We start from the raw sequence: 72,089 nt of genomic DNA, 5'->3' as shown, positions 1-72,089 counted from the left end.
GCGGTTCACTCTTTCACTGAATAGCTCACCTACTTTATTTTGCACCACCTGGCTGCCCATTGCCTCAATTCTTTCCACTTTTTTTGTCCTGGACATTTAATGAAATATATATAGAACCAAGACGTTTCACCAGTAAATACTAATATTATATTCCTTCCATTAAGTGTTTTAATTTTGAAGAAAACAGAAATAAAACAATATTTGGATGATGAAATCCAGTTATTCTGAGACATGAGTTTGCAGACACATCATATTTCAGACATGCCATATTCTCTGTCTGCTCTCTAGTACAGCCCTACTACATGTCATTAATCTCATTTACAAAATCTACAAACATTTCCTATTTTGGGGACTATTGTCATTTCATGATGTTAGCATTTAGCATTTTATTTTAATTCATAGAATATGTGCTTCAAATTTTTATTATTTCTTTATTCCATTCTTTAATTTTGTAAATTTAGATTATTTCTTGTAATACTTTAAAATTATATTTTCTTGCTTATTGTTCAAAGCATTTATATGGAAACCATTCCAAATATTTTATCTTTAACTTAAAAAAGAAACTTAAATTGTAAAATCATTGAGATTTCTAAATATTCTATTGAGTGTGAATGTATCATTCTTTGTTTATTTAGACCTGAGAATATGTATTAAACCCTCCATTACGAATGTAAATTGCTTTGCCTTTTATTATACTCTCTGTTGCTTTCTGTTTTCCTAATTTCCAGCTTTTTATTTCACTTGAATATTGAATGTTACCACGTTCCCCAAATATGCTGATATTAATCAATGTGCTGGATTCTTCAATGGTTTTTGAGTGATTATTTATTAAAGTTAATGAAAGAAGTCTGAAGTGTATGACTTTAAGGTTTGTTCAATATTTTCATTAGTGATTAAGTAAGTTCAATAGAGACTAACTTCAAAACCTGTGAAGGTCACAAAGTTGGAACAGCCAGCCAACAAGATGCAAGGACTGAAAGAATCAATGTTCAACAATTGCATACATTCAAATAAGCAACCAAAAAAACATGCTGTTATTAGTAGATGGAGACCTGCACTAAATCTGTGCATATACAGGTACTATGCGGAAAAGGGTTAACTTAATCAGCCTGGGCTGCCAAGACTGTGCATATCCAACATCTTCAGGACTGGACCTTGACTGGCTCCCAAGAGAAGACCTCTGAACCCTTAGAATGTCCCACCTGATAAGAGCATCTTTGTATCCTGGAGTCCACACCTAAGAGTTTACATTAATGTGTGATTCATGGTGACTGTGTGTTTTTGTATGCCTAGGGCTTTGTATTTGGCTGTATCAGCTTTAATTTAGGGTTGGCCAGTTGGAGACTGAGTAACCAGGGAGAGTGATGTGAGCCCCCCATGTCTATATACTGGCCCTGGACAGTAAAACTTGGATAAGCATTTCTGTTTGGTGATACTTCATCTGAGTTGTCAGAAAGCACTGCTGGGAGCATTAAGTGCTGTCTGTATGATTCCACCAGGAGAGAACACAAGGGAAGCTGGCGCCTGGTTTTTCCAGTACACTGCACTACATATCTTTTATCTTTGCTAATTTTAATCTATTTCTTTAGCTGTAATAATCCATAATCATACATAGAAAGGCTCTTCTGAATTTTGTTGGACAGTGAAGAAGGCTGATAGGAAAAAAATTGATTCATTTGAAATATGGCATTGGAGGAGAGCTCAATGAATACTCTGGGCCTCCAGAAATACAAACTAGTGGTCCTAGATAAATTAAGCCTGAAACATTCTGGAGACAAAATGAGGCTGTCCTATTTCAGGCCTATCACAAGAAGGCTGGATTCTTGGGAAAAGACAATAATGCTAGAAAATATAGAAGGCAGCAAGGAAAGAGAAAGTTCAAGTAAGACATGAATTTGTTAATGGACTGGAGAGGTTCTCGTCTCCCCCAGTTCATCATGGAAGTAGGGTTCTTAAGGTACCCCTGCAATAAGCATTTCCAGAAGCCTCTGCAGGAGGATGAGATATAGTGGAAAGCTTGATTTCCATGGGATTATACCCCTGGATTTCCAAGGTCCCATTTCTCTTAGTCTAGTCATAGAAGAAGGGTAACTGGGGCATCAGTAGAGCTAAAGTCAGAGCCACTGTCCAGAGTTTCCTTTCCATGTTGGAGCCAGGTCCAGACCAGCATCAGTCTAACGTAATTCCTGTTTCCCCACTGCAGTCCATTAGTCCATTGTGTGTGGGGTCTGCAGGGCCACATGGATATGGAGAAAACACAGACGAATGCAAGGAAGCCAAGCATGAGCCACGATCCAAGAGCCAAACACAACAAGAGCCCAAGACAGAGAGCTCCTTTGTTTAGAATATGTGTTCCCAAATTTTTATGCACTTGCAGTGGCCACACCTAGTCTGGCCAATGATTTCTGTTCCCAGGTGTGACTGACAGACAAGTACCTTCCCTGTGTCACCACAACTTTATGGGGCATGCACCTATCTTTCCTTTCTCTAGTCCCTTTCACCCAGTGTTTTGCAAGAATAGGCTGGTGGTTCCCTGGGGAGTGCAAAATTGCAGCTTCCTGGTGAAGTTGTCCAAATGACATGCCTATAATGTCTGGCCTTCCCTTTGCTCCTTTTCTATTATTAATAACTAGTTAATTACAGTGGTATCAGTTTGTGCTCTAAAAATTTTATTAGCTAATTAAAAAGTAGAAAAATATAAACAAGTAACTGAAAATGACAAATTCTATTAATATGTCCTGTTAATACAACTGAGTAGATTTTCACGATTAAGCATTTCATTCTACCTTTCATGTTGTAATCTTTTAAAAAGATTTAAATTGCAGAGTATACAACAATCTTAACTCATAAAATCAAGATTTATGGAAATGTGAATCAACAAAAGAATGAGTTTCTTTGTCAAGTAAGTCAATGATTAACAAAAATATTTGGCTCATTCGCAATTATGCTTCTAACTCTATGTTACATAGAGTTTCTTCTGGCAATAGTGAAATGTCATGTGGAAACATAGAACTTACCCTATATGTCATAAAGCATAAAGTCCCTTTGATCAATAGCAAATTTAGACCCAGTGAAAAGACTACAATGATCAGGACACTAGAGCACCTTCTTTGAAAGTCATAAGATAATCAAAGGAAAAACGGAATAAATATATAAATAAATAAATAAATAAATAAATAAATAAATAAATAAATAAATAAATAAATAAATAAAACAAAGAGAAAGAAGTTTGCACAGATGTCAATCACAGCATAGTTTTCAATGCCCTGGTTATGAGATATTTATGTCAAGCTTTTTTATTGAATTTATTCGGTTGCCATTGCTTAATAAAATTAGAGAGGTTTCACGTGTACACTTCTATCATACATCATCTGTATATGGTATTATATGTTCACCACCCCAAGTCAAGTTTCCTTCCATCATCATTTATCCCCACTTTACCATGTTCTACCTCCCCCAACCCACCCAAGCAGTATATTTCATGATGTTACAGATCTTTCTTTAGAAGCACTAGAAACTGCTCTGATGTTTGGAAGATTGGATTTACTAGAAGAAACACACATATATAAAAGTGTGTGTGTGTGCACATTTGTAGGTGTATATATGTATTATACATATTATATACATAAAATCTTCTAAGAAACTGAGATAAAATGAAACTAGACAGAAAAGTTATGTAGTTGGGTATTAATGCTTTCTGTTGAAGATTGTGCTCAAGCCAATTCTTCCAATTCCTAAGTATTTTTCCATTGGAAAGTCATTTAATAGCTTGAAGTCATGCTTTGTTCATCTGCAAATGTATGAAATAATAATGCCTCCCTTAAAGACTGATGTAGAAAATTAATTAAGAATTTAAGTGGAAAAGTGTAATACAAAACTGAATGCATGATGAGTTCGCTCTGCAAGTAGACTCTCCATGCATAATGACACCAATGTTCCTTATTCAACCTTGTTTTACTTGCATCTTTAGATCTAGGAAATCTGAGCTATCATCCCCTTCTAGGATAAGACTCACAGATGATCATTGCAATGGGCCATCACACTTCTGAAATCATAAAAAAGAAATTCAAATTTCTTATTCATGGTCCTATTTGTTTAGAGTATAATTTTTTCTAAAACACTGTACAATGTATTTAGTTTGCCCCTTCTTATTGATTTCATTCAAGAGCAGAGTTAGACTGAAGTTTCAATGGACTCAGACAAAGGAAGGGACCCTCCTTTACTCAAGTAAAGGGAAGAATAGTTTGGTACTGGGCTATGAAGCATTTGAAATGGGCTAAAAATACAAAGAGAGAGAGGCAATGTAAATAGCCAATTAATTTTGTTTTTACATTGGCAAAAGTCGTTAAGGAAATACAGAGATCAAGAACTACTTCATGATGCAATGTTTGATTCCCTATAACTACCTGTGATTATATTTCATTTTCTTTTGAGATGAAGATTCTGCCTTTAGAGGATTAACTTCACAATTAAACCCTATAATCTAGTCCCCACAGTTACCTGATTCTCTTCCAGGAAAACAAAATAAAAGTGTAGCAACATGGATTCACTCAGAAGGAGTCTTACATTTTTACCAGTAGGTAATTCAAATATTCACTGCGTTGCATTTCCAAAGTGATTTTTTTCTTTTTACTTTTAAGCTCCAACTGAGAACCCCTAATAAAATAGAAAATAAAGTCTACATGAGAAAGACACTAGGGAAGGAAGCTCATGAGGATCTGATGCTGTTACTTACTGTGTTGGACAGGTAATGTGTCTGGCACTACATGACAATGTAATAGTGTACTTTGTATTGAGAACAATTATTTGGCTTATTTTTAAAACACTACCAAATTATTCTATAAAATACAATAGATGTTGGAAATCTTGGTTATTTGAAATGCACTATTTTTGCTGCTTGAGGTACATGAGAAATTTCTGGGAGGCATTGCATGAGTACTGGAGCTGAAGAATAAGCAGAGTGGTCTTGAGAAATAAACAAAGGATTTGTGTTAAATGCACACACCTTTCAGAGACCAGGGGAGACTACAGCAGGAATACTTGTTTGGATGTGGGCTGGTAAAGAACATAGGCTGCATGTGCAGAAACTTAAGTGGAGTATGTGGAATGAGACCAGCAATTTGAGGGACCTACAACTAGACTTAATAAAGTCAGTTGCTTAAATTCAAATACTTCTCCATTTCTCCTCTAATTTTCCTCTTTCTACAGTCACTCTAATTACTATGCTATATTAACTTAAGGTTGTTTTTTTTTTTCACATGGGAATAACCTCATTAACATTTCTACTATTTCCTGTAACCTTTGGAGAGGGAAATATCTACACCTCTACAAGCTTAAACAACCTATATTTGTAATACATGACTGGAATAATTCATTATACTTTGGTGAATTATACTTCGGTGACTGAGTTCATCCTGCTGGGGTTAGCAGACACGCTGGAGCTACAGATGATACTCTTTTTGCTCTTCTTTGTCATTTACATATTGACAGTTTGTGGCAATGTGGGGATGATCCTCTTGATCAGGATTGATTCCCGGCTCCACACACCCATGTATTTCTTCCTGGCTAACCTCTCCTTTGTGGACGTTTGTTATTCATCCACCATCACCCCAAAGATGTTGGTGGATTTGTTGTCAGAGAAGAAAACCATCTCCTTTGCTGGCTGCTTTCTGCAGATGTACTTCTTTATCGCCTTGGCCACGACCGAATGCATCCTCTTTGGGTTAATGGCCTACGACCGCTATGTGGCCATATGCAATCCCCTGCTTTACCCCTTGGTCATGTCCAGGACAGTCTGCCTTAAAATGGCAGCGGGGGCTTTTACAGCGGGACTGCTCAACTCCATGGTGAACACAAGTTATGTGAGCAGCCTGCCATTCTGCGCTTCCAATGTCATCCACCACTTCTTCTGTGACAGCCCTCCACTCTTCAAGCTCTCATGCTCTGACACAAGCCTGAATGAAAGCATCATTTCCACATTTGCTGGGGTGAATCTGATGGGGGTTCTGCTGGTCATCCTCACCTCCTACTCCCATGTTCTCTTCTCCATCTTTCGTATGCATTCAGGGGAGGGGAGGCACAAAGCTTTCTCCACCTGTGCCTCTCACCTGACAGCCATAATTCTCTTCTATTCCACCACCATCTATACTTACCTGAGACCTACATCCAGCTACTCCATAATTCTCTTCTATTCCACCACCATCTATACTTACCTGAGACCTACATCCAGCTACTCCTTGAGTCAGGACAAAGTGGCCTCCGTGTTCTACACCGTGGTGATCCCCATGTTGAACCCTCTGGTCTACAGCCTCAGGAATAAGGATGTAAAGAGGGCTTTAAGCAGTGTAATTACCAGGAAATGGATCCCTTCATTTCTCTGACTTTTTGGTAAATTTTTTTCCTCATGTATTCTTTTTTTCATCATTTATGATTTCTAAGAGATTATATATATTACAAGTCAAAATGTGTTAAATTGAAAGTAGTTGTTCATTTTTAAATGTTGAATTATATTCTGGAAAAATACTTATATTTCAAAACTATAGTTTTAATTGCCACTATAAACTCCCCACTTTTTATTTCCCTCATTCTCCCTATGCACACATATATTCCTTAAAACATAAGTGTGTTTGTGCAAAAGTGTGATTCAAGATAACTGTTGTCTGATTAGAATGTACGTTATCACTGTTCTATTTCTTTCCCTTTTCCTCAAAAATTTCTATTTCTATCACTTCCTCTCTCTCCCAGACTGACACAGGCACACAAATCCCCACACATACACCTTTGGCTGCTGCAAAGAGTTTACTGCATGAAGACTTCAATGGAGGAATCTGACCTATATTATTACCATAGGCTCATGGATTTCCTGCATGTAATTTCCTGCATGTAATTTTTTATTAGCAATTTCTCTCAATTCCTAATAAAAATCAATTAAAATTAATCCTAATCTTAAATTAAGCATTATTAATATGCAGGTAGACAGGCAGTTGGCTTAGTAGAACCCTGGAGGAAACTAAGCGGGGTCAGGGCTTGCTAAGGAAACAGCCACATTTACAGTTTTTGGAGGGAAAGTTTTCACAGCCTTTCCCTTAATCTTGCTGCTGAAGATAGATGTTGTGATAAACAAGTCATCTGGGATGTGGCATAGCAGAACTTATGTTTTGGTTTATCACAAAGAGGTCATTCAACTTGACCACTCATAATTCCCTCAATGGTCCATGTCGGTGACCTTGGCCAAACAAATGTTCATGAAGGTATTGCTGTGTGTAGACGTGGGGGCCATGCTTTCACCCCGCAGATATATAGCAGTTACCAGGCCCCAGAGGCCTGCAGCACAATAATCGGGCTGTCTCAGAGGTTGTTCACTCCTGAGTAGCTTGCCTCCTTTCTTCTGTACCAGCTGGCTGCTCATTTTCTAGATTCTCTCTGCTTTCCCTGCCTTGTGTATTTAATGGAATCATATACAGGACCAGGATATTTCACAAATAAAAACTAATATATTCCTTCCATTAAATGCTTTAATATCCAGCAAAACAGAAATAGAAACAATGTTTGAAAGATGAACCCAGGTATTCTGAGATTTGGGATTTTAGAGATATCATTTTAAGACATGTTCTCTGCTCTCTCGTTCAGCTTTCCTACATTTAATTGACCTCATTTAAAAAGTCTACAAATATTTTCAACTTTGGGAACTATTATCATTAATGATGTTTCTTACTTTTTAATTCATTGAATGTAGGCTTCTAATGGAAATTTTTATTATTTCTTACATCCATTAATATTTGTAAAGATACTTTATCTTATTTTCTTGCTTGTTGTTTAATGCATTTATATGAAAAATGTTCCAAATATTTTTTACTCTCTTTATCTCAAAAGAAATCTAAATTATAAAAGCATTAAGAGCCTTCTAATTTTTATATTGTGTGTGATTTTATCAGTCTATTCTTCCTTTAGAACCTGACAATATTTATTAAAACCTCCCCTATGAATGTGATATTCTTTTTGCTTCTTTGCTATACTATCTCCATTACTTTCTGGTTTTTTGTATTCCCAGTCTTTTATTTTACTTGAATGTTTAATGTTACTGCCTTCCCCAAATATACACGTGTCAATCAATATTTTGCCTTACTCAATGCTTTTTGAGTAGTTTATTTATTAAGATTAATGAAGTTGAAAATGTATGTCTTTAGGCTATGTTTTGGTCAATATGAGATGAGGCCAAACAGAGAACAGCTCACAAAACTTGTGACAAAGCTGGAAAAGTGAGCAAACAAGCTGGAAGGAGTAAAAGAGTCAATATTCAAGAATCACAAATTCCAAATAAACAACTAAAAATAATTGTTAATAGATGGAGCCCCGCATTTAGGCAGGGAAAAAATGTGTACAGTTTGATGCTATTGTCTCAAAATAACATTAGATTTTGGATTTTTTTTGTAAATTGTAAAGTAATATGGGCAATGTAACTTTCATTGATCTATTAAAAATGGGTGGAAAGGGCATACATATTGTAAACAATAATCAGGTAAAAGTTGGAGCCAAGATTAAGTGAAGTAATAATTCTATTTAACTTCACAGTGGTCAAATAAAATCAAAGACAGTGTGTTAATTCATAGTCAGCAAATTTCAATGGAGAGAAATAAACAATATTTTGTGTGGGAGGTAATGCCCAAGTGGTGGGGTGTAAGACAATAAAAAAGTAGTTGAATTGATGTGAGAATATGTAATCTGATGTGAGGAATGTACAAAACACTTTATTAAAAATATGTAGTTTTACTGAAATATGTAGCTTTATGGAAACAATGTCAAAACTAATATTTTTATTGCAAATGTATGGAATGCATGTCAAATAGAATTGTACGGCATCAGAAAGCAGAAATGTGAATATTTGTTGCTAATTTTAGGTATAAATTACTGCCTTAGCTGAGAAATTGAGATGTATTATCTTTCAGATTCTCTTAAATTTTTGTGATTTTAATCCCGTTGAGAAAAACGGGTGCATACTTCCACACACCCCCCTAAGTTGCAGAAGAGCCCTTGGTATTTCAGCCACTGTCAAAACCGATGCCTCAAGAACGGAAGGGGCGGTGAATATTGTCCAAGAAAGTCTGAGGTTTCGCCAACAGGAGATCAACCTGAAGAAGGTGCATGTCAAAGCCTCTGAGTTTCTGCACTGGGCTCCAGACCCTCAGCCTCCTGAAACTGTATGGGCATATTTACCATGTGTTGTTCAACAAACAAAAGTAACAAAATACAATTTACTAGCTAGGTGTGTGTCGAGGCTGTGCTTGACTCATTAATACACTAGGAAGAGAAACAGAAGGTTAAACAAGGAACAGGCTTAGAGAGGATGTGGAAACAGAAGGTGTATTAATAAAGCTGGAAAACATTATGAGCAGCATAAAATAGTAAATAAAGTTGAGGTTTTATGTTACAAATCATCACGCCCAAATTGTGTGTGACGCAAGAGGACTGCGTGTCAGAGTAGTCCGTGTGCTAGCCTTGGTAAGAGAGAGTCAAGAAAGACAAACACACTTGAAGGGTGAATGACTGAGGACGGGCATGGCCGAGTGTAATGGCACAGAGCTGCCCTCCAAGGGGGGTGCCCGGTAGATGCAACCAGCACGAGCTCACAGAATGTGCCAACAGAGGCCCCAAGCAGTGACAGGAAACAAATTGTATTCTTCGATGGGCCTTCGTCAGGGATTTTTTTCTAGTGTTAACAAGAATTGCAAAACACACTGTTTTCCTACTTCTCAATTTTGATTTTTCTCTTTAAAAATGAATGACTGTTCCATTTTTCTCCTGAAGATAAGGCTGATCACTTCATGTGAGACTCACATGAAGCAGCTATTTACTATCGATCTGCTCAGATGAAAATAATATAGTCAATGTGAAACACACACATAAGCACACACACAGGACCCTAAAGACACTGACATGCTCTTGAGAACCTTAATGGGTATAAAAGCCTGAGTCACTGAGAACACACTTTGTCCAAGGGGTTGTTTCCAGTATACAGCTCACAATTGCTGTACAATTCCTTCCTGGCCTATAACGACAGCTTAAAGAGAAAATATGAAGAAAAAAAAAAAACTTTGAGAAACAATTATCAAGGTTATAATAGTATCAAAATATAAGGAAATATGTTTTTGTCCTTTTATCTCTATAAAAGATTATCAAATATCATAAGTAAATAGATCTTAGAGATGTTCTTAAATTCTGTATGAAAGAGCTATCAAAAATATTGTGGGGTGATTACTTTTTAAAATATATATATCTTTATTGATTTCAGAGAGAGGAAGGGAGAGGGAGAGGGAGAGAGAGAGAGAAACATCGATGATGAGAGTCACTGATCGGCTGCCTCCCGCACGTCCCTGACTGGGGATCAAGCCGCAACCCGGGCCTGTTCCCTGACCAGGAATCGAACCGCAATCTCCTGGGTCCTAGGTTGATGCTCTACAGCTGAGCCAGCCCCGGCCGGGCAGAGTGATTACTTTTTAATATTTTTTTAGCAGTGTCGCCTCTAGAGCTGCTTGTCCCCCAGGGAGATCAGACTGCCTATTGCGTATGGGATACCGACACTGAAAGATCTCTGAACAGCCGAAGGCAGGGTGGGTGCTGCTGCGCACAATGTTTGCATTCTAAGTTCTGTGTTCAGTCAACATATGAACATCAGAATTCTACTTCCTTTTAAAATACATAACCTTAGAATTTTATATTAAACATTACATATTGGAAATCCAGTAGGAGGAAGATGAAAGACATAAGAATAGTCTTAGTTGGGTCATGAAAGCGGTGAACCCCTGTGTGGCCCAGGGGGTTGCCCCAGCCATGCTGAGGCAATGGAGAGGGCTGGACTCCTAGGGTCAGCCTGACTTCTTGCGTGAGAAGCGCAAGTATGGCACAGGTGGGCCCCACATGAAGATGAACACTTGAGCTGCACAACACTACATAGCTTTTAGAGGTATGAAATGTTAACTTAGTGGCGTTCACCTCTGCTGACTCCGCGGAGCAATGGGGAGATGCGGTAGTAACCTGCTGCATTGGAATGAAAGCCTTTCCAAGTCTTCCCAGCGGAACGCTCAAGGCAGGTCAGGAAGCTGCACTTATTCACCCTTAAAACACTTCTCATACCAGCATCTACGATGTGCCTTCAGGGCTCCTGACTCGAAATATGTCCATCAGCTATATTTTTCTAGACTGACGAATCTTAGAGGGAAGGTGGGGGTGGGCAGGGAGAGATTAACTAAAGAATTTATATGCCTAGATGCATAACCCATGGACACAGACAATAGTGTGGGGAAGGCCTGGAGTGGGGGGTGGGGTAGAAGGGAAAAAATAGGGACATCTGTAATTCTTTCAACAATAAAGATAAATTTTTTAAAATTTCTCATGAGGGCAACATTTGAACACATTTCTAGACTACATACAGTGGCACAGCAAAATTCATAAAAATACATATTTTATTATATTAAAATTAACATCATCTTCAAAGAATGACATTAAAAGATAAAAAAGTAAACCAGAGGGGGGGATATATTCTCATACATATAGGGTGGGGCAAAAGTACAATTGTTCGTATGGAAAACAATACAACAATTAATAAATAGTAATACAAGAATAAACACTGTGTTTCATGTACTCACAACTATAAACCTACTTTGGCCCCACCCTGTATTTCTGACCAAGGATTTGTCACCAGAAAGAATACTTGCCACCCAATAATAATAAGACAACTCAGTCTAAAAAAATGAGCTAATGGACTGAATGAACACTTCATCAAAAAACATGCATATAGCCAATAAGTACATAAAAATATGCAATTTTTAGTCATTAAAGAAATGCAACCAAGAATGTAATGAGATATCACAACTCACACATTAGAATGGCAAAAATTGAAAACTCTAACAATGCCAAATGTTGGTAAGGGGATCAAGCAATTGTTACTCTCACACACTGCTGATGGGACTGTAAAATGTTTTAACCACTCTCAATAACACTTGGGCAGTTTCTGAAAAGGTTAAACATACACCTACATGACCCAACCATTTCACTTCTAAATATTAATCTAAAAGAAATAAGAATACATGCCCCACTCTAAAACTTGCTCATGAATCTACACAGCGGCTCCATTTATGATAGCCAAAACCTAGAAACAACCAAAATCCTATCAACAGATAAATGAGTGAACAAAATAAAGCATGGAGTTCAATTCTGCAATGACAGGGCGTAGAGGAACCCTAAAATCCTTACACTGAGGATAAAAGAAGACTTTCAAATTAACTACAAATGACCTATAGCTACAGAAATCTCATCAGTGGTTTCCTGGGTTTGTGGGTAGAGAGAGGATGGGTGGCATAGCTACGAGAGAAAATGTTTTGGGTAATGTGAATGCTCTGCACCTTAACTTGGGCAATTCTTTCAAAAGTGTATATATATGTCAAACCTTATTTTAAATCTCATTGGATGTATTTAAAGGTTGTACTTCATTTTATGTAAATTATGCCTCACTAATGTTGCTAATTTAGTAATGAAAATAATAGTGACATTTTATTAGACATAAATATATCTAAAAATCAACTAAAATACATAGATATGTACCATAAATAACTATTCTGTTATGTGAAGGTCATGTTAAAACTTAAATCTAAAGGTATATATGGTTTAACATGCTATAACACATTTTTAGTGACCAAAACACTGGCCTGTGGCAGAGTCTGGCTTGATGGTCTTCAAGTATATTTCCGTTTCTTTGCCCGACAATGAACAACATTCCCTAACACTCTCATATCTACATTAGCCCATGTGATTAGTTTCTACAATAGCCTGTGGGTAAAAGTGATGTGTCTATTATATGTTGAAGCTCTTAAGAGTGTGTTTGTTTCCTTATCTTTTGTCTGTCTTTAATTCTCAGCTCTCTGAATGCTGAAAATCTAATACGGAACTGCAAAGAGGAATGACCTAGGAAACAGTGGGATTCTTAGATGAAAGAAACCAGTTTCTTAATCACTGACCACAAAATTGTACTGTGATTTGAGAGTAAGATGTGTCTTTATTTTGTTAAGTCGCTGACATAACTGGGGAATTGTTCCAGGTTTTAGATATTGTTTTCAGGTGATGATGATATTTATTTAAAAAAAACAACCAATTCTTCATCTTAATAATAGAATAGAGATTAGGTCAGTCTACCCTAACAGGGGATGGACATTCAATTTGTCTCAGCTTGTAAGTGACTGTCAAACTTATTTGAGGCAAATCATGATTGCAATTCTCATTTGTAGAAAAAAATGAAGGAAGCCTGACAGAAATACCAAATCAGTCATAATAAAGAGTGCAGAGAGCCAATGTAGCAAAGAGAAGCAGAGTTACTATGCAAAATGGAATGCCGTTTTAGAAATATCGTTGTCAGATAGTCAAAAAACCCCAAAATAGAAAGAAACTGATGTAATTACAAGTAGAAGTGGATATTGGGACTCTTAAATGAGGTCAAGTTTTATCTCCATACTTGCTGGAAGTTGCTGAAATCAGAAAAGGATTTTGATAGAAGAGTTTCTCTTTTTCTGTCTTAAATGTTCTTGCTTAAAATGCTTATTTTTGAGTGGCTTACATTTTTTTATTGCACTTTACTTTATGGTGCTTCCCAGATATTGAATTTTTATTTCTATTTCTTATTTTTTAATTCAGTTTATTGGGGTGACATTGGTTAATGATTATATAGGTTTTAAGTGTACAATTCTACGCCACATCACCTGTATATTGCATTATGTGCTCACCACCCATAGTCAGATCTTCTTCCATAACCATATATTTGACCCCCTTTAACCCTTACTACCCCCCCCTTCCCTCTGTGACCATCATGCTGTTTATTGTCTGTGCCTATGAGTGGCTTACATTTTGAATCAGCTAAACATCTTCCCTTTGTTCATAACATGAATAAAACCATTGAGAATTTTGTCAGCATACATGGCATGCTCTAATTTCCATAAAAGTTAATCTAGGGACAGGGCATTCTACTTCTGAAAAGGGATCTAACCCCCCAGCGTACTGGAGAGACAAAGTGTGCCATGTCCATGTGATAACACATGGGACACATTTACTGAAAGTGTGGATGCTCGAGATCTGGATGAATTATGGAAATACAAGGAAGGAAGGCAAACCCACACCAATTATTAAGGTTCTGAAATATAATATATAGAGTTTTTTAAAGGGGGACATCTGTAATACTTTCAACAATAAAGATAAATTTTTTAAAAATAATAAAGTTAGTAGACATGGAAAAAAAGAAAGTAAAACTAGATAATGAAGTGCTATTTCTTCTATCCCTTCATGGGCAGCTTTATGCTGAGAAGGGGCTGAAGGACAGGTCATCTACAGAGAAAGCGGTTTCAAATAACAAGCCCAGATGATTGCCAAACAGAAGCAGTCATGTAGAAATCAAACTGATACATGGGGAAAGGTGTCCCCCAGGGAGAGCATGGCTACTTCCTATTTAAGAGCAGCCAGTGTTGAAGCCGGCAAGGATACTGTAGATTTAGTGACTTTCCGACACGAAAGAACTTAAAAAGCTTACAGGCCAAAAAACACCTACATTCACAAAGACAGCTTCCTGCAAATCCAGAAAGGTAAGCTGTAATTGTGATGTTAGCCTATTTTAGTTAAAGATAGTTCTAAATTGCAGGATCAATGTACAAAGAATAAAATAGGAAAGCATGAAATTCCGAGATCTTTATCTGAACCTTAACTTTCTTAATTATAAAGTAAAATAAAACTAGATATAGGAGAAATAGCAATAATGATGATTTTTATAATAAAATAGTTCACTTAAGGTAATTTTGAAAACTAGTACTGATGAAAATAGGGAAATGTGAGAGAATATTTGTCTTCTCAGTTTTATTTATCAAACTATAAAGGCAAAAACAACTGATGGGGCCAGAACATAGAGACAGGTGTGGTAGATTTGATGAGCTAGGAAGACATAATAATGGTGTTATAAAGTTACAGACCAAATATTAATAAAGTGTAAAAGAAATTGTCAGTCAGTGTTGACTGGCTGAGAGTGGATGCCTTTAATATGAAGTAAAGCAAAACTCTGTGTGCATGTGTGTGCATGTGTGTGTATGTGTTTAGTCTCATTCATATGTGCCAACCATTTACATGCCCAGAGTAAATAATAAGTGGGATTAATCAAAGTTACACTTTATTAGGCAAAATTATGAAGGGAAAATAGAGGAAGAGAATAGTATTTGGTTACAGTTGTGAATGGATGAGCCATATTTCTTGATTGAGTTAAAGGTTTATTGATATTTAGCATACACTGCATACACTGTCTAGGAGGTGTTAATAGGAAATGTTATTTAACAGGACGATAGAATTAATGTTTTTTTTTATATTTAGCATAAGTGACAGGAGTGGTACATAAAGTAGAACATTAATATTGAATATATTTATTCCCTGACATAAAAAGGATTGTTTTAAGAGAATTGATTCTCATTAAAATGTAGTTGGGAGGACTTAAACTCATTTTGAACAAGAATTACTCAAAACAGTAAAAGTTTGAAATTGAAAGAAGATGGAGTAGGTCAACCACTGTTGAGTAAAGATGGTGAACCCAGACAAAAACAGCAGAAAAAGCCTGTGTCATAATTCCATTCTTAATAGGGATGCAGCAAGTAGATAGTATTCTTGCACAATAAGATCCCAATAAAATGCACACTTCTCATTTTCTCTGATATCATTCCATTCAAGAATAAAAATAAATTAGGATTTTATTTTCTTGGGTCGATTTTAACTGAACATCAGTTCATTTCTGAAGTTTCAAATCTCATTTCCTAGAAATAGAGCAAGGTAATGATGGCAATAATTTTAAAAATCATAGAAATACTTTCATGCAGTTAATCCAGTTGACAGAAGAGGAAAGTGTGGTTCAAGAAGATCAATGAATTAACCATCTCGAATTTACCATATTTGCAGATGGAGAACAAATTAAAAACAGAAAAATCAAATATCACTACAATGATGGAATTTGTTCTCTTGGGGTTTTCTGACATTCCCAATATCCAATGGATTCTTTTTGGGATATTTTTAGTCATCTATCTGACTATCCTCATGTGCAATAGCATTATAATACTGATAACTAAAAATGACCCTACTCTCCAGACCCCCATGTATTTTTTTCTCAGCAATTTTTCCTTTCTAGAAATCTGTTATGTAACAGTCACTATCCCAAGAATGCTCATGGACCTTGTGACCCAGAAAGGAAACATTTCTTTACTAGCTTGTGCTACACAAATGTGTTTTGTCCTTATGTTCGGAGGCTCGGAGTGTCTCCTCCTGGCAGTGATGGCCTATGACCGTTACGTGGCCATCTGTAACCCTCTGCACTACCCTCTAGTCATGAACCACAAGGTCTGTGTCCAGCTGGTGACTGCCTCCTGGGTCAGTGGAGTTCCAGTCGTAATTGGGCAAACATGCCAGATTTTCTCTCTGCCCTTTTGTGGGTCTAACACAATTAATCATTTCTTCTGCGACATTCCCCCAGTACTCAAGCTAGCTTGTGGGGACACATCTGTGAATGAGATAGCGGTCTATGTGGTTGCGGTGATATTTATCATGGTCCCATTTCTGCTGATTGTTGTCTCCTATGGCAAAGTTATTTCCAGCATTCTGAAATTGTCATCAGCCAGAGGGAGGGCTAAAGCCTTCTCCACCTGCTCATCTCACCTGATCGTTGTTGTCTTATTTTATGGAACGGCTACAATCACTTATTTACAACCCAAACCAAATCAATCTGAAGGAATCGGGAAACTGATCTCCCTTTTCTACACCGTTTTGATCCCATTGTTGAATCCCATTATATATACTCTGAGGAACAAAGACATCATGGTGGCACTGAAAAAACTACTGAAGTATGACAATGACTCAAAGACTTGAAATTACACAAAGGATTTACTTCTGTTTGTCACATAAATACAACAGGAAAAAAATCTAATTTTGTTCCTATATTGTTGCTTTTGCAGAAATATTTGCACTTTTTTTTTTTTGAGAGTATTACAGATGTCCCCCATTTTCCACCACCCCCCCACCCATTTTTAAATAATGGTCATTAATAATCATCATAGCAACTTCACATTATGTTAAGGGGCCTTCGTTTCATAGGATTAGGCAAAGGGCTTCTGTGTAATCAGAGCACAAATTATCTCAATTGCAACAATCTAACCTGAAGATTCATCTTTCCTCTCACTATGTACTAGTGAGTTAAGAGACTGCCTGAGCAAGACAATGATAGTTGACCAAGTGTGTTATATAACCAGGAATTAGAGTCCTATTCTGTGATATATTTTCTTTAACCTTCCCATTCCTTCAGATATATTTACTGACCTCCTCTGTGCTATGATTGGATTTGGCCAATGAGAAAAACCAGCAGCAGCCCAGATGGTGGAAGCAGGGAAATCATTGTTTTCTTTGCATTTAACCTTGTTTCTCTCTCCTGTCGCTGTCCATGGTGCTTTAAGATTACAAATCCTACAGACTGAGGAATCTCAGAGGGAAGGCAGGGGTGGGGGAGTGGGTGGGGAGAGATTAATCAAAGAACTTATACGCATAAATGCATATCCCGTGGAAACAGACAATAGCATGGGGAAGGCCTGGGGGTGGAGCAGGTGCAGGGTGGAGGGATTCGATGGGGAGGGAGAAAAGGGGGGATAACTGTAATACTTTCAACAATAAAGATAAATTTTTCTTTTAAAAGACTACAAATCCTAAGGGTGTCCCCTCCTCTATTATCCCAGCATTCACTGTTCTCTGATAACATCATCCCCTCCACTTGTAGCTTCAGGTATTGCTTTAACAGTATCTATTTAGTATTAGAAGTATCTTAAATTTTTACTCTAAACTATGCATATCAATGTGTATTGGGTTGAATGAAGACCCCTTTAAATATATGTCCATCTGGAACCTGCAAATGTGGCCTTATTTGAAAACGGGGGGAGGGGAAGGAGACCTTTGCAAATGTCCTAAGTTAAGGAAATGAGATCATCTTGGCTTAAGGTGGACACTAAATCCCATGACCAGTGTCCTTATGAGGCAGAAAGGCACAGAAAGTTTAGAAAACAGAACAGAGACACAGAGAAGAACATCATGAGAAGACGGAGGCAGAGACTGGAGTGATGTCGCCAATAACCATACAGCCAAGAAGGTCAAGAGCCACCAAAAGCTGGAAGAAGCAAGGAATGGTCCTCCCTTAAAGCCTCCAGAGGGAGCGAGACCCTGTGACACTGTGGTTTTGGACTCTGAATTCTGGACCTGTGAGAGACCTAAGTTTTGTTGTTTTAAGCTACTCAAATTGTGGTAATTTGTTACAGTAGATCAAACAAAGTAATACACCACATAAATAGTCTTTTCAGCCCAGCCGGGCATGGCTCAGTGGTTGAGCATCGACCTATGACCCAGGAGATCACAGTTAGATCCCCAGCAGGGGGTGTGCAGGAGGAAGCCGATCAGTGACTCTCTCATCATTGATGTTTCTCTCTCTCTCTCTCCCTCTCCTTTCCTCTCTCTGAAATCAATAAAGACATATTTTTTTTAAAAGAGTATTTTCATTAAAATGCTTTTGTGTGAATCATGTGGAATGATTTCTGTGTCTTTTTCAGGCAATAATTGGGGGGGGGGGCATCTTTTGAAAGTAAAATCAAAGTACTTATCCTTTTATTTGAAAAAATTGTATCAAAGTAACCTCAACTGGTAGAAATAATATTTGCCCAAGAATGAGTATTACATGTGTTTGTTCAAGAATGTTTGTTAAAGGTCTTTTTATACACCACAAAAGCAACCTGGAAGCAAAGGGAAGGCTCTCTCAGCTGGAACAGATCAACTCACTGGAAAACACCTGCACCAGCAACACTGCAGAGCCTGTCAAACTATGGTTCAGAGGTGCTTCCCTGCGGACATCCCAAGCTTCCCTGACATGTGGGAAAGAATGTAAATGTATGTACGGCATAACTCTGTTTTTTTAAAACCAAGAAGGATAGCACTCCTAACTGCACGTAGCACTTTGCGAATGCACCTCAGTGGTGGGTGTGTCTTCATATCTGCAAGATCTGGGGGGTGCGGATGAGAAGGGAACGTTGCCTCCCTCACAGTGGGAGAATTTCAAACAATCTCTGATTTAGTTATCATGCTTTTATTAGAGCTTGGACTTGTTACAAAGAAATTGTAACCTGTAAAGCACACAGAAAAATAACTTTTTTCTTTTTTTAACTGAGGTATAATTGACATATAATATTATATCTGTTTCAGGTGTACAAGATGAGTTGATGTTGGTATATATTGTGAAATTATTGCCACAGTAAGCCTCTCATATACAGTTATAAAAAAGTATTTTCTTATGATGAGGACGATAAAAATGGACCTAGTTAAAAATAAATGACCGTCAGTGAACACTGAATTTTGAGAAATGAAACAATCCTCAAACCAAAAAGGAAAGAGAACACTGTCAACAAGTATTGAATCAATGAAGGGGTCTCAGAATTGACAAATCAGAGATCATTAGCAATATAAAATTAGACAAATAATGACAAATATGAGTGTTTGGTCTTTGACAAATCAAAAAGAAACAAATAAAATGTGCATGGTTATCAGAGATCACAGTAGTGCTAGATTCATAAATTGGGCATATGTCCCTTTTTCAGTACCAAAAATACATATATGTAAATGTTTTCATGTACTTGCTGACAAAAATAATTTAAACAAATTCAAAAGTAATGAAGTAAAAAAAAAAAAAAGCAAAAATGTAAACACACAATACACTAAAAATGTTGAAAATTAAAGCACTTACTAAAGGCATATATGAAATAAATTAAAATAAGTAAAATCTATTCAAACTTAATGACAATTAAATAGACAAGTAGTTAAAATTTTGAAGATTTCACCATATCAACCCAATTAGGAAAATATTTTCCCTGGATATGCCAAGTAATTAATTGAACAAATATTTCCTATCCATAAAATGTTATTATTAAACCTGCCCTAGAGCAGCTCACAGAGGCAGCTCCCAGTCACGTGAGCAGCCAGGACTCCACACGTGCAAAGGTTTCTTGCATGTATATGACAAAGCACATGTACTTAAAATGTTCTACAAAGCAGAAAGAAAAGAAAAAAAGCAGCTATAACTAAATCTGGAAGAGAAAGTGTGAATTACTTTACTATCTGATTTTTGCATTGATTTTTTATTTTTTATTTTAGGACTCCGTAGAACTCTGCAGATCAAGATTCAACATATTCACCATGTAAAGAAGACGGATTTAAGCTCAAAATTTGCATTCGAATCAAAGCTGAAAATTTGCCTTTCTCACCTTCATTATGATACAGGAAATTGAAGACAGAACTGACACTAAAACACTTTGGAGATCATTGAACCCTAAATAAGTACAGCATGTTTGTGTTAATAATTAATCAGGTAAATAACTGGAACTTATTTGAACCAAATCCCTTTTATTAAGAAAAATACCGGCTTTTCTTTATTTATATATGCTTCTATGACTCACTATAGAAAAAGAATATGCTGCATTAAAGAAGATTAAGTCTATGATTTTTTTTCCCTAAAACATATTTTCTAGAAGTGACTTTCTTATTAAGAATGGTAGAATTAAAATAGTATAAAAATATGGGATTTCTCATTTCTTTGTCATCTTTTTTCCCTCTTTGTACTTTTATTTGCTTTAAAACACATACTCTTTTTTTCTTTCTAACCTCTATTTTCCAAACCACCTTATTATTTTTTGTGGGGTGGGTTTCTGTCAACTTTAAAAATAAAAAGCCAAAGTGAGAGGTAACAGCAATTATTTGATATCAAAGAATAGCTACTTCGGTAGCACTGACTAAGGCAAAAACAGGAATCGTGTTTGGGTTATGAGATGGAGGCAAGGGGCATTCACATGAAAAGGAAAGGAAATAATTACATGAACAGAATTACTGATGCTAATAAGCCGAGGAAGACGTTTCTATAGGTGCAAATCAGCTAGGCTATTCTTGAGCTACACGTGGCCATGCTAATTCTAAGTGTCTTCGTGCTAAATTCTAAGTGTCTTTAATTTTCAGTCCTGGAGTCGGGATGTCTGCCCCCTGTTAGCTCTGAGACAGTTGGAATACAATGTTGCCTTGACCCAGCTTAAAGGTTATTTTGCCCAAACATGCCACAGGATCGAGGGCTAAGACATGCTGGGCGATTGCTCCAGGACAGAGACTCACTCCATTTTGAAGTCTCTCTGTCTATATTAATTTTCACAGTTCTTTATGTCTTAAAAGAGCTAAAAATTTTAAGCCAATACTGCAGTATTTGATTTGGGGGGGGGATGACTGTCTAATAATTGTATTTTATAATAATTTATACTGCTCAATTTGGATTTCTGTATTTGCCATCTCAGGTATATTATTAAAGTGAGAATAATTTTTAATGAGAACAACTAATTACAGATAGTAAGACACATGAGCTAGGCGAGATTCCTGAAATAATATTATCTGTGCAATTTATTTCATAAGTTCAGTATTCATTAACCAATTTATAGGCCAAAATACATTTATCCACTACCTGCTGCATGATGGTACTGGGTAAGTGAAAGATCTTGAGAGATAATGCCTGGTGATAATGTTACTTATTTGACTTTGATGGCTGAATGAAACAGGAGTAAAATTTCAGGGCAAAGTTCAGGCCCAGGCAGGAAGAGCCATAGCAGTTTTATGTAGGTGAGGAATGGCTCCTGCTGTGCTTGCAAAAGGTTACATGTCAGAGTTGAATTTCCAAAAAGGACAATTCAAAGTTTTGTGGTGAGCACTCCACTGGGAATTGGAACAGATATAAATGTTTCTGCTGTAGGTCTGTTTGTAATATGTGGAGTAAAAAGACTCACTTTGCTCTGTCCACAAACAAAAAATAATAATGCATGTTTCTAGAACCCTTCAATTCCATTAAAAGGCAAACCTACTACACATTTTATTGTGTTACTCTGTTTAGACAGCACATGTTCACCATTGCATTCAGCTTTCCTCTTTAATATCATGATATAAAATGCTGGAATTTGAATGGAAATTAAAAATTTATATATTAATTCTTCAATCTCTTCTAGTCAATAAAAAATAAATCGAAAGGATAAATGATAAATTTCACTGTTTTTCCAGATGGAACACCACAAGATCCAACCAGAAGCAGATTTCACTTCAATGATGGAGTTGGTTCTTTGGGGATTTTATTATATCCCAATCTCGGATGTTTCTTTCTGTGATATTTTTCTTGCCTATGTGATAATCCTCATGGGAAAAGGCATCATTATTCTCATAATCAGAGTTCACCAGGCTTTCCAAACCCCAGTGTATTTTTTCCTCAGTAATTTTTTCTTCCTGGAAATCTGTTATGCATCTGTCACTCTTTCTAGAATATTCCTAAACCTTCGGACTCGGAAAAGAAATTTTTTTTTATTTGCCCGTGTTACAAAAGTATGCTTTATCTTTATGCTTAGAAACACAGAATGCTTTTTCCTGATGGTGATGGTCTGTGACCACCACACGGCCATTTATCACGTTCTGCAATATCATCTAGTTATGAACCATCAGCTCTGTATCCTGCTGATGATGACTGGCTGTTGGAAGAGTGGAATTCCAGTCAAGTTAGAGCAGACTTGCCACATTTTCTCTCTGCCACTTTGTGGATCTAACCAAATTAATCACTTCTGTGACATTCCCCCCAGTGCTCATTCAGCATTTCCTGAATGAGATGCTGACCTGACAGCTGCTGTGCTGTTTGTTACAATCCCCTTTTTGTTGACACTTGACTCCTACAGTAAAACCATCTCCACCATCCTGAAGTCGCCACCAGCAACAGAAAGAACCAGTGCTTCCTCCACTTGCTCATCTCACAGCATTGTTATGGTTTTATTCTGCAGATCTGGAGTCATTACGTATTTATGACCCAGACCCAAGCATTCTTCCAGAACAGACAAATTTCTCTCCCTGTCCTAAACATTGTCGCCCTGATGTCTAACCCCATGACACACATTCTGAGGAGTAAGGATGCTGTGCTGGCCTTGAGAAAATGACTGCCTTAGTGTTCAATGCATTAGCCACTGACTTGAAGGCTTTATCTGTTTTTCCCCTACATCTGCTTTGGTCTAATCAGAAATTATCTTGTGGTTTCCTTTTCTGTCCTAATATGAATTGATTGTCCTCACTCATTCTTGAACTTGCAGTTTTTGGCTGAACTTTCTGATATTAGGGTTATATCCCAAGTGGTTGTATTTCCAATATTTTAGAAAATCTTATATTTAATGGACTAGTCTCTGTCAGTACAAATTCACTGCTGATTTGAGACTGTTTACAGAAAAAAATATAGTATCTTTTATCTAGTAATTCATATCCCAATATTTTCCTCTAAAAACCATAGTGTATATTTTAGTTCCTCTCTCCATTTATTGTTATGATTTACTTTAAAAAAAGATATCAGCTAGTAAAGATATTGTAAATGGAAAGCCTTTAGAGAATAATTGTTGAATGATGATATAACATGAACACACTTGAATATGTAAAAGTTTGCAGTGTAGAAAAGTTGACATTTTAATAAATTACATTAGTTTAAATGAGTATAAGTGTGTAAAAAAAAAAGAACATGAACCTTACTTTACTAATTCGGAAAAATATTCCAGATAATTTGTAAACCTAAATATGAAATTCTGCACGACTCTTTTCAAGGGTAATGTATATTGTCTTCATGGCCTTGGCTGTGAGAAAAATAGTTTTAACAAGATTAGTAGCCATAGTGGACAACATTAATAGGTTGAACAGAATTGATAAAGAAGTGCTCTTTATCTGAAGAAGCCATTCAGAATGACATTTTCAATGCAAAGTGCCTAATACTACATATATAAAGAAGTGCTGCAAATTCAAAACACAGAAAACTTGGAAGAAAAACTGAAAGGAAACTTGAAGAGGTATTTCACAAAAAGGATAATCCAAATGACCAGGAAAATAAAAATAACTCATTAATAAACAGTAAAAGGCAAATTAAAATCACACGTGATCTATAACACACTCCTCATAAAGACAAAAATATTTTAAGTAAATAAATCAAGACTAACCACCCTGCAGGTGTAAAGGATGTGGAACAACGGAACTCTCGTGGATGAAGGCATGTAGATCCGGACAGCACTCAACAGACAGCCTGCTGTCCTCTAGAGAATCGTTTTAAATTTAATTTAATTTTACTTCATCGTCTAATTAAATGCCTTGGGGGACACTGGTTAATAAGATTACATAGATTGCAAGTACATCATCTGTATATTGCATTGTGTGCCCACCACCCAAAGTCAAATCTTCGGTCACCCTTATTTGACCTCCTTTATCTTTTTCTACTAAACTCCCCACCCCCTTCCCTCCGGTAATCACCATACTGGTGTCTGTGTCTAAGAGTTTTTGTTTGTCTGTTCGTCGTGTTTGTTCATTTGTTGCTTCTAGTTTTATATCCCACATCTGAGTGAAATCATATGGTTCTGTCTGACTTATTTCACTTAGCATGATATCCTCAAGATCCATCCCTGTTGTCATAAGTGGCAGCGTTTCATCTTTTCTTACGGCTGAGTAGTGTTCCATTGAGAATCTCACTCCTAGGCACGTGCCAGCAGAAATGCATACACGTGTGCCAGGAACACGTCCAAGAATTTTCACCTTTGCATCACTTATAATGTCAAATCCTTCTCAAATTAGAATGGAAAGTGATTGTCACAGCTTCACACACGGGAGAACCAGGCAGTGATCAAAGTTAATAAAACACAATTACGTACAACATGGATCAAGCATATTGTTGAAAAAAATAAGCCATTTACTCTACATATCCTTTTAGTTAAGGTTAAAAGACAGTATTTAGATCACCCATTATATATTTTTTCCCCTCTCCTAAATTCTCTTTAATGAACATATGTTTATAATGAACAAAAATCTAATACTCTTTATTATTTTTATGCCACACTTCTATTTTTCCTGAAATGAATTCAGAAAACGAGTTGCCTTTTACCTCAAAAAAATAATCAACAATAAAAATATATTCCAGCCTGGTGATAGCTCTGAATTGTTTTGGAGAAATGAATCAAACCTACGTAAGGACTTACTGCTAACCAAGCCACATATATTTTCCAACATTTAAAACAAATAAATAAATAACTTCCATTTCTAGTAAGATTCACTGGGTCATAGCAAGCCAGTCCTCTTGTTGCAAGCACTAGAAAAATTTGCATAAATTATAAAACTCATATTTTAGAAGCATCATAGGGCCCTGGGAGAAAAAAGAATAGATGTGAATATCAAACTTAAGGTCCGTTAAGTCCAAAAGAGACAACCCACATGATTACTTAAACATAGTTTGCTTGCAATCTTTTGCAAGTACTAGCTTGTTACAATATCCTATTACTGCGTAACTTTATGTGTGTGTATGTTTTATCGATTGATTGAAAAAGTAAACACAATTGTGATATTAGTCAATGGGGTTTGCTTCCTCTTTATATATGAAATGCACAGGCAATGTCTCAGATCTTTTTTTAACTAAATCGTTGTTCAGATTAAATTTTTAAAATTTATCTTTATTGTTGGAAGTATTACAGATGTAATTTTTTATAGATAAAGTTGAGAATCTGTCTATGTGTTTAAGGGGTTATTTTCTTATCTTCTCTGTGAAATGTTCCTTCGTCTGTTTAGTTCATTTTTCTGTTTATATTTTGGACTGTTCCTCAGTACTTAAGAATAAGCCGAGGCCACTTTATTTGAGATAATCATTTGTAATTATTTTCCCATTATACCAATTCTATTTTGATTTTACTTTGGGGGTTTGTTTCTTTTTATCATTAATAATTATTTATTTTTATATAGAATTTTTTTTTCAATTTTTGTGTCCTGCATTCTAAATTTTGAGTTATAGTTAAACTTTCCTTACCCCAAAATTATAAAAACCTTTTTTCTCAGAATTCTTTTATCCTTTCACTCTCTAAAATCTTTAAACTCGTGTATTATTTGGAGTTTTTCTTGCTACAGTGTAAGATATTAAGGAAGGTTTATTATTTTTTCCTCTAAGGCTGCTAACTTGTCCCAATAGCATTTGTTTCATGCGTCCATCATTTGCCATTTTGGTAGACCCTCCTCATTAAATGATAAATCCTCACTCGCACTCGAGCCCTTCTCTGGAATGTGTGCTCTGTGCCGTGAGAAGCTCCCTCTATCCATGCAGGATGCTAATTATGAGGCTCAGAGCTCCGTTCCAGCTGACAGCTTGTTGGATGTGCATCTGCAGTAGCTCAGCCCTGGCTGCCTCTCAGCCCCTTGCTGCGCTGTGTCACACCTGGTTCCCGAGGCCTCTCACCACCCACTGCTCCCTGGTTTTCCATGATGGCAAATGACTCCTGACACTTTGTAATAGACTTTTCTAGTCACTCTCCAGTATCACATGACTACAGGAGTTCCTTCTCTTGTAAATGTTTTCTCTTCATAAGCATAAACCCTTAGAAATCACTGTTTACTAAATAATAGGAAGCAACATCCTATTTTTGTCATAAGAAATTGATTCCAACCCAAGAGTCTTAAACAATACAAGTGTTGAAAAAAATCTGTCCCAGTATTGAAGCCTGGTTGCTTGGCATCTTTTCGATTATCTCAGCTGGACTTATGCCAGATTCTCACTTTATTAGAAGTAAAGTTTGAAAGTATAATTAAAAATGTAAATGTGTTAGGTGGAAGAGATCCCTGGGGTTGAGATGACAACTTTTATTTAAAGAGAACCTGATATTTATAAAGAACAGATTACTTTAAAGGTAGCTTGAATATCTTTGATGAAACAAGTATTTCACCTACATTAATTTGAATATTTAAACCCTCCAAAGTGAGAAAAATCAGCAACATCCCAAATAAGAAAGGTAAATATGAACTACTTTAGAAAATATTAAGCTTTAGTTCATATTTTTAAATTTAAAATTAATATTTAACTTATAGTAGGAAATGTGTCTTTGTATGAAAGCAACTCCTACATATTCTAGTCCTATTAAATAAAATTTACAATGAAATGATAAGTTGTGATGTTAAATCACTTTATATGCTGAAAACTGTAATACTGAAGAATATTTTCTAGGTATAGGTAATATTATAGAAAACTTCATTTTGAGCCAACACATAACAAATAAGTGTACTCAGCTTGATATTGTAATAGGAGATTTAAAGTAAAACAATCCATGAAATAAAGTACAATGATTAGGAAATCCAAAGGACAATTTATTTCAAAGAAAAAAAAAGATAAAATTAAGGGCTTTTTAATATAATAGAAAATTTTAAGTTCTATATTGTGTTTTATTAACTTTAAGGTTTAATTTGATATTTTATATCAAATATATAAATACATCTGAAGCTTGGGTGGCTTTCTATATCTAACAAATTAGAATATTGTACACAATCCCTTAATTATTTGGATTTATTCAGAATAGAGATGGGAATTTAAAATAAAATGAATTTTATTTCCCTTGATTCATAAGAACTGAAATATTTACAGGAATGAAGAGCAATATAGGTAATTTTGTTAGAGCACAAAAGTAAATCTCTGCTTTTTCTACCTTGTCCCCTCTACAGAAAATCATCTACAGACCTTACACACTTCATGCTATAGACCTGTGATTTCATCACCAAAAATTGCATCTGTACAGTTAGAAATTATGTATATTTTAACATCATAAGTCATTTTATTCAAGTAATAAAAGTTAAATTACTTGTATTAAATGCTGCCATTCATAAAAGCGATACATAAAAATTAGAATTGTATTGCATTGTATAGTTATTCTTTTCTCCCTTTTAAGAATAATAATTTCACTTAAACAGTGTTTGTTGCTTTACTTAGTTTTGGAATCAGGCATTTTCTACGACTTATACTGTTCTGAAGTAGAAAACTAGTCACGGTCCTTGCCTCCAGATCATTTAGTGATAAAAAAAAAAAAAAAAAAGGCATCAAAAGGAAGTAGCCAGATTGCAACACTGTGGACTGAGCAGTGATGTGTAACCTTGGTGTTAGGTCCACAGATTGGAGATGACATACAAGCCAAACTACTGGTGGAGAATTCACGGAGAATTTTTAACACACTGCTGATTGCTTTCAGGTCTCATTCCTTTCTCACTTAAAGATGGGATACAAATAAAAACGAAATTAGAGGGTGTTTTTTCATGCCACTTGGAAGAAAGGGTAAAACTTAGAAAAATAAAATTAGCTTGTAATAGCAGTAACAATAGAACTTAGAAATACTTTTATAAACATCAGGACTTCTTCAAGTTGCTTTGGATAGATTGCCTGAATTCATTCCTATAACAATCCTAAGTATTTATAAATTTGTTAGCCAGTTTTAAGCTCCAGTGAGCGATGGCACAGGGAAATCAAGCAACTTGCATGAGGCCACTCAGCTAGCAGGTGGGAAGCTATAACTCAGACCCTGTCCATCTTGGTAGGAATAGATTGCTTATCTGGAGCACTATAGTTACACTATGTTTGGCGGGCATGGTTCAAAGACACCAGGACAGAGGAATGAAGGGCAGGGCTGGGGCCAACCTTGAGTCAAGAGATGCTTGGGAACTGTGCAGTGCAGAATCAGCCGGCCCCGAAAAGGAGTGAGTGCCTCTTAAATGAGCACCTGAGGGTGTCACTCACCTTTCTCTAGTCCTGGCCCCGAGGAAAGAAAATAATGGAAAAAAGTAATCACCCATGAGTAACTCAGTAACTCTATCTAGCACAATTTTGCTAGGCAATGTGTTATACAACACTGGGCTGGGAACTAAAGATTTAAGAACATAATATCATATTCATAATTATAAGCATAGGACCATCATTAATAAACTTTAAAATTGATAGGCAATTTTACCAATATGATTTCATTTCATTATCACAAATAAGGAAGTGAACCTTGGAAAATTTAAACAATTGCTTTATTTCAAACAGATTCTGCAATTAGGATTGCAGAAAACTAAAAAAAAAAACTAGCAATCATAAAACCTTTTGGTAAATGGTCAAAGTATCCATCGTTAGTCTCAATATCTTTATCTCTAAAAAAGAAAAAATGATTACCTAAAGTGTTGTGTTTTAAGGAGCAACAAAGATAGTGGAGGGGCACACAGCACATGGCATAAACATCACAGGCAATATACAGGGTGTCCCCAAAAAAGGTACACGCACTTTAACAGCTGATAGCTCAATTCTGAAAATAAAATATATTTTAATAAACACTGCCTTTATAATTATTCAAAGTGTGTGTATACATTTTTTGGGACACCCTATATTTCTCCCCCAGCCCACACACATACACACAGGTAACCCACACTCCCTGCCATTCCTGTTTCCCCAGGGTTTCCCTCTTTACTGTTTCTATCTGTATTGTGTTCCCAGGCAACTTTTCTAGAATAAAACCCTGTTATATTCCCCAGTCAGTATTCTACTAAAAAATAATTTGTTTTATTCCACTTTGTGCAATAAAATATTCTTTTTTTTTTTTTTGTAAACTACCAAATAATATGAACTGTGTACTAAAACATATATGTTCATGGTAATCGAGTGATGGAAGAGAAATGAAGGGTTGCAACAGGCAGTTGAGAATGTATGAGGAAGACAATTTTTGATACAGAGCTGAATTGTCAAGAAATGCAATTCATTAAAAGAGAGATCATTCAGCAAACCTACAGGTCTATTTTCAACCACTCCCAGTTCTGCTAGTGTCTGTGCTGAGCAGGACATAGTTTGCTTTATTTTGGGCTATATCCCAGAAAGTACAATGATCTTAAAGGAAATTTCAGGGAATTTTACAGTGATAATCAATAATATCTACACTGAGAAAATGGGAAATATATCAATAGTAGCATACTTAAGTTAGAAACAATTAAGGTGATCATGAAAACCAATCTCAATGTGCAGATATAATTTAAAGAACAGGAACTGATCCATGAAGGTAAAAATAAAAGCACACAGTAAATTTCCTCTTTCCACAGATGAAACACCAAGAAAAACCACCAGAAGAGAATCTAACTCAATTGACAGAATTTGTTCTCTTGGACTTTGCAGATGTTCCCCATCTCCAGTGGTTTCTGTTTCACTTATTCTTAATCATCTACATCATTATCCTGATGGGCAACGGCACCATACTTCTAACAACAAAACTGGACCCCGCTCTCCAGACCCCCATGTATTTTTTCCTTGGCAATTTTTCCTTTTTGGAAATCTGCTATGTATCAGTTATACTCCCCAGAATGCTCACGAATCTTTGGACCCAGAGAAGAACAATACCTTTAGTTGCCTGTGCTGCACAAATGTGCTGGATTCTTATGCTGGGAGCCACCGAGTGTTTCCTTTTGGCCGTGATGGCCTATGACCGCTACGTGGCCATTTGTAACCCTCTGCACTACCCTCTAGTCATGAGCCACAAGGTCTGTGTCCAGCTGGTGGCTGGCTCCTGGATCATTGGAGTTCCAGTCCAAATAGGGCAGACAGTCCAGATTTTCTCTCTGCCCTTTTGTGGTTCGAACCTCATCAACCACTTCTTTTGTGAAATCCCCCCAATACTCAGGTTGGCCTGCGGGAACACCTTGGTAAATGAAATCCTGGTCTACACAGTTGTCGTGTTGTTTGTCACGGTTCCATTTCTGTTGATTCTTGTCTCCTATGGCAAAATCATCTCTACAGTTCTCAAACTGCCATCAGCCACAAGTCGGGCCAAAGCCTTCTCCACCTGCTCATCTCATCTCATAGTTGTGGCTCTGTTCTTTGGATCAGTCATTATCACATATTCAAGACCCAAGGCCCAAGGCTCAGCAGGAACTGACAAAGCGCTTTCTCTTTTCTACACTGTCGTGACTCCCTTATTTAACCCCCTGGTATACAGTTTCAGGAACAAGGATGTCATAATGGCACTGAGAAAACTGCTATGTAAAAAATTTCCTTTATTAAAAAATGAGTCCATTTACAGGAATTGATGTCGTATAGATTTTTAGTAAAATTTCAACAGCTATTTACCTTAAACTCAATTTATCTATTTCCAAATTAAAAGTTACTTGTAACATTGAGAGACTTTTCTGTCTTCAGTTATACAGTTATGTATGTGTTCACAAGAGCAAATCACTTTTTCTGGGAGTTGTGTAATTTTATTGTGAAATGTTCCTTCTCGGTAAGAAATTCTGACAAAGATCAATGTAATAGACTCAAGTCTCTGTTATATCACATATTGGAAACTATATCACTCATTTTCATAGAGTTGTCACAGCCATTTTTAAAACCAGGTGGGCAATGGAACATTAATTAAAATTTTATATAAAGTTGGGCTGAGCAATGACTCTACAGAGAAATTATTTTTTTAGAGAAAAAGCACCTTTCCTTAGGAATGTAGTTTTATAAATGATGTCAGTACAATGATACTAGTGAATATTAGGCTATTGTGTATATAAAATTAAATATTTTTATATAAAACAATCCATTAGGATGATAAAACAACTATTATTAAAATATTTGCATATAATAAGAGGAGCTTGGAAGTATTCATGGAATGTTCACAAGTTATTATTTTTAAGTATATTTTTCTAGAGATGATAGTTGGAATGGGAAAACTAGGGAAAAGAAAATAAATGTTTATAAAAGTAAGTATCTCATATAAAAACACAAATGTCACACACACACTTTGTATACCACACACACACATTAGAAATGATCAATAAAAATAGAATCATCAATAAAAATATAATGTTAATTACAGAAGTCTCAAAGTAAATCATTCTATTATTTTTATTTTGTCCTACTGAAATTTTGCAGTGTGTTAAAATAAACCAACGGTATTTATGTAATCATACAAAGCAGACAAAAAATTTGTATTCATTGTGAATAAAGAAAATCATAATGGCTATTTTTGTGTGCTACTTCTCTATTTAAGTTATTTTCTAACTTTCAAGCTTATCTAATGAGGCTTCGTATAGACAGGCAACAGACCCCTGCAGCACTAGGACCTGTCACCAACACTCAAAGTTAAAAAGAATACAGCGAAGCCTGCAAAGTTCTTCAGGCTTTCAGCCCATTAAAAATGTCCATTTCGTTCACCTTTATGTGGGTCTGACTCACCCCGTGTAAGTAGGCAAGAGCAGCGTTACTTTCTTCCTGGAATAAAACAGCCAGATGATGTATGAGAAACCCTGATAATAAACCTAAGAAGGAAAATGGACCCTGGCTGAGAGCAAGGCAAGCAATTAATGAGTCACCAAGAATCTCAGATAATGCAGCTCTCAGAAACTATAAAGATCTAATGGAAATGATCACACATAGGGGAAGAATAAAAGAAAGAAAAATGTAATAACAACAAAAAAATGCAAGAAAATTTCCAGGTAGAAATTAGATGCCTCCTGAAGCTATTATGGGTGGAGAGAACTGAGGCAGAAATTGAGAAGTCCTTTCATTCTCACTGTCCCTCCTGCCTAATATAGAAAAAAAAAAAAAAAAATGTTTAAGAGAGGAGAGGTAACTAAGAAAAGGGAAAAACATTTAAAAATATTGATATCTCTAATAGATGTGAATGAATCCATTTCACTTTATAAAGAAGGGCAAATAGCTATATTCTTAGAGCAATGTTATTTTTTTTTTAGTAAATAATAAAGTTTCACACAGTAAAAATCAGTGGACAATTTCAAAATTATTTTGTCACTAAACTAGGCAACTAACAACCATATCTAAAGTAGTCACTACATTCCTTCCTGGTAAAAAGAAAAAAACTCATTGTTGCTTCACAATTACCCAAAATATAAATCAAGATCACACATATTTCTGAGTGTACTAAAGCTATAAGATCTCACCAAACAGTTCTTACCGCTTTTAGAGTTTCAGATATTATCAATAGTGATAAAGTCACTCATTTCACTTCTTAGAATACATAACACTGGGCTCTTTAAAAAGGCAGTCGATGAAACTTCCATCCCCCTTACCAGTCTCCGGGTTCAGATCTCAAAGAGAACCATAGTGATTTCTGAAACAAGTTCAGGTTCAATTAAGTGAAACCTGCTTCATTTCAGTCATCAGTCAACCTTTAGGGGTGAAAGGCAGTAAGGAGTCGGACTCCACTTTTGATGTTTGAGTGATCATAGGCCCACCTCACCCTCTTTACTTCTCTGCCCATCTGGACAAGCTTGGGGGGGGGGGGGTGCTATCCTTCTGGCAGGCGTGAGAACTTCCAACCTCAAAAGATCTAGTCCACATGAACACTGTAGTGAGCTGAATAATAGCCACACAAGATATCAAGCCACAACTTCTGAAGCATATAAATATTATGAGAAGAGTTTCTTTGCAGATGTTACTAAATTAAGATCTTAAGATGGGGAGATTCTCCTGGATTTTCTGGGTGGGCTCAAAATGCAATCACAAATATCCTCTTAAGAGGAAAGTGGGGGGATGTTTGACACACACAGAAGAAGAGAATGCATGTAATTAGGAGACAGAAATGGAAACGAGGCAGACACAAGCCGGGGAATGCCAGCAGACACCAGAAGCTAGAGGGAGCAATGAACAATTTCTCTTCTGGAGCCTCTGGAAGCAACACAGCCCTATCAACACCATGACTTTAGCCCAGTAAAGCTGATTTCTCACTCATAACAGGCTAGACGCGTGTGTTGTCTTAAGTCATTATGTTGGTGACAGCAGCCATGGGGAAACTAACACACATGGGAACCCTCATCCCAGCTCTTCCCACTAACTGCTATGCTAACTCCTAGCCAGGGTCTTTTCTTTTCTCTCTCAGACCATTTTTGGGCTTTCTTGGGAGTCACTTTGCTCTCCTCAGAAAGTTATAAACCTTTTCAGACATCAGTCTCAAAATCCGAAAGAAATCTTATGTAATGGGCAGTCTATCCTGACTCTGTGAACGAATCCTACAGGATGGATGATTCAGATGACAATGACCAAGAGTCCAGAGGGGAGGAGCTGAAAACCACAAAAAATTATTCCCGGCCCTTGCAATCTGGGAGTTTGTATGGTTGTATTTTACAGTTGTTATGGACTTCTTTTCATCTCTCATTTTAATATGTCTTACTAAAATACTTTCCCTTGTTAATTTTGATGAAAAAGGCAGGAAAGTTGGGAGCCAATGTGGCAAAGAACTGAGGACAGTCTCTAGGAACTGCGTACCCCAGCTTCCAGCCAATAGCTAGCAATGAAATGATGCCCTTATTCTTAGAATGGCAAAGAAATTAATTTTGCCAACTTGAACGGACATGGAAATGGATCCTTCCCCAGTCGAGCATTCAGATGATACCCCAGCCTCAGCCAAGGTTTTGCTTGCAACCTTGTGAAGAACCCAGCTAAATTGTGCTCACATTTCTGTCCCACAGAGACTGTGAGATGATAAATAAGTGTTGATTTAATCTTTCACTTCTTGGTAATTTGTTATACAGCAATAGATAGCTAATATTGATGTCCTTTATCAGCTCAAGAATGCTTTCCTTCTTTTTCTAATTCACTTAGATAATTTATTTTTATTGTCACAATTTAATTTGTCACATTGTTTTTCTGCCTCTATTGAGATAATCTTATGACTTTTCTGTTTTAATCTGTTAATATGGTTAAATAAATTAATTTCTTTTCAGATGTTAATCAACATTGAATTTCTGAAATAAATCCTTCTTGGTCATGTTATATTATCTGTTTATATAGCATTGGATCTAATATTTTACTAAGAAATTTTGTATCTATTTCCATAAGTATTATTAGAATGTAATGGTCTCATTTTTTAAAAGTGCTTCTCAGGTTTCATTTCATTAAGATCACTTTTACTTTATGTTTTTTAAAAAAACAATTAATTGGCATATATTTTATTACATCACTCCATCTGCTCTGCCATGATTACAGCATACCACTCTGCTAAATCCTGGACGGAAAAGCCAAATTGTTCTATAATTATCATTCTAAGGCATATTCTATAAGTGAACTTATTTTTAATTATATACATATTTATTTTCTTCATATCACCATTAGTCCATTAATAGGCTCATTACTTCCTTTCATCTTCTGGGCCAGCTATTGTGCTATATTTGGGGTACAAGAGGTAAATAGAATTAAACATAATCCCTGCATGCAGGGAGCCAGCTGTCCAATGGAAGAAACAGTCATTAATCAAACAAATAAAATAAAACTAGCCACCTTAAATTTCTGAAATGTATTTCTCAGAGTTTGTATTTGAAAGGGAGTTTGGGCTGGGACTCTTTATTTTATTACTTGTTTGTGTGTTTGTTGAAACAATAGAGTAACTTTATAATTATACCTATTTTTTTCCCATTAATATGACATTTTAGGATGTTAGAATTCTCATAAAAAGAAAACAACACAGAATATGGAATCTATAGTTGGTAACTGTGCCTTGGTGACTGAGTTTATTCTATCAGGGTTTCCATTTCGCCCTGAACTGCCGATTGTCCTATTTTTCATGTTTCTGACATCGTATGGTATGATTTTAATGGGGAACATTGGATTGATGATGTTAATCAGGATTGATCCCTGCCTTCAAATCCCCATGTATTTTTTCCTTAACAACCTATCCTTTGTAGACCTTCCTTACACCTTAGTCATTGTTCCTGAAATACTGGTCAATTTTCTCTCAGGAAACAAATCTATTTCTTACTATGGCTGTGCCTTGCAGTTTTATTTTTCTGTGCTTTTACAGGCACGGAATCCTTTATCTTTGCTGCTATGGCCTACCATCGCTATATCACCATGTGTAGCCCTTTACGGTACACAGTTGTGACGTCTTGGGGAATCTGTGTACGGATGACTGTGTCGTCATACATTGGAGGCAACATGAGTTCCTTGGTTCACACACCCTTTGCATTTTTTCTGAAGTGCTGTGATAAAAATGTTACTAACCCTTTTTCCTGTGATCTCCCTGCCCTGCTTAAGCTTTCTTGCATGGACACATCAATTAATGGGTGGCTTCCGGCCACATGGGGCAGCTCAGCAGAAATTATCTGCTTTATCACCACCATCATCTCCTACTTCACCCGCCTCTCAGCCTTAAAGATCTGCTCTCAGCGGGAGGAGGAAGGCCTTCTCTGCATGTGCCTCTCACCTGGCTTCTGTCTTTGAGCGAGAACTTTCCAGATTGCCAGGGAAGCCCAAGCAGGACACTGAGATTCCTCTGTTCTCCAGGGTGTACTGTTTCTGGGATTCTGAGGTGCAGTGGGGAGAAGTATAGAGGGAGAGGAAAAAACAATAGGAGATGCTTCTTGTAGTTATAACATCTCCATATTAACCCATGGCTTTTGAAATTTTACCTATGAACTAGGTACTAGCTTGAGCAGCAACATGGCAGGAGTGCAATTGACTTAGACTGAAGCCCAAGCAAAGATGGGTGTCAGTCCCAGAAGTATCAAGATAGCATCTAACTAACTCATTCTCCCAGAAGACAACTGAAATGTATTTAAAATCAGATTTCATCTGCACTTTAGCTCCTGGTTTCAGATCTAAATCCAATATGTGAACTAAAGAAAACTAAAAAGAAGGGTGAAAGTAGAAGGCTTTAGTGATCCTGATAATGTTCTGTTTCTGTATCTGGGTCCTGGTTACTGGGGTATTTAAAAAAAAAAAAAACAAGTTGTATTCTTACCACTTAAGCATTTTCTATATGTACATGCCGTGCCATGACTCACCTACCTAAAGAGCAGCTAAAATGAAAAAGATTCACAATATTAATAGCAAGTACTTGTTTGAATGCCAAATTACTACAGCTGTCACCCATTGACAGAATCCAGAATTGATGTTCAACTTTGGAAGACTGTATGGCAGTTATCTGTTATAGGTGTCCCTAAAATTCCATTCTTAGTTTTGTCCCCAACAGAAATGAGAAACTATGTACTCCCAAAGCTTGGACAAAAATGATCAATGTGGGATTATTTGGGGTTTGACAAAAAAATATACAGTATGATTGTTCAGTCTCATATAAACGTAATGTTGAATAAAAGAATGCATGATAGGATAAAACCAGAATGATCTTAATTCTGTATACTTTATAAAAACTATTTGGCATATTGACATCAATTTGTGCCAGGGCCCACGGACAGCCTCTGAAAGGCTTGTGGTTTTCCGATTTTTGCTCAAGGTTTTGATGCATGGACATTTTAACTTTCAAATTTTACTTTCTTTTTAAAAACATATACACACATAACTTTCAAAGGGTTTCTAAAAACAAAGACTATTTACTATCAGTTTGTAGACAACTGCAGGACTTCATTATTAATTTTTAAATCTCTAACAGTTTCTCATACACACACGTTTTCAAAATATTCCTATAAAGTTAATAAAGCATAGGACTTCCACAGAATAATTCATTAAATTATTATCTTCTATTACCAGAAAATACTAGCTTCCTCATATATATAAGATGTGTTAGGAACTCACAGTCCCTACTTTCCCTGTTTCCTGCAACAGGAAGCCTCACTAAACCTGGTTTTCCTTGGTATCTTTGCCATGCACTGAACTTATGCGATAATGGTCATTGCCTCTGGGCCAGAAAACCATTCCCTGGAAGAAGCAGATAAGTAGACAGTTATCTATGCAGCATTATGTTTGGGGGCACCAGTGATATCAGGAAAGCCTAGTAGATACAGAAAATTTTTCTCAATTGTTTGTCTCAGATGTCTTAAATTCTATTGTAAATCTTTCCCCTCACCCCACAGTTAAAGACAGCCATTCTACTAGAACACAAGCCCATTGGGAAGGAATTTGTATTACCCAATTTTCAGCAACATATTGCTACCCAGACTCCAAATTTAATGGGGACTGGGAGTTAGACTGCATGTCTGGAGGGCTTCCATGTTTACAAAGGTGAAGTTGGGATCCTGCCTAAAGGAAGTGCAGCCTGAGGAAATTGGCATCCCTGGAGACAGGGAGCACCTGAGGGGAAAGTAAGTACAGGGGGAATCAGAAGAGAGTGACCAAGGATGACCCGCCTCCTCCCAACATGCTCCAGAGAAGCCGAGAATGGTAGTTAAGCTCTTGGGTCTCACCGACACAGCACTCTCTCGCGTTTACCTGGTAAAAGATTACTTAGGTGGCTTTTTAAACCACCTAACACATTTTTAAAAGGCCTGTGCTTCTTTGTCAATTACCCAGGCTGCAGGAAATAACAGACGACAAGATCTATCATTATATCTGTCACTTATTCCTGAGAGACCAAGCGTTCAGCACCGGTGACCAGACACAGAGGCGGTGATATAACCCAGGCGGCTGAGGAGACAGCGCGGAGCCCTGCGCGCAGGCAGATGGAACAGAGGAGGCCGTGCTCTGGAACAGGTGCTGCCACTGACTGCTGTTTTTCTAATTTATATTTTAGATTTCTTTAGTCTTTTTATCTGTGCTGACTGAAAGCATGGTATAAAACCTAAAGAGGGTATGAAATATTAACAAACTTTTATTTTCATTGCTTTTAACAGTCTATTTTCAAGACACATACGGAAATAGCAAGGACTACAATGAAAGGCAGGTATGGGTCGTGGAGGTGGCAGGACTTTTTTTCATTTTTAATCCTTACCTGTACTTTTCTATATATATTTTTTAATTTCTTTGTTTAAGGAAAGCACTTTTTTAAAGATGTGTGTACAGGGACAGATACTGAAATGAGTTTACGCCAAGGGTTTGGAGAACTGCTCATAGATCTCTATATCATTATTCAGATTTTCTCCTGTTTTCTACCCTCAGCTGCACTCTCATTATATTCTCACAGAACAGAAGAGGTCATGCGCAACATTACATCTAATGTAATTGATTGGATAAAATATAACAGCAGGATGTAGAATTCAATTGGCCTCCCGATGATATATTCTTCTAAAGCAAAGAGAGCATATTTTATAGATAGTCAGGGCAAACAGAATAGAAGAAAACAAGCAATATTTTGATTTTTAGGGAAATGGGGACACAGTTCAGACATGATTTCTCTCTGAGGTCATCAGACTCAGGACATGTGAGGACTTTTATCCTGAGTCTGACACATCTGTTCTCTTTGTGAATAGATCGTGTAGATTCTAGTTGATAAGAGAAAAGTGACTCACACAGAAATACATCAGCCTTTCTTACATCTCTGTCACCCTTGCTACCAGCATGGCCACGGTCAGGTCCCAAGCATTCTTCACAGTCTCGGCTGAACAGCAGCAGCTACCCGAGGGAGCAAGGCTGGCCCTGGCAACCTCTTCTCCAGCAGCCATCACCCTCCCTGCCCCAGTGGGTCCTAAATCACAGACTCTGTCCCTGTTCATTGAGACTGGAAAGGACATGAGGGACTAATAAGGAAGTGGGGCAATGTGATATCCAGAAACCCACCATATCTCTGCCCACTCCACAACTGTGAAAGATGAGGGAAAATACAGCAATATATTCATTATTTGTACCTCTCACTTAACTCTATTTCTCTACTACAGGATATAACAATACTGAAAGAGCAACAATCTGGTCAGAAGATGTGCGTTACTGAACCAATGAATTTAAGAACTACTGCCTCAACTATGAAAGCATCAACTTCTTAATCTATAAGAAAGGAGTAAGAAAAATTATAAGTACTATGTAGATTGGTATAGAAATAGCATGATTACATATAAAAAAGTGTGCCACAAACTCGGTACAGTGCTGTAGAAATGTGAGAGATATTGTCATTATCATTTACTGATTTATGTAATATAGCACATATTTCCAAATAGTCAGGTTTCCTTGGGGAGTCCTAGCATTGTCTACCTTTCTTTCTGATTACTAAATAATATAAAGAATCAGCAGTTTTGCCCTGAAGATAGACTATGTTAACCCACCCATTTTCTCCATGCCAGAGGTTTCCAGACCTGAGTGATGGCTGCTGAGAACTGCACTGTGTTGACTGACTTCATGCTCCTGGGCCTTTCTGGCAGACAGGATGTGCAGCAGGGGCTCTTTGTGCTCTTCCTGCTGGTTTATGGCGTCACCGTGATCGCCAACCTAGGGATGATCCTGCTGATCAACACGGACCCCAGGCTCCACACGCCCATGTATTATTTCCTGAGCAATCTGTCTTTCTGCGATGTCTGCTACTCCTCCACTGTGTCTCCCAAGATGCTGGCTGATTTCTTATCTGAGCAAAAGAGGATCCCGTATCACTTATGCTTTGCGCAGATGTTTCTTTTCGGCACCTTCGCAGCCGTGGAATGCGTCCTGTTGTCGGTCATGGCGTATGACCGTTACGTAGCCATCTGCAGTCCGCTTCTTTATACAACCGCCATGTCCAGGAAGGCCTGCGTCCGGCTCGTGGCCATTGCCTACGCCGCAGGCTTGATGGACATGACGATCTTCACCTCCTGCACGTTGCCATTATCACTGTGCCACTCCAACGTCATCAATCACTTTTTCTGTGACATCCCACCCTTACTGGCCCTCTCCTCCTCAGATACAGCCATCAGCGAGATAGCGTTGACCGTTTCCTGCAGCTGTGTTGTGGGGACCAGCGTCGTCACTGTCCTCCTGTCCTACAGCTACATCCTCGCCACCATCCTCAGGATGAAGTCCGCCGCGGGCAGGCGCAGAGCCTTCTCTACCTGCGCCTCCCACCTCACCGCCGTGGCCCTCTTCTTCGGCACGCTGCTGTTCATGTATTTCCGACCCAGCTCCAGTTACTCCTTGGACACGGACAAAATAGCCTCTGTTTTCTACACAGTTGTCATCCCCATGCTAAACCCACTGATCTACAGCCTTAGAAATAAGGATGTGAAAGGTGCCCTGAGAAAAGCAGTTGGCATGAAACTATATTCTGGGTGAAAGCGTGTTCCCCCAGGAAGTTTTTATTTAGAGATGTTGAGAGCTAAAGTTCAGGTACTTTGACACAGTGTCCTGTAGTCTCACCAGGACAATTCTGGATATTTCTTTACCTATCTTTGTGCCTAAATTGAGTGTGGGATACAGTCATTATTGATCTTAATCTCTTCAAACTAAAGAAGAGTAGTAATAGGTTTAATGTATTATTTTGCAATGAGGGTCTTTTTATACCGCTCTGCTCTGTTCATTGGTATGTCCTAGAGAGATGGGCGTAGTAACATCTCCCTCCATGTCAATTACATTTACCCTCCTTAAAGCTCCATTTCATTTAAACAATGGGTTTAATAAACTTGCTCAGCCAGAAGGGAGCTTAGTGGGTTAAGCTAGGGTTCTTTTTGTAGTCTTCCTATGTATTAGCATCATACTATAAATTTTCCATCATAACACTTAGCAGTAATAAGTAGTAAATAAGTGAGTAAGAATAAATTTAAATTCTCCTGCCCTAACTCAAAGTTCCATAAGTGCAAGGTCCTTGCCTATCATGTTCACCATTATTTCTACTTTGCTATTTACATTGCTTATTTTCAGAATGCCATTCAAAAACATTCATAGCAGCAATATTTACAATAGCCCAGGTTGGGAAGCAGCCCAAGTATGTGAGTGGATAAAAAAGCTGTGGTTCATTTACACCATCAAATACTACTCAGCTTTAAAAGAGCACAGTCTTACCATGTGCAACAGCATGGATGGACCTGAAGATTATTACGCTAAGTGAACCAGTCAGAGAAAGGCAAGATCCATATCATTTCACTCATTTGTGGAATCTAGTGAACAAAATAAATTAACAAAGTGCAGACAGACTCATGGACACAGACAACAGACAGCTGTCAGAGGGGAGGGAGTTGGGGGCTGGATGAGAAGGGTGAGGGATTAAGCAAAGAAAAAAGACTCATGGACGCAGAAAACAATGTGGTAATTAGCAGAGGGAAGGGGGTGGAGGGAGGCAGAAGAGGGTAAATGGGGGATAAACGGTGATGGAAGAGACTTGACTTGGGTGGTGAGCACACGATGCAATATACAGATGATGTATTGTAGAACTATATGCCTGAAACCTGTGTTTTATTGACCAATGCCAACCAAATAAATTCAATTAAAAAATTATTGAATGAGTTAATGTGTGTCCCCTGCAAGACTGATATAAAAAGGAGGGTTTGTCAATGAAGAAGAAAAAACACTTTGTTTTATTTTATTCTAGTATGTCATCTTACACAAAATCCATCTGACCTTCTTTTGGCCTAAGCTGAGTAAGTATCAGGGACAGGGATCATTTGATCTAGAGAACTTCTCGGATCCTCTATGTCTCCTCACTCTGCCCCAATTACATTAGCAGACATCCCAGGGTCAGCAGCTCCAGGTTTATATTGCACTTCATAGTCTTCACATCGGCCTGTGGATTTCCCTTCTGGCCCTCACTCTGATGAACAGATATGGTCCTAGTGACAACTGTACAGAGCTGCATAAATGAAGGATGGGGGTAAAGTAGCCAGATATTCTCTAATATCACTGGAAGAAAGGACTCCATCTCCCTTGAGGTGTCCATAGCATTGTATTAGTTAAAATTATAGAAAAAAACTAAAATGCACAATTTATAGAGTTTAAGTTGTAAAGGAATAATGATTAATAAATGTATGTATTTAAAATAAAATAAAAAACAAAGAACAAAGTTGTATTCACATTAGTATTCAATTTGCAGCAATTTATATTCACTTTCTTATCACCAGAGGTAGGGAATTTAGAGCCGAGAAGGTTGTATAAACAAAACCTGCTACTTCTCCACCACCCCAACCCTAAGCCCCTTTGTCTTGTCAGTTCCTCAATTTTTCACATATTTATTGCTTTCTCGTCTAAAAGGTATATAAGTTGCCTCCTTTGGTCACTTCTTTAAGTCTCACATTTCGTTTGGGGCTCCTGTACTTGCAAAATTAAATTCGGTTTTTTTCCTCCTGTTAACTTGTTTTATATCAATTTAATATTAGGCCAGTCAAAGAAAACAGAAGAGAAGAGGGAAAAAGTTTCCTGCCCCTACACAGTCAAAAACTCATTGCAGTGAGGGTGGTTGATGTGCAGTTGCGGGAAAGGAATCAGACAATGACCAATGGGAAAAGCTATTGTGGGATTGCCATATTTCTCAAGGGGAAGTGCAAGGGAAGGGAAGGAGGTGTTTCAGAAATGGAAGAAATGGGATAAACAATGAAAAGGGAAAGGTTAAGGTGGGTGATGGGTGGGCAGCTAAATGGCCATCTCAGGTGGTGGATAGAAAAAATTGAATTTATTTAAGAAAGGGGCTGGGGAATAGGGATTTCCAAAGGGAAGAGCTACACAGCACTGAGTCAAAGGACACATGAGGGCAGCAAAAATATCCTTGGGACAGTGAGACAAGGAGGAGCATAGAAAAGTAACAGGAGAACCAAGGCTGGGCTGCTCTGGCTCACTGAGAAGTCAGAGAGAGAAGGGGCCTTGGAGACAGATTCAGGGGGTAAGCACTGGATGAGCTGCCGCTGCCCATTGCTCCCCCGGTTGCAAGTCTCATGGGGGTCCCCTCGGAAGGAAGAAGGGGGATGGAGATGGTGCTGGCACACTCCCCTCGTGGGGAGCAGGTGCTGGGGCCTTTGTCCTGAGAGTATATATCTCTTTCTTGCAGGTGGAAATCTTAGGGGAGGTCTCAGGGGAGTGTCTCAATAGAATATTCATCAGCTTTCCAGGGTCCTTGTCTACACTGGTTGATCGGTGCCAGGGTAGGGTCATTAGTTAATGTATCTGGTCCTGAGGCAGCCATGGTGCCACTTGTCTGGTTTTGCTGCTTTTCTGGGCCTGAAGGTGAAATGCAACTGAGGCCTAGATGTTATCTTTAGGGAGGAAATGCTCAGGGGGTCTAAACCGCATGACCAGGGACATGCTAGGGGAGGATAGGTTGCCCTGGGGACAAAGATCTTGATATCCCAGTTTTGCACCTTGCTGGGCATCCAAGGCTTCCCGCCCTTGCGAGTCTCTGTTCCCCAGTTTCTGCACCTGGGCTTCTGCACCTGACCATCTAACAAGAAGCAGATTGAACTCTGATTGCATTGGCTACCTCCTCTCACTGGAGAGTGTAGGTCCATGGTGGCCATGAAGCACAGCATTAAAATAAACTCTGGGAGAGTCTCACATTGATCACTAGTAGAGAGGGTGAAGAATTAAAGTTCAGCCTTTGCTAAAGTGGTTACAGCATTCACAGGGGAAAACACAGCACCGGAACCCAATTAGTCATATTCTCAGGACACAGAGACTGAGGGAGAGGCTTAGGGATTTGTCCCAACAGTCAGGAGGTAGAAATAAAGTGCAATCCGCCTATTGCTGACGTACCAGAGCTAAGGACAGAAAGACATGCTCTTTTCAGGTAGGTTTCTAAATGGCTTAATTTAAAGAATGTAGGAGGAAGAAAAACCTTACTTTTGGAAAAACGAAGAATCCAGATTTGAGAATTTTGTCAATGAATCATTTTATATCTGCTTACTCAGTTAAATAAACTTTTCATCTAATGGCCAAACAGTGATATTTCTTTGTTAGACCTGTGTGAATTTGTCTTACCTCATTTGTCATTAGTATAAGAAAATTAAATATCTTATTTATATTTTAATAAAGGCTGAGAAGTAAACCATTACTTTTTATCACTGTCCAAGAGATATTGCTGTACATGTAAATTTAAGGTTTGTTCTTGTCTTTTTCAAATAATAATAGAGGTAACACATTAAAAAATATCAATATATGTTCATCCACACCATCATTTTTAAGTCTAGAAAAAAGAAAAATTAGACCAGTGCCCACATTCAAATTTTCACATATCAAAAGACACGCATAAACATAATGCAGACATAGAAACAAGACAGAATTCTATACATATCTCAAGAACATTTATTTTTTTCCTGTACCTATTTTCATTTAAATGGAAAAGACAGCTTAAAATAAAAAGATATGTAAATTTTCACATTTTATTTGGTTTTCACTTGTCTTTATCACGTCTTTGGCTTGAAGAGGGATTTGTTCTTTGGCAAAGGTCAGTCATACAAATGGGTTATAAATGCTGGCCCAAACCAGTGAAGATGAGTGATAGAATAGTTCTGTAAAACAAGGTTCAGGTTTCAGTCAACACTAAGATGCCACACACCCAAACAGCACCATAAAAAATTTCATTTAGGTTAGCAAACGGATGGGGGTTAGAGAATGGGACATCTGTAATAGCGTAAATAATAAAGTAAAAAATAATAAAATAAAAATAAAATTTTTTCATTTCCTATCATATGCGGTACCATTGCCAGTGATAAAGTCAAGTTTTTTTCTTTAGTGAAAACATGTAAAGCTATCTGTCCTGTTGGATATCTATTAGTGTTAAAGCTCAAGGACTGTCTCTGAAATGCTTATGTTCCTTTTTAGTTCAGGGTTTAGTTCAGGGATGTTTTCAGTCTGAAAATTAATTTGCTTATTTTAAAAATGATTAAAATTATACATATATGTATATATAACTTTATAACATTTGATAATAGCAAAGATTATTTACTATCTGATTGTAGACAACTGCACGATTTCATTATTAATTTTAAATCTTTAGCAGTTAATTTTATAAAATACGGTTTCAAGATATGCTTGTGAAATGAGTAAAGCATACTACATTCATAAAATAGTTAATTAAATGGTTATTTTTTTGGCTAAAACACTACATTGCTTATAGAACTGAGGTAGTTTTAGCAACCCACAGTCCCTTCTTTTTCTTGCAACAGGGAGCCTTAACTAAACCTGGTTTTCCTTGGTAGCACTGTCATGCACTTATATGACAATGGCCCAGGTCTCAGGATCAGACCACCATTTTCTGGAAGAAAGAGTTTATAACTAGACAATTGTTCACTTAGTATTATGCTCAAGGGCACCAGTGATACCAGGATAGTCATGAAGATACAGATGTTTTTTGTTTATTTAACTTAAATGCATGTACTTAGATAGCAAGAAATACAACAAAATGGAAGCATGGATTGGGGAGGTGGTAGGACATTCTTATTATTTTAAAATTCTAACCTGTACTTTTGTATATTTTATAAAATATATTCATTTTTACACGGAAAACATTTTTTGGTGATGTGTCTAGAGAAGTTTAGGCCAAGGGTTTGGAATCCTGCCCATTGATCACTCGATCATTATTTATATATTCTCTGTCTTTCATCTACCCTCAACTCCACTTTCTTTATATTCCCACAGAACTGAGGAGGTCATGTGTGATAGTATACACAACATAATTGATTGGGTAAAATGTAGCAGTGGGACACAGAATTCCATTGGCCTCCCATAGACCACCAACACCAGTGAAGGGACCACCACCACCACTGAAGGGAGGCAGAATTTGGAGATGTTCAAGTGAAATAGGGATTGAGGAAAACAGTAAAGCAATATTACAATTTCTAGGGACTTGGGATGGGGGTATATTTTAGACATGAATCTTTCTGGGGTAATGGGACTGTGGACCAGTGAGTATTTTTAAATGTGTCTTACAGATCTGATCAGTTGGTGAATAATAGATCATGTGGATTCTAGCAGATTCGAGTTAAAGGATACAACACAGTAGTCCATACTCTCTTTCCTTTTGGTCACCTGTGCTAACAGCATCCCAAAGCTATTCATAATCTCCCCTGAGCAACAGCTGCTGTCAGAAGAGGCATGGTTAGCCCTGGCATATTCCTGACTGTAAACTCTAACATACTGCTCATGGAGACCCTTCAAACCTCTACTCCAGCAAGCACCATGCTCACTGCTCGAGTGGGTCCTGGATTAGAGACTATCATCTATCTCTTGTTTATTAAGGCTGGATAGGACCTGAGTGGTTAATGGGATACTGGGGGAATGTTATATCTAGGAACATGTAAAAGCTCTACCTGCTTCACAATTTTGATTGATGAGAAAACAACAATGAAATACATCCATTATCTGCACTTCTCAAAAACTACACTTCTCTATCACAGGATACAACATTTCTACAACACTGAAAACAAAAACAATCTTGTCAGAATATGTGGGTTATCTGGACCAACTAATTTTAAGAACTATTGCCTAGAACACTGAGGACATCAATTTCTTAATATAAGATAGAAGTAGTAAAAATTATCCTAAGTACTACATAGGTTGGTGTGAAAATGGCATGATTTATTTTGAATGAAAGTGCACTACACACTCTAGACAGTGCCATACAGGTGTAGGCAGTATTATTAGCATGATCATTTCATCAATTTATATGCACTTGGATATATTTCAAGGAAAGTCATTTTACCAGATGCATACCTAGCAATGTTTATCTCTTTCTCTAATTACTGAAGATAGTAATATGATGTCAACCCCACATCCATTTCCTTCTTTCACACCAGGGTTGTCCAGACCTGAGTGATGGCTGCTGAGAACTGCACTGTGTTGACTGACTTCATGCTCCTGGGCCTTTCTGGCAGACAGGATGTGCAGCAGGGGCTCTTTGTGCTCTTCCTGCTGGTTTATGGCATCACCGTGATCGCCAACCTAGGGATGATCCTGCTGATCAACACGGACCCCAGGCTCCACACGCCCATGTATTATTTCCTGAGCAATCTGTCTTTCTGCGATGTCTGCTACTCCTCCACTGTCTCTCCCAAGATGCTGGCTGATTTCTTATCTGAGCAAAAAAGGATCCCATATAATTTATGTGCCATTCAGATGTACTTTTTTGGTGCTTTTGCAGATGTAGAATGTCTCATGTTGGCCGTCATGGCGTACGATCGTTATGTAGCCATTTGCAGTCCACTTCTCTATACAACTTCCATGTCCAGGGGCATCTGTACCCAGCTCGTGACTATTGCCTACACCACCGGCTTGGTGGACTCGGCCATCCACACCTGTTGCACATTTCGATTGTCATTCTGCAATTCCAACGTCATCAATCACTTTTTCTGTGACATCCCACCCTTACTGGCCCTCTCCTCCTCAGATACAACCATCAATGAGATAGTGATGTTCGCCTTCATTGGCTGTGTTGTGGGGTCCAGCGTCGTCACTGTCCTCCTGTCCTACAGCTACATCCTCGCCACCATCCTCAGGATGAAGTCCGCCGCGGGCAGGCGCAGAGCCTTCTCTACCTGCGCCTCCCACCTCACCGCCGTGGCCCTCTTCTTCGGCACGCTGCTGTTCATGTATTTCCGACCCAGCTCCAGTTACTCCTTGGACACGGACAAAATAGCCTCTGTTTTCTACACAGTTGTCATCCCCATGCTAAACCCACTGATCTACAGCCTTAGAAATAAGGATGTGAAAGGTGCCCTGAGAAAAGCAGTTGGCACAAAACTACGTTCTGGGTGAAAGTATGTTCCCCCAAGAGGATTTATTGAAAGATTCTGTGCTAAAGTTCAAGTACTGTGGCATAGGTTCCTGTGGCAAACTTCTGGATGTTTCCCATTTCTTAGCTTTGTGTCTAATTTGCATGTAAGGAGCATTAATTATTGAGCTTAGTTTTTTTCTCCAAACTTAGGTAAAGTAATAATAGGTTCACTTCGCTGTTTTGCAAAGAGGGTCTTTTCATGCTCCCCTTCTCTGTTCATGAGCATGTCCCAGTGAGATATCATGCAAATAGTAACCACTCCCCTTGTGTCAATTCAACCATTCTCCTTAAGATTCCTTTATATTTATGGGGTTAATAAACTTGCTCAGTCAGATGAAAGGTTACATGGGTTAAATTAAGTTTGTTTGTCTCCTTCCTATATACTTGTATCACCCTATAAATGTACTATCCTAACATTTAAAAGGATATAAATTAAATACATAGATAAATAAAACCAAATCAGAAATCTCCTGCCCTACACTCAAAGTTTCATAAAGGCACAACCCTTGCCTACTTTGTTCACCATCATTTCTGTTTTCCTGTTAACAATGCTCAGCTCCAGGATACCTTTCAGAATATTTGTTCAATAAATTAATTAGAGTAGGCTGAAATATGATGCAAAAAGGAATTCTCCTGTTTTATTTTTTTCTAGTATCATCATCGTAGATCACATCTATCTGCACTCATCTTTTGGTGTTGGCTGTGATAAGAATCAGGGGGGAAAATATTTAATGTAAAAATCTTCTTGGATCCCCTATATCTTATCATTCTGGCTCAGTTATATCAGCAGATGTCCCCAGGGTCAGCAGCTCTAGATTTGTATTACACCTCACAGTCTTCACATCAGCCTGTGGGTTTCCCTTCTTGCCCTCACTCCAGAGAGCAGACCCGATGCTATTGATAACTGGACAGAACCCGCATAAATGGAAGTTGGGGATAAAGGCCCTGGCCTTTTTCGAAGTCCAATGGAAAAGAGACTTCATTTCCCTTGTTGTGTTTGTAGCACTATACTAGATAAAATAAATTTAGAAAACTAAAATGCCCGATGGATACATTTTAAGTTAAAAGAAAGACTTATTAACTTAATAATGTTGTAATGAAATAAAAACAAACAACAAGATAGTATTTACATTGGTATTCCATTTATACTTATTTATATTTACTCTCTGTGTACCTTTGAAATAAACTGGAACAAAATTTTAATGGTGGTCATTGCTGAATAGATGAATATTAGGTAATCCTATCATCTATTCCAAAAACTATATTCATTGCATGCGTTGTTTGCACTGCTATCAATTAGGAATCTATCCAGTTATGAAAAACAACACAATTTTGGGTTCCCAAGAGTATTCATTTTATTTTAGGTTGTTGTCAAAAAAGGAACATGAAGTAATGGGTCACAAAGATTTCTATTTAAATTCTCTTCCTTAATTTTATATACTCTGGTATTGTATAAAATGAGCTATTATGTACTTCAAAACATCATGAGAATTAAACAACACTTTAAGAACATGCAGTTCTCAGCAAGTTACTAGCCTTGCGTTAGTTTGAACAGAGATTTAAGATAAACAAAAATATTTCTAAAGACTTTGATTTAATAGCCTTTACAGATGGTTTGGATACCAGGCTTCTTTTGTCTTCGTTTTCTTATTTATATTCATTTTAAGAAAATGATAATGATGGGAGAAGGTATAAGATACAAACTAGACTTTGAAGTGAAACTGACCTGAGTTCATATCTGTATAACATCATTTACTTGTCAGTTCTGTGACCTTAGCCAATGAACTCAAGTTCAGTCCCTCAGCTCCTGATGCTGGAAGGGAAGATGGTGTTGTCCCTGGCACCATGCCCTGTTCTGTGGTTGAGGCTTCATTACCCACAGATTTGGGGAACACCCATATTAAACTGACTTTTCCAACAGTTAGAACCAAATGTCAAAAATAGACTTTGTTGAAAAGTTGTCAGGCCATTCCACCCTTTCTTAAAGAGAAAGAAATTTCTGGCTAATCACTTTCCTAAAGGCATTTTTGGCACCTTTGTTCCTTAAACTATAAATTAGGGGGTTCAGCATAGGTATAATCAATGTATAGAACACAGAGGTCACTTTGTCAATATCCAGGGAATGACCAGTGCTGGGATGCAAATAAGTGAAGATGAGGGTCCCATGGTAGATAGTGGCCACAGTCAGATGGGAAGCACAGGTGGAGAACCCTTTTCTCCTTCCCTGGGCAGAACCTGTTCTACGAATAGCTGCTGTGATGCACACATAAGAGGCAAGAACTGTTAGAAGGCAGATAGCTTCCACCAAACTGGCAAAGACTACCAGGACAATATCATGCCTGTAGGAGTCAGTGCAAGACAGAGAAAAGAGCGGGGAGATATCATGGAAGTGGTTCATTTCAGTGGAGCAGAAAGACAGATGGAAAGTATTAGTGATGTGATAACTGAGCTTATGGTGCCCCCCAAAAATGCTCCAATAGCAAGCTGACAGCAAATCCTCTTAGACATAGTAACAGTATATAACAGCGGGTTGCAGATTGCTATATGCCAGTCATAAGCCATGGCAGCCAAGAGAAAAGATTCTGCGTCAACCAAAGAGTTGAAAAAATATAATTATGCAGCATAGTCACTGTAAGAAATGGTCTTCGTATCGGAAACCAAGTCCTCAAGTAATTTGGCGGCAATGACGGAAGAGTAGCATGCCTCTATGAAGGACAATATACCGAGGAAAAAGTACATAGGGGTGTGCAAGTGAGAACTAGTCATGATTAACAAAATCATGCCAAGGTTCCGCATCAGGGTAACCTGGTAGATGGGAAAAACACAGCAAAAAGAAGGCTCTGAAGTTCTGGATGGTCACTAAATCCCAAGAGAAAGAACTCGGTCACCATAGTGCCATTCTCCAGCTCCATTCTCTGCAGTGCTCCTGGACTTCTGAAGTTGAGACAGAGTAATAATGGTAATATTAATAATAACCTCAATGCTAATGAAAAAATAGAAAAGAAATTGATCAAAATAAATAGAAGAGTAGTTTTAAATCTACTTGGGCATCCTGATAACTCCTAGGCATTTCTACAGTTAATGTAGTATAATGCATAGATTTTCCTTTTTTTATTAAATTGATAAATTATCACTTCTATTCCTTTTTTCCCCATTAAATTTATTAGTGTGACATTGGTTAATAAAATTAAAGCTACTATTTTCCACATTAAATGGCACCACCATCAAAGCAGTTGCTGAACTCTAAACCCGGGCTTCACTCTTTACTTTCTTCAACTCTCTCATCTTCCGTCAATGTCCCATAATAGTAATTAACCACATTATTAGACAGCAAACTCTGAATACATAGCCTCTACTCCTATTTGTGTTGCCTTTACTTCCACAACGGATCAAGCATTATTGCTTAAGGTGAAGCCTTGTATAGGTAAAGGAACGGAAGTTCTATATTTCTCACCTCAAGACCTGGCTTCACCTCTGAGGGACAAAGGAATTCTGAGTTGTTTGAAATCCACAGGTAACATAGAAAGAGAATTCTGAATTAGTTATAAACATGACTGATTCCCAGCTCTGTCTCTTAGTGGTTGTGAAACCTTGGGCAGGCCAATTAATCACTGAGTTTCAGTTTCATCATCTATAATAGGAAAGCAATAGTACCTTTCTCATCAAATTATGTGATAAATTTTCTTCTCCAGCCCCCATATCCTCAGCATCTTGTGACTTCTCTGTTCTAAAGTTGGAAACAGAGCAATTCTGAGTCAGTCCAGACATCTGTTTTATTTTATCTGGAATCCAAGCTATGGAACATAGCTAGAGAAATCCCCATTTACAAATCCATTAAATTCAATCGAGGAGATATACGATATCCAGAAATGTTTTCATGTTGTCTGTAGTGAGAAATTGTAAAAGATGTTGAAATGTTTTTCCTACCTGCCTCTCTGCCTTTCCTTGCCCTTGATCTAGTTTATAAATCTGTAAGTTGTAGGTCATTGATAGCAATTCAAGTGATACTGGACTATAGACGTGCACATTTTGTCCAGGGTAGAAAATTGATTTCCCTCCCACCCTGTGAAGACAGCCAATTTTGTATCTATTTATAGATTTACTTGTGAATTCCTGATCTATAATTCCTTGAATTATCTTTTAAACCAATAGCAACCTAATTAATGAAGTAAAATCTTTGACGTGTGTTCATTTTATACTTGTATAAAATTCATAATATTAAGTTACATGTCTATATGATGTATATTATATATATTTATAAATAATTGCTCTTTAACATTTCATATTATACACATTGTATATTCTATAAATCCAATTTACTGTTCAGACCTGCCCTTAAAGATAAGTCACATGGAAGGGGGGAAACTTTATTCTCTGCCCTCCTTCCTAGAGGAGCATACCCATGACTTCATACACACACAAGTAAGGAAAACTGAGTGAAGAGATTCTGGACTGAGAACATAACCTGGTATTTTCTCCATATCGTGAACTAATTTTAAAGTGAAAATAAATCACCTTGCTGAAGTCATGATTTTCTCATTACATGACCCACAACCCCAAAAAACAGGTTAACCTGAAATTTTTGCCCACGTTAGAGTTAAAACAGGAGAGTCAATTTGGAAACACTTCTTCCTAATGTTCTGGGCTGATCATAAGAAAGTAGTTTGTGGTAAACCCAAAACAAATCTAAAAGAATTCACCTCACTTACTGAGCAGAGATAGTCTACACGTCCTGATTCCCCATGACCTACTCAGGGACACATAAATTCAACCCTCAGCATGAGGGGGATAATTAGGGAACTCCTTTAAAAATGGGGGGGGGGGGAGAGAGAGAGAGACTGCCCTTTGTTCACTCTGTACTCTCACACATCAGCATCTGGTGTTCCAGGGAAATTGTTCTAATTTCACCGTCAACTGTCTCTCAATACTAAAAGACGAAAATATGTGAAACAGTAAGTGCACAGGAATATGGTCTGTTAAATCACTCTCTAGAAGCCAGATGAGTTAAACATATCTTTAAATAATTGTTTGCTGGGGAAATATTTTCTTTTCCATTTTCAAGTAACCCGAGACTAGCTGTAGCTAACAAACCTGAGTGACAGACATTTCCTCCATGGTTCTGGAGATGTTAGGACCACTGTAGAACACAGTTGGGACTTAGACAGTAATTTTAACTCCTGGGAAATGGGTCCCTTAAGTTTCAAATCAATTAATAATTTTAATGCTATAAAAATAAATTAAAATTAAACTAATACTACATGTGGTAGAAGACACATAATTAATCTCTATGGAATAGAATCGGAAACTTTTTTAAATGCCCTAATTAGTGAAGCAATTGTTTAAAACCAAACATGACTCCTTCCAGATTTCATGGTGCTGTATGACATTCCATACTAGGGTCATATGTGTGGGTCACAGGTCACATTGCCATAATGAAGTCACATGAGTGCTTATCATTAATTCCCTCTTTATTATAATATTACAAAATCCCCTAATTTCTAGCAAGGTACAGTGACTAAAGCTATACCAGGATCTCTTTAAAGGCTAGGAAGGTGATACCTACGCATCAAAAAACTATTAATACTTCACACTTCTTGGCATTTGTTATGTGTTACAACCTATTCTAAATATTATACAATATTGACTCATTTCCTCATCATGATAACCAATCAAGAGAACAATCCTGTTTCTAGGTCTCTCTTACAAAGGAGATGATGGAGGCACAAGCATGGTGTTTTAATTTGAATTAAATCAAAACAAATGGCAGGAGAGGGCCCCATGCTGCCGTGTGCTTCTTCCCACCCTTATGTTTGCATGGGGCAAAGAACAGACTCAGAGCCAGTGCTGAGGCTCAATTTCCCTAATGCATGGGCAATGCTGGAGCCATCAACTGGGACCCCTCCAATGACCTGTTCTAGGTGAACTCTTCTTCTGTCCAATGTCAATGTAGGCCACAGTGATCTACTAGTCTATTGTGTATCACTGGGTGTACACAGAAAATTCACAAGCTCTATACGGTCAAAAAATAATTTTTATATTCTAAAATATCAGAGAATATCTTCCTAAAATTGAGGTATCAGAAACAGTACCAAGGCTGAGGAAACATTCTAGTTCTCCATTCCCACATCATCTTCCCCAATTAAATTTAAAATAAATAAATCTCTCATCAGCCCACATTTCATGTCTTACTTCCATGAGTTTATAGAAATAACTTGGGATGATGTTGGTTTGAAGGATGTCTTCAAATTTTCTGGCTTTTGCAATGGAGGCACCTTAGAGACATTCTTCTTTGGTGAAATGTCTATGCAAATATTTTGCCTATTTGACTGCCTCTGCTCTAGTTGTAAGACTTCTTTATATATTAAGGATAGAAACCTTTCCTTGGATATATAACTTGTGCCTTTGGATCTTAAATTTATTTCTATGATTGATTTTGAGTTAAATTTTGTATATGGTCTGAAGTATAGGTTTTAGTGCATCTTTTGACATATGAACAGTCAAATACTCTGCACCATTTATGAAATGAAGAGCGCTGGTAGTTTTGTCAAAAATCAACCAAACATTAATCTCTTTATTTTTTCAGTATCAATGGTATTAGATTGATATACACGTCTACCTTACACCAGGAAAAACACCATAGTTTGTAATTGTGGTATGAAGTACTGTTCTTCTTTTGTTATGCAGCCTATAGTCCACCCAATAGTACCTCAAAACAGAAATTATCCAGGACAATATGTCAACGGGGCTGAGGTTGAACAGCACTGTTCATTATACACTTGACCCTGAACAGCATGGGTTAGAACAGTGTGGGTTCACATATGCACAGATTTTTTTTCCTAATAAATAGCTGTACTGGAGTCTATGTATGCTGAAGCCAACTATTTGCATTGATTTATGCCATTTTATACAGGGGACATGAGTATCTCCAAATTGTCATATCTACAGGGGTCCTAAAACCAGCAGATACTGAGGATAGTAGTTAAGATTGCAGGGAGTCAAAAGTTACATGCAAATTTTTCACTAAGAGAAATAGCAGTAGCTTTAGAAAGATTTAATATGAAAGTTAACTGAAAGTTTAAATGTCTTCTTTCTATGCTGCATGATCATTCCCATAGTCTAAAAATTTTTGCATAAAAACAAGTCATAACAAAAGTTGTCTTTATTTACCCAACAAATAATTCTCTTTTTTAGTACATTGTTTTATTCTATTTTTAAATTATTTTCCTAGAGTTATTGAGGTATAATTAACATGTTAAAATTGTATATATTTAAAACGTACAACTTGATGTTTTGAAATACATATAAACTGTGAAATAATCACCACAATCAAAATAATTAACATATTTATCACTTCAGATAGCTACCTTAGTTTTACCCTCTGCAAACTTCAAGTATACAATACAATATTGTTAACTATAGACACTTTGCTGTACATTTTATCTTGAAAATATATTCATCTTTCTTAACTGAACTTTGTACTCCTTGACCCCTCCCAGCTCCTGGCAATCAAATGTTTCTCTCTGCTCCTATGAGTTTGACAGTTTTAGATTACATGGAAAAGTGAGATCATGCCATTATTTGTCTTTCAACATATATTTCTTAACTTTCTACATGTCCCTACTCCGTGAGGCATAGCTGCTCTCTGGTCACATTCAACCGCACTGGGGAGGGGGAGGACCCTGCCCTCAGCTCCCTCGGCTATTCCATCGTGATCTCCCAAGGCTACTAGGGGCAGAGCAGCCCCTCACATGCACTGTCCCTCAGCATGAGAAGCGGCTGCTTCCTGCAGTTGATGATCCTTAAATAAATTACCTCCTAGGGTGGCCCTTGCACTCTCAGCCTTCCCCAATCTCATCCCCGAGAGGCCTCCCTTCGGGAGCGAGCCCTGGCTGCCCGCTCGGGGCAGCGGGCACAGCGCGGAGCCAGCTCATGTCCCCGAAGGGCCGCAGAGCCCAGAGTCCATACAGTGAGCCCCGCACGCACAACACCCAGTCACCAGGATTTCCTCACCCAACCATCCAATAAAGAGAAAAGTAAAGAAAGCTGCTCACATGCCAGAGGCAGGGAAAGGGGAGAAACCCCGGGCCTCAAAGACTTCATCTAAACACACGCTGCCTGAGCGCCTTCCTGGGCCTAGTGAGGACGCGTATTTGTCAAAATTTAATCTCAGCATCATGGTGAGAGGTTATCAGTGTTGTTCAATGATTAAAACTGAGGAATGAAGACATTTAAATTACTAGTCAAATTTTAAAATTCGGGGTTGTCATAAATCCTGGTTTTCGTAAACTCAAGCCTAGTGCTTTTTCACATTATTACAGATAGAAGGAGAGAAGCTGCATTGAACAAGTAAAGATAAAGCAGAAATTGACATAAACATAATGGAATCACAAATAAATTTTCAATGGTGCATGTAAACCAGGATTGAATGAAGAAGTGTGGTTGAGACACATGGAGGAGGGATGAAAAACTCCATTTCATCCTGAGCAAAAACACAACAAAGACAATAACAGAGGCTGAGGTCACTCTAAGTCGCAGTCAGTGTTTGCTCCACAAATTGTAAAGTAAGCGTGATGATAAGGAGCGATAAAGGGATTTAAAAGGCCACAGTCAGAAATGCCGCCACTTATAACCGTGGCTATTATATGTATGCATACATTTTATTTACATATATATACGCATATGCACACTGAGAGAACAACAAAGACAAAAAACAGGAAACTAATTAAGTGCAATAAATTTTCCTAAGCTCCCTATACATGGCATGTAACTTAATTTTCTTAATATTTCTGTGATATAATTATTATTAATGTCACTATTTTTTAGATGTTAGTCTCTACAGTTCCAAAAACATTAGACCCTGCAATAACAATAAAAAAATATAATAAAGGAACCAAGAAATGAACAACAAAGAGAATAGAAACATATGGGAGTCTCATTCTGTGCATAGCTGGCAAAGGTGATTCTTCATTATAAAATAAGAGGCTTTTGATTTTAAAATGAATCATAGTTTCCAAAATGGATCAGAAAGTGTGCTTCTCAAGAGTTCTTCAATAAGCTTATGGTAATTTTACAACGAACTAAATGTGTGTGCCTTAACAGTCCAATCCCCCAAAACATTTAAAACATTGTAGATTGAATAAAAGCAAAGATGTAGGCTGCAAACTTTGAAATATATTCAACTGGACCCTGGTTCTTTGTGGAGACACTAAGAAAAGTGAATGAAAATGAGTCCTAAAGACCTGGGCCCTGCCTGTTCTCTCCACTCTATAACTCTGCAGCCCACCGATTCACCCCTCCACCAGCCTCGCTGTGAGAACCTGAGTCCTGCTAAGAAAATATTATCTAAGAAAACATTCTGGAGCTCACCACTTTTCGGAAAGCATCTTTCACATCCCTGTTCCTCACACTATAGATCAAGGGGTTCAGCATGGGGATCACTATTGTGTAGAACACTGTGGCCACCTTGTCTGTATCCACGCCGTTGGCGGAACTGGGCAGGCAATACGTCAAAAGGATGGTCCCGTGGAAGACGGCGATGGCTGTGAGGTGGGAGGCACAGGTGGCGAAGGCTTTGTGCCTCCCCTCTGCAGAGCGCATCCTCAGGATGGTGACAAGAATAAACACGTAGGAGGTCAGGATGATCACCATGGTGGTGACCTCAATGAAAGTGACCACAATGAACACCATGAGCTCATTTATAGAGACGTCAGAGCAGGCGAGGTTAAAGATCGGGGGTAGGTCACAAAAGAAGTGGTTAATCACATTGGATCTGTACGATGGGATCTCAAGAGCTAAGCACAAGTGAATCAGAGAGCACACAGTGCCACAGAGGTAGCAGCAGGACACCAGCTCCACGCAGAGACCCCGGGACATGCTGACCGTGTAGAGCAGCGGGTTGCAAATGGCCACAAAGCGGTCGTAGGCCATCGCCGCCAGCAGGAAGAACTCAGTGATTCCATAGGCACAGAATAAATAAAACTGCACCATGCATCCCAGGAAGGAGATGGTTTTATCTTTGTTTAACATGTTGAACAGCATCTTTGGCACAATGATGGTGGAGTAGCAAAAATCCACAAAGGACAGGTGGCTCAGGAAAAAGTACATGGGAGTGTGGAGTCGAGAGCTGACCTGAATCAGTGCGATCATGCCCAGGTTGCCCAGAACCGTGACTCCATAGATGACAAGGAACAGCAGGGAGAGAAAGAGTCTCAACTCGGGGACATCTGATAATCCAAGAAGAATGAACTCTGTCACAGTGGTGCAGTTTCCCTCCCCCATGTCCACCATCTGTCAGGTTTAGAAAAGCAAATGATAAGGTTTTTGTTTGTTTGTTTGTTTTTAATTTATCTTTATTGTTGAAAGTTCTACAGATACCCTCATTTATTCCCCCATTAACCCCCTCCACCCCGCTCCTGCCCCCTTCCCAGGTCCTCACCTCACTATTATATTAACTTAAGAAAAATATCACATTGATGTCAAACACAGTGTATATGAAATGCAATTGTCAAATAATTCTAAATGTTCACTGTGTCAGCAGATCTCACTGACCAAATTTGAAGTATCAGCAGAAACCTATATGATTCCCAACTGTTATCTACCACAAGAAATTGAGTTGATGAATTAACTTAGGTGTTTTGATGGACTTTGAAATAGATCCAATGATACATTTTGAAGCCACATGATATCAACTCCAGTTCCCTGAAAAATGTAATAACTTTTTTCAAGCAAAATAACAGCTATTGCGATCCTATATAATATACACTATTTTTTTTTAGATCAGTCTGTCAGTAGCATAAGGTTTCAGCAAATGGTCATGTACAGTTTCCTCGTTGGGGAGTGTGACAAATCTCTTTGAGATTAGTGGCTCATGAGTACTGTCAAAATTTGGAACTATGCAGAATGAAAAAAAGATTTAAAATATATACTGAAACCCATCATCATTTTTACTTGTCAATTTAACAAAGTGACTTGGTTAAATATTATGGTATTGCTGAACACCAATAATGACTCAGAAAGATACAGCTCTTGAAGAAATTTATCTGGGTAGCAATTCGGCAACATGTATCCTTAACCCTGACAATAATAAAGCTACCCGATATATTTATGAGCGATTTCATTTTTAGTAAGATGTTATAAAAATTGTTTAATTACATTTACAAATTGTGAAAAATTATATCCAAAGCTGCATTGCAGCATTGTTTATTATATTCACAATGAGAAAAAAATAATTGTCAAAATAGAATACTTTTTATATTGTGGTGTGTCATATCTAAAGCAGTAAGTTATCATGTTATATGAAATGATGTTGTGGAGATGACTATTTTTAAAAAATACCTAGTACACTTGGTGTATATATGTAGATTTAAATAAAATGTATATGTGGAGAAATTAATACCTATGGTAGAAATATCATATGTTATCACTTTTACTTGGCTACAAACCTAAAAGATAAATCCTTTACCCATGTTGGGAAAGAGGTAAGTGAAAACTTTCCCAATTCTCTACTGGTTGATTGAGGGAGGTACTTACATTGTATATTCTAAAAATCCAATTTACTGTTCAGACCTGCTCTTAAAGATAAGTCACATGGAAGGGGGGAAACTTTATTCTCTGCCCTCCTTCCTAGAGGAGCATACCCATGACTTCATACACACATGAGTAAGGAAAACTGAGTGAAGAGATTCTGGACTGAGAACATAACCTGGTATTTTCTCCATATCGTGAACTAATTTTAAAGAAGTGAAAACAAAAAACCTTGCTGAAGTCAGGTTTTTCTCATTACATGACCCACAACCCCAAAAAACAGGTTAACCTGAATTTTTTGCCCACGTTAGAGTTAAAACAGGAGAGTCAATTTGGAAACACTTCTTCCTAATGTTCTGGGCTGATCATAAGAAAGTAGTTTGTGGTAAACCCAAAACAAATCTAAAAGAATTCACCTCACTTACTGAGCAGAGATAGTCTACACGTCCTGATTCCCCATGACCTACTCAGGGACAGACACATAAATTCAACCCTTAGCATGAGGGGGACAATTAGGGAACTCCTTTATGGTTATAAAATTTCCATTCCATGAGAGAAACTGGAGTGGAGAAAGTTATAAAAAGAGAGAGAGAGGGAGAAAGAGAGAGAGAGAGGGAGGGCGGGAGGGAGAGGTGGGGAGGGAGAGACTGCCATTTGTTCTCTCTGTACTCTTTCATACACATCCTTTGGTTTTCCAGAGGAAACTGTTCTAATTTCACCATCAATGGTCTCTCAATACTAAAACACAAAAACATTTGAAACAGTCAGTGCACAGGAATATGGTCTGCTACATCACTCTCTAACTAGAAGGCAGATGAATTAAACATATCTTGAAATAATTGTTTGCTGGGGAAATATATCCATTTCCAAGCAACCAGAGCCTAGTTCTAACTAACAAACCTGAATGACAGGCATTTCCTCCGTGGTGCTGAAGATCTTAGGACAAGTATAATACACAGTTAAGGACTTATACTGTCATTTTTAACCCCTGGGGAAAGGGTCCCTTTAGTTCCAAATTTATCATTAATCTTTTATGCTGTAAAAATAAATTAAAATTCAGCTAATACCTCATGTGGTAGAAGACACATAATTAATCTCTATGGAATAGCATCAGGAACTTTTTTAAATGCCAAAATTTCTGAAGCAATTTTTTAAAATCAAATATGTCTCTGTCCAGATTTCGTGGGTGCTATATGACATTCCATATTAGAGTCATATGTGTGGGTCACAGGTCACATTGCCATAATGAAATCACATGAGTGTTTCTCATGAATTCCCCTTTTCTTATAATATTACAAAATCCCCTAGATTCCAGCAAGGTACAGTGACTAAAGCCACACCAGAATTCCTTCAAATACTAGGAAGGAGATAACCTACTGGTCAGAAAACTAATAGTTCACACTTCTCGGGCACTTGTTACCTGCAAGAATCTATTCTAAATATTATACAGTATTCACTCACTTCATCATCATCATAAACAATAAGAGAACAGTCCTGTTTCAAGGTCTATCTTATAAAGGAGATGATGGAGGCTCAAGCACTGAGTTGTAACTTGCAAAAAATCAAAATAAGTGGCAGGAAAAGGCCTCATGCTGCTGTGTACTTCTTCCCACCCTTATGACTTCATGGGGCAAAGAACAGACTCGGAGCCAGTGCTGAGGCTGAATTTCCCTAATGCATGGGCAATGCTGGAGCCATCAGCTGGGACCCCTCCAATGACCTGTTCTAGGTGTGCTCTTCTTCTGACTGTCCAGTGTCAATGTAGGCCACGGTGATCTACTAGTCTATGTGTATCCCTGGGTGTACACAGAAACTTGACTAGATCTATGTGGTCAAAATGTACTTTCAAGTAAAAAAATTTTTATATTCAAAATTACCATGTAATAGCTTCCTAAACTTGACATGTCAGAGACAGCACCCTAAGCTGAGGAAACATTCTGGTCCTCCATTCCCACAGCATCTTTCATAATTAAAACAAAGAAACAAACATCCCTCCAGTCCATATTTCGTGTGTCACCCCCATGAGCATTAATGTGTGGTGGGTCAATATAGAAATCATTTTGGATGATGTTGGTTTGAATTATATCTTCAAATTTTCTGGTTTTTTGCAATGGTGGCACCTTAAATTCACTCTTCTTTGGTGAAATGTCTATGCAAATATTTTGCCAGTTTGACATCCTCTGCTCTCTTTGTAAGTGTTCTTTATACATTATGGATATAAATCTTTCATCACATATATAACTTGTGCCTTTGGATCTTAAATTTATGTCTATGATCCATTTTGAGTTAATGTTCATACATGAGGTGAAGATACATTTTAGTTCATCTTTTTACATATGAACAGTCAATTACTCCTCAGCATTGATTGAAAAGAATAGCCTTGGTAGCTTTGTCAAAAATTAATCATTAATCTGTCTATTTTTTCAGTGTCAATGCTGTTAAATACATTGATATGTACATTTACCTTACACCAGGGTAAACACCATGTTTTCTCATTTTAGCATTATGTACTGTTCTTCTTTTTTTAAATAGCCTACAATGCTCAGGACAGTACCTCAAAATAGAAAATATCCAGGACAAAATGTCAAGGGCACTGAGGCTGAATGGACCTACATATTATGCACTTGACCCTGAACACCATGAGTTTGAACAGTGAGGGTTCACTTATACACAGATTTGATTCGCAATAAATACATGTACTGGAGTCTATGGATGCAGACAGCCAACTATATGCATTGATTTATGCCATTTTATACGGGGGACATCAGCATCTCCAGATAGTGGTATCCACAGGGGTCCTGCAACCAGAAGATACTGAGGGTAGTTAAGTTTTCAGGGAACCAAAAGTTATATGCCAATTTTTCACTAAGAAATGCAGCAGCAGCTTTAGAAAGATTTTATATGAAAATTAACTAAAAGTTTAAATGTCTTATTTCCATGCTTCATAATCATTCCCATAGTCTCTAAAAATTTTTGAATAACAAGTCATAGCAAAAGTTGTCTTTATTTACTCAACAAACATTTCTCTTTTTAGTACATTTTTTTATTCTTTTAAAATTATTTTTCTAGATTTATTGAGGTATAATTAATGTGTTAAAATTGTATATATTTAAGGTGTACAACTTGACACTTTGAAATACATATACATTGTGAAATAATCACCACAATCAAACTAGTTAACATATCTATCACTTCACATAGTTACCTTAGATTTACCCTCTTTGTGAATTATAGTACTATATTTTAACTATAGTCACTGTGCTGTACATTTTATCTTGAAAATATATTCATCTTCTTTACTGAACTTTGTACCCCTTGACCAACATCTCTCCATTTCTGCCCCAACTAGCCCCTGGCAACAACATTCTACTCTCTGCTCTTATGAGTTTGACTGTCTTATTTTATTTTTTTAATTTATCTTTATTGTTGAAAATATTACAGATGTCCCCTTTTTTCCCCATTGATCCATTCCACCCCCCACCCACTCCCCACCCCAGGCCTTCACCATACTGTTATGTACATATGCATATAAATTCCTTACACTGTTTTAGATTACATGTAACAGTGACGTCATGCAGATACTTGTCTTTCAACATGTATTTCTTTTTTTTTTTTTTAAATATATCTTTATTGATTTCAGAGAGAGGAAGGGAGAGGGAGAGAGAGAGATAGAAACATCAATGATGAGAGAGTCATTGATCGGCTGCAGCCCGCAACCCGGGCATGTGCCCTGACCGGGAATCGAACCCTGATAGCCTGGATCCTTGGTCGACGCTTAACCGCTGAGCCACACCCAGCCAGGCTCAACATGTATTTTTTAACTTTCTACATGTCCCTGCTCTCTGGTCACATTCAACCGCACTGGGGAGGGGGAGGACCCTGCCCTCAGCTCCCTCGGCTATTCCATCGTGATCTCCCAAGGCTACTTGGGGCAGAGCAGCCCCTCACATGCATTGTCCCTCAGCATGAGAAGCGGCTGCTTCCTGCAGTTGATGATCCTTAAATAAATTACCTCCTAGGGTGGCCCTTGCACTCTCAGCCTTCCCCAATCTCATCCCCGAGAGGCCTCCCTTCGGGAGCGAGCCCTGGCTGCCCGCTCGGGGCAGCGGGCACAGCGCGGAGCCAGCTCATGTCCCCGAAGGGCCGCAGAGCCCAGAGTCCATACAGTGAGCCCCGCACGCACAACACCCAGTCACCAGGATTTCCTCACCCAACCATCCAATAAAGAGAAAAGTAAAGAAAGCTGCTCACATGCCAGAGGCAGGGAAAGGGGAGAAACCCCGGGCCTCAAAGACTTCATCTAAGCACATGCTGCCTGAGCGCCTTCCTGGGCCCAGCGAGGACACGTATTTGTCAAAATTTAATCTCAGCATCATGGTGAGAGGTTATCAGTGTTGTTCAATGATTAAAACTGAGGAATGAAGAAGGTAAAATGACTTGTCAAATATGGAAAATCGGGGTCAAGTCACAGACCCTGGGTTTCATAACCTCACATTATTATAGATGGAAGAAGAGAAGCTGCATTGAACAAGTAAAGATAATGCAGAAATGGGCATAAACATAATGGAATCACAAATAAATTTTCAATGGTGCATATGAACCGGGATTGAATGAAGAAGTGTGGTTGAGACACATGGAGGAGGGATGAAAACTTCATTTCATCCAGAGCAAAACCACAACAAAGACCGTAAACAGAGGCCGAGGTCACTGTAAGTCGCAGTCAGCGTTTTCTCCACAAATTGTAAAGTAAGCGTGATGAGAAGGAGCGATAAAGTGATTAAAAAGGCCACAGTCAGAAATGCCACCACTTATAACCATGGCTACTATCTCTATATGTATAGTTAATATACACACATGCACCGAGACAGAGCAACAGGGAGAGAAACAGAGAACTAATTAAGTGCTATGAATTTTCCTAAACTCATTACACATGAGATGTAACTTAATTTCCCTAACATTTCTGTGAAATAATTATTGTTATGGTTTCCATTTTTTAGGTGTTAGTCTCTGAAATTCCAAACACAATAGATGCTGCAATGGCAAGAAAAATATAAGAAGTGAGGCAAGAAATGAACAATAAACTTGAGATATACACTGTGCATAGCTGGCAAAGGTGATTCTTCATTATAAAATAAGAGAAATTCAAATTTGAAATGACTCATAGTTTCCATAATGGATCAGAAAATGTGATTCTCAAGAGTTTCTCATTAACTCTATAAAGGTCTTACAGAAACTAAATTTGTGTTTCTTAACAATTACACAACCAATTTAAAACATTTTAGATTGAATATAAGCACAGACTTAGGCTGCAAATTTTGAAATATGCTCAACTTTAAGCAGCTCAAGTGGAGAGACACAAAGATAAGGGAGTGAAAAGGAATCCCTCACAGAGACCTACCTCCTGCCTGTTGTCTCCACTCTAACACTGCGGCCCACCGATTCATCCCTCCACCAGCCTCACTGTGAGAACCTGAGTCCTGCTAAGAAAATATCATCTAAGAAAACATTCTGGAGCTCACCACTTTTCGGAAAGCATCTTTCACGTCCCTGTTCCTCACACTATAGATCAGGGGGTTCAGCATGGGGATCACCACTGTGTAGAACACTGTGGCCACCTTGTCAGTATCTGAACTGCTGCCAGAACTGGGCAGGCAATACGTCAAAAGGATGGTCCCCTGGAAGACGGCGATGGCTGTGAGGTGGGAGGCACAGGTGGCGAAGGCTTTGTGCCTCCCCTCTGCAGAGCGCATCCTCAGGATGGTGACAAGAATAAACATGTAGGAGGTGAGGATGGTCACCACGGTGATGGTCTCAATGAAAGTGACCACAATGAACACCATGAGCTCATTTATAGAGACATCAGAGCAGGCGAGGTTAAAGATCGGGGGTAGGTCACAAAAGAAGTGATTAATCACATTGGAACTAAAGGACGGGATCTCAAGAGCTAAGCACAAGTGAATCAGAGAGCACACAGTGCCACTGAGGTAGCAGCAGGACACCAGCTCCACGCAGAGACCCCGGGACATGCTGACCGTGTAGAGCAGCGGGTTGCAGATGGCCACAAAGCGGTCGTAGGCCATCGCCGCCAGCAGGAAGACCTCAGTGATTACATAGGAACAGAATAAATAAAACTGCACCATGCATCCCAGGAAGGAGATGGTTCTATCTTTGCTTAACATGTTGAACAGCATCTTTGGCACAATGATGGTGGAGTAGCAAAAATCCACAAAGGACAGGTGGCTCAGGAAAAAGTACATGGGAGTGTGGAGTCGAGAGCTGACCTGAATCAGTGCGATCATGCCCAGGTTGCCCAAAACCGTGACTCCATAGATGACAAGGAACAGCAGGGAGAGAAAGAGTCTCAACTCGGGGACATCTGATAATCCAAGAAGAATGAACTCTGTCACAGTGGTGCAGTTTCCCTCCCCCATGTCCACAATCTTCATACTGGACACTAAACCCGGCTGAGGCTGCCTGTCACTACTTGAGCTAAATTAAGCAGAGACAGGGTTGACTCCTATATGAGAATTTAGTCCAAAAATACCAGCAACATGGGAGAGCAGGTGGTCCTGGAAATCCTGCTCTGTCCTTTCTTCTCTCAGCTGGCTGACCGTGTGCAGGTGAGGCAGACAACTGCATGCAGGGGGAGCTGCAAGTGTATCGGAGAAAGGAGCAGGGGAGGGTCTGCAGCCTGCGTCTCAGGAGCCCCAAGTCCGATACCCAGGGGGCTAATCTATGACGTTACAAACCGCTCAGCCTGATCCTGGGACCAGAGAAAGGTCAGCGTTCCTGAGGCAAAGTCCCGGAGGAGGGCAGGGTCCAGGCACAGCCACCAAGCCAAAGCATGTCCTGTCCTTGGTCTGCTTTTAAAATGTATTTTCTTTTCTGAGGAATGGAGCCATCGGGCTCCGAGACGCCTGATCTTTCCACAAGCTGGTGTTTTACTTCTTGCAGCACATCCTCCAATATCCCAGGGTCTGTAAGAAAACCTCTCTCTATAGTTAGTAAGCTGAAGCCATTAAGCAACTGCGGTTCTGTTCTTATTAGGTACGTGCCCTTTCCCCTATCAATCTGTCAGGTTTAGAAAACCAAGTGGTAAGTTTTGTATGTCTTGTGAAATGGAAATAATAAAGAAAGCACAGATTAATATTTTCTTAAGAAAAACATCACATTGGTGTTAGGATGAGTATACTACACAGTAAGAGACTTATACTGTAATTTTAACCCCTGAGAAATGGGTCCCTTTATTCCAAAGCTATTATTACCCTTTAATGCTATAAAAATAAATTTAAATTAAAGTAATCACCTATGTGGTAGAAGACACATAATTGATCTCTATGGAATAGCATCAGGAACTTTTTTAAATAACTAATTTATGAAAACACCGTTTAAAACCAGACATGTCTGCTTCCAGATTTCGTGGTGCTGTATGACATTCCATCCTGGGTCATATGTGTGGGTCACAAGCCACAGTGCCATAATGAAATCACATGACTGTTTATCATTAATTCCCCTCCTTATAAAATTACAATATCCCCTAGATTCCAGCAAGTACAGGGACTAAAGCCACACCAGAATCCCTTTAAATACTAGGAAGGAGATAACCTACTGGTCAGAAAACCATTAATATTTCACACTTCTTGGACACTTGTTATGTGTTAGAACCTATTCTAAGTATTATGCAATATTGACTCATTTCCTCATCAAGATACCCAATCAAGAGAACAATCTATTTCTAGGTCTGTCTTACAAAGGAGAGGATGGAAGCCCAAGCACTGTTTTAACTTGGATAAAGTCAAAATAAAGGGCAGGAAAAGGCCCCTTGCTGCCGTGTGCTTCTTTCCACCCTTATGACTTCATGGGGCAAAAACAGACTCAGAGCCAGTGCTGAGGCACAATTTCCCTAATGCATGGGCAATGCTGGGGCCATCAACTGGGACCCCTCCAATGACCTGTTCTAGGTGAACTCTTCTTCTGTCCAATGTCAATGTAGGCCACGGTGGTCCACTAGTCTATGTGTATCCCTGGGTGTACACAGAAACTTGACGAGGTCTATATGGTAAGAAAATAATTTTAAGTAAATCAATTTTTATATTCTAAAATATCAAATACCTTCCTCAACTTGACGTGTCAGACACAGCACTCAAGGCTGAAGATATATTCTAGTTCTCCATTCCCACATCATCTTTCCCAATTAAATTTTTTAAAATATCTCACCAGCCCACATTTTGTGTATTACCACCATAAGCTTATAGAAATCATTTGAAATCATGTTGTTGTCAAGGATGTCTTCAAATTTTCTGTTTTCTCTTTTTTCCAATGGAAACACTTTAAATTCACTCTTCTTTGGTGAAATGTCTATGCAAATATTTTGCCTGTTTGACTTCCTCTGCTCTAGTTGTAAGAGTTCTTTTTATATTGTGGAAATAAATCTTTCATCACATATGTAATTTTGGCTCCTAAATTTATGTCTATGATCCATGTTGAGTTAATGTTCGTATATGGTGTGAAGTATACATTTTAGTGCATCCATTTACATATGAACAGTCAATTACGCTTCACCATTTATGAAATGAATAGCCTTGGTAGCTTTGTCAAAAATCAGTCAGCCATTAATTTGTTTATTTTACTGATATATACATCTAACTTGCAGCAGGGAAACACCATGTGTTGTAATTTTGGCATTAAGTACTGTTCTTCTTTTGTAAACAGCCCACAATGCACACGACAGTGCCTCACAGTAGAAATTATCCAGGACAAATTGTCGACAGTGCTGAGGGTGAACAGAACTGCTTATTAGACACTTGACCCTGAACACCATGGGTTCGAACAGCGACGGTTCAGTTATACACAGATTTTTTTCCCCAATAGATACATGTACTGGAGTCTATGGATGCAGACGGCCAACCATATGCATTGATCTATGCCATTTTATACGGGGGACATGAGCATCTCCAGATAGTGGTATCCACAGGGGTCCTGCAACCAGCAGATACTGAGGGTAGGTAAGTTTCCCCAAAAGGTATATGCCAATTTTTTACTAAGAAATGCAGCAGCAGCTTTAGAAAGATTTTATATGAAAATTAACTGAAAGTTTAAAGTCTTCTTTCCATGCATCATGATCATTCCCATGGTCTCTAAAAATGTTTGCCCACTAACAAGTCATAGCAAAAGTTGTCTTTATAAAACAAATATTTCTCTCATTTCGTAAATTGTTTTATTCTTTTTAAGTTATTTTTCTAGATTTATTGAGGTATAATTAACAAATTAAAATTGTATATATTTAAGGTGTACAACTTGATGCTTTGAAAAACATACATTGTGAAATGATCACCACAATCAAACGAATTAACAAATCTACCACTTCACATAGTTACTTAGTTTTACCCTCTCTGCAAACCTCAAGTATACAATACAGTATTCTACCTCCTAGGGTGGCCCTTGCACTCTCAGCCTTCCCCAATCTCATCCCCGCGAGGCCTCCCTTCGGGAGCGAGCCCTGGCTGCCCGCTCGGGGCAGCGGGCACAGCGCGGAGCCAGCTCATGTCCCCGAAGGGCCGCAGAGCCCAGAGTCCATACAGTGAGCCCCGCACGCACAACACCCAGTCACCAGGATTTCCTCACCCAACCATCCAATAAAGAGAAAAGTAAAGAAAACTGCTCACATGCCAGAGGCAGGGAAAGGGGAGAAACCCCGGGCCTCAAAGACTTCATCTAAACACACGCTGCCTGAGCGCCTTCCTGGGCCCAGCGAGGACACGTATTTGTCAAAATTTAATCTCAGCAACATGGTGAGAGGTTATCAGTGTTGTTCAATGATTAAAACTGAGGAATGAAGAAGGTAAAATGACTTGTCAAATATGGAAAATCGGGGTCAAGTCACAGACCCTGGGTTTCATAACCTCAAGCCCAGTGCTTTCTCACATTATTACAGATAGAAGGAGAGAAGCTGCATTGAACAAGTAAAGATAATGCAGAAATGGGCATAAACATAATGGAATCACAAATAACTTTTCAATGGTGCATATAAACCAGGATTGAATGAAGGAGTGTGGTTGAGACACATGGAGGAGGGATGAAAAACTTCATTTCATCACGAGCAACAACATAACAAAGACCATAAACAGAAGCCGAGGTCACTGTAAGTCACAGTAAGTGTTTGCTCCACAAATTGTAAAGTAAGCGTGATGATTACGAGCGATAAAGTGATTAAAAAGGCCACAGTCAGAAATGCCACCACTTATAACCATGGCTACTATCTCTATATGTATAGTTAATATACACACATGCACCGAGACAGAGCAACAGGGAGAGAAACAGAGAACTAATTAAGTGCCATGAGTTTTCCTAAACTCATTACACATGAGATGTAACTTAATTTCCCTAAGCTTTCTGTGAAATTATTATTATTATGGTTTCCATTTTTAGGTGTTAGTCTCTGAAATTCCAAACACAATAGACACTGCAATGGCAAGAAAAATATAAGAAGTGAGGCAAGAAATGAACAACAAACAGGAGATATACACATATGGGAGTCACTCTGCATAGCTGGCAAAGGTGATTCTTCATTGTAAAATCAGAGAAATTCGAATCTGAAATGAGTCATAGTTTCCATAATGGATCAGAAAATGTGATTCCCAAGAGTTCTTCCTTAACCTTATGAAGGTTTTACAGCAAACTAAATCTGGGTGTATTAAGAGTCTATTCTCCATAGCCATTTAAAATACTGTAGATTGAATAAAAGCAAAGAAATAGGCTGCAATTTTTGAAATATGCTGAGCCATATCCTGGTCAACAGTGAAGGCACAGAGATAAGTGAGTGAAAGGGAATCACGCATAAAGACTTACCCCCTGGCTGTTCTCCCCACTCCCAAACTGCAGGTCATCAATCACCCCTCCACCAGCCTCACTGTGAGAACCTGAGTCCTGCTAAGAAAATATTACCTAAGAAAACATTCTGGAGCTCACCACTTTTCTGAGAGCTGCTTTCACGTCCCTGTTCCTCACACTATAGATCAGGGGGTTCAGCATGGGGATCACTACTGTGTAGAACACTGTGGCCACCTTGTCAGTAACTGAATTGCTGCCAGAATTGGGCCGCAAATACGTGAAAAGGATGGTCCCGTGGAAGACGGCGATGGCTGTGAGGTGGGAGGCACAGGTGGCGAAGGCTTTGTGCCTCCCCTCCGCAGAGCGCATCCTCAGGATGGTGACAAGAATAAACATGTAGGAGGTGAGGATGATCACCACGGTGGTGACCTCATTGAAAGAGGCCACGATGTACAGGAGCAGTTCATTCATAGAGACGTCAGAGCAGGCGAGAGACAAGAGAGGGGGCAGGTCACAAAAGAAGTGGTTAATCACATTGGATCTGTACGATGGGATCTCAAGAGCTAAGCACAAGTGAATCAGAGAGCACACAGTGCCACCGAGGTAGCAGCAGGACACCAGCTCCACGCAGAGACCCTGGGACATGCTGACCGTGTAGAGCAGCGGGTTGCAGATGGCCACAAAGCGGTCGTAGGCCATCACCGCCAGCAGGAAGAACTCAGTGATTGCATAGGCACAGAATAAAAAAAACTGCATCATGCATCCCAGGAAGGAGATGGTTTTGTCTTCATTTAAAATATTAGCTAACATCTTTGGCACAATGATCGTAGAGTAGCAATAATCTATAAAGGACAGGTGGCTCAGGAAAAAGTACATGGGAGTGTGGAGTTGAGAGCTGACCTGAATCAGTGCGATCATGCCCAGGTTGCCCAAAACCGTGACTCCATAGATCAGAAGGAACAGCATGAAAAGAATGACTCTCAGCTCAGGGACATCTGATAATCCAAGAAGAATGAACTCTGTCACAGCAGAGCAATTTTCCTCCCCCATTTCCACCATAAGTCAGGATGGGTAACTAAATGATGAGTTTTGTGTTGCTTCTAGAAAGAGAGAAGGGGAGAAAATCAACAGGTATATAATTTCAGGAAAATATAACATTGATATCTATCAGTGTATTTATTAGATATGACAGAAACAAAATTGTCATATAATTAATATATCAATTGTCTAGCGGGTCCCACTGATCTAAATAGACTTACACATCACCAAAAACATTCAATGATTCCAACCTTCATCTATCACAATAAATTGCCATGATCAATCAAAGTTCAGTGGTTTGGTTGGTTTCAAACCAGAGTCAATGATATACAAAGGCACACAAAAATTAACTCCTGTTCTCTGAAAAAAATGTAAACTCTGTCCACCAGGGTAACACCTACTGTGATTGTATATAATGTATGCTTTTTTTTTTAGTTGAATCTATGACAAACATAAATT

At 38.2% G+C, this 72,089-nt stretch overlaps 8 protein-coding genes and 1 pseudogene across 9 annotated transcripts; 5 read left to right on the top strand and 4 right to left on the bottom strand.

Moving 5' to 3' along the window:
• Positions 1 to 5,357: 5,357 nt before the first annotated feature.
• Positions 5,358 to 6,380, top strand: LOC308565561 (olfactory receptor 5F1-like; the record flags this gene model as incomplete). The annotated part of the gene is made up of 1 exon (XM_081154876.1): positions 5,358 to 6,380. One exon carries the CDS (start codon positions 5,358 to 5,360, stop codon positions 6,378 to 6,380), a length of 1,023 nt encoding a protein of 340 aa, XP_081011002.1.
• A 9,586-nt stretch (positions 6,381 to 15,966) lies between these two features.
• On the top strand, positions 15,967 to 31,008 carry LOC308565560 (uncharacterized protein; the record flags this gene model as incomplete). Its single annotated transcript, XM_081154875.1, has 3 exons — positions 15,967 to 16,901; positions 18,785 to 18,978; positions 30,008 to 31,008. The coding sequence occupies 3 exons, from the start codon at positions 15,967 to 15,969 to the stop codon at positions 31,006 to 31,008; spliced, it is 2,130 nt and encodes a 709-aa protein (XP_081011001.1).
• A 4,382-nt stretch (positions 31,009 to 35,390) lies between these two features.
• Positions 35,391 to 36,139, top strand: LOC308565559 (olfactory receptor 5I1-like; the record flags this gene model as incomplete). Its single annotated transcript, XM_081154874.1, is given in 2 exon segments — positions 35,391 to 35,703; positions 35,706 to 36,139. Coding segments are annotated over 2 exon segments (747 nt in total).
• A 3,744-nt stretch (positions 36,140 to 39,883) lies between these two features.
• On the top strand, positions 39,884 to 40,822 carry LOC308565771 (olfactory receptor 5AR1-like; the record flags this gene model as incomplete). The annotated part of the gene is made up of 1 exon (XM_081155374.1): positions 39,884 to 40,822. The coding sequence occupies one exon, from the start codon at positions 39,884 to 39,886 to the stop codon at positions 40,820 to 40,822; it is 939 nt and encodes a 312-aa protein (XP_081011500.1).
• A 6,459-nt stretch (positions 40,823 to 47,281) lies between these two features.
• On the top strand, positions 47,282 to 48,220 carry LOC308565768 (olfactory receptor 5AR1-like; the record flags this gene model as incomplete). Its single annotated transcript, XM_081155371.1, has 1 exon — positions 47,282 to 48,220. One exon carries the CDS (start codon positions 47,282 to 47,284, stop codon positions 48,218 to 48,220), a length of 939 nt encoding a protein of 312 aa, XP_081011497.1.
• A 2,000-nt stretch (positions 48,221 to 50,220) lies between these two features.
• LOC308565779 (olfactory receptor 5J3-like) lies at positions 50,221 to 51,151 on the bottom strand (annotated as a pseudogene). Its single transcript has one exon. The product of its transcript is annotated as an olfactory receptor 5J3-like (transcript).
• A 6,430-nt stretch (positions 51,152 to 57,581) lies between these two features.
• Positions 57,582 to 58,517, bottom strand: LOC308565774 (olfactory receptor 5L1-like; the record flags this gene model as incomplete). The annotated part of the gene is made up of 1 exon (XM_081155377.1): positions 57,582 to 58,517. One exon carries the CDS (start codon positions 58,515 to 58,517, stop codon positions 57,582 to 57,584), a length of 936 nt encoding a protein of 311 aa, XP_081011503.1.
• A 6,740-nt stretch (positions 58,518 to 65,257) lies between these two features.
• LOC308565777 (olfactory receptor 5L1-like) lies at positions 65,258 to 66,193 on the bottom strand (the record flags this gene model as incomplete). Its single annotated transcript, XM_081155380.1, has 1 exon — positions 65,258 to 66,193. One exon carries the CDS (start codon positions 66,191 to 66,193, stop codon positions 65,258 to 65,260), a length of 936 nt encoding a protein of 311 aa, XP_081011506.1.
• Positions 66,194 to 70,706: 4,513 nt separating this feature from the next.
• On the bottom strand, positions 70,707 to 71,642 carry LOC308565775 (olfactory receptor 5L1-like; the record flags this gene model as incomplete). Its single annotated transcript, XM_081155378.1, has 1 exon — positions 70,707 to 71,642. The coding sequence occupies one exon, from the start codon at positions 71,640 to 71,642 to the stop codon at positions 70,707 to 70,709; it is 936 nt and encodes a 311-aa protein (XP_081011504.1).
• Positions 71,643 to 72,089: the final 447 nt, after the last annotated feature.

This window comes from Miniopterus schreibersii (assembly GCF_964146895.1).
Source record: "Miniopterus schreibersii genome assembly, chromosome: 12".
Lineage (NCBI taxonomy): Eukaryota > Metazoa > Chordata > Mammalia > Chiroptera > Miniopteridae > Miniopterus > Miniopterus schreibersii.
This window is presented reverse-complemented; position numbering and strand designations above follow the sequence as displayed.